We start from the raw sequence: 60737 nt of genomic DNA on the forward strand, positions 1-60737 counted from the left end.
GGTGAGGTGCTAGAGGTGGGTTTCCTTGGGAGGCCCAGGGAGCTAAGGTAGGTCCAGAGGAGCTGGGGGCAGGAGGGTCAGAGTCCCCTCCTGACTGGCTGTGGAGCCAAGCAGCAATCTGCCCTTGCACAGGAGACCTGATTCCACACTTTCAATATTGGCTGTGGGGTTCTGCATTCAGACCCTTAATGGTCCTACTAACCAAAAGCAAGGAAGTTTTGGTGTCTAACCCAAATCTCCTGTATCCCAGGCCAACCTGGGCCCTGCCCTGTCCTTGTCAGAGTGCTTACATAGACATGAATCATTGATCGTGGGTACGCTGGATCCTCAATCAGAGGGCGCCGATATCACAGTTTCCCCACTTTCCTTCTAAGCCTCATCATTTCTCTTCACCTTCCCACATCCCCTCCTCTGATTCTATCCATCTCTGGAAAGTCAATTCCCCAAGCTCATCCTGATAGCAGGTCCTTCCAGGAGTCTAACTGACTTCATGTTCTCAGGCCCTGTTTGGGGGCTGGGTGCAGGGGGACCCCACTGGAACAGCGTGATGAGACGGGGTCTGACGGCCGGCTGAGGTCACCGGCCGCTGAAGTACGTCAGCAGAGGGTGTGTATGTCCCAGCCGGCCACACAACCTCCCTTTCATCCTTTGTTCTGCCTGCCCGGCCCATTCCCACCGTGGATTCTCAGATCCCCAGCGTGGCATGTCCGATGAGCCAGAGTCTTTGCCCAGACACGATCCTTTCCCAGCCCTGGCCTCCGCTCACCTCCTCCTTCCTGTCTCCCTCCCAGCCACGGGGAAGCCACTTTTGGGGTGTGGGAGTGTAGGGGGTGGGGTGAGGTGGGGGCAGTGGCTTGCAGTCTCCCTCCCGCCCCTCTCCTTGCCAAGCCCCCACTGGCCACCAAGGGAATTGCGGTCGGACACAAGGAAGAACTTTTAGGGGTATCATCCGGTGGGGAACTTGGGCAGGTGGCAGGCCCCACTTCTCCTGGGAGCAGAGGAGTGCCGGTCAGGAGCATGTGCCTGGGCAGAGAGTGGACAGGGGGACTTCTCCTGTCTCCCTTCTGTCCTTAATGCTGTCCCCAACCCTTCGTTCCCCACAGATGTCTGGCTGCTAATATTGGACCCTCCCAGCTGCCCGGTGACCCCATGTCCTGCCTCCTAGCCCCTTCCCAGGCATCATGATACCTCCCCAACCCGGGCCCATCTTCCTCCTCGTCTTCAAGAATTCTGTGGCTTGGATTTTCTACTCCAGACATCTCCTCACATATTCCTTCCCCTCCTTCTCCAGGGAGTCGGTCTTCACCTGGCCATGCGTCCTCCTTTCTGCCTTGCCCTGTCTCCCTAGTCCTGGTGTCCCCTGTTTTTTCAGCCAGAGTCTGCCAGCGTCTCTCCTGGTGTGTGCGTTGGGTCTTACATAAGTAAGCCAGGAGTTCCCTGAGGACGGGGCCTGGATCTCCCCCAACCCCTATTAGAAACACCCCAGAGATAGGAACCTTGATATTTTCCCAATTCCCAGAAAAGTCCATGAGAGCAAGGCTAGAAGATGTGAGGGAGGGCAATTATCAGGGAGGTGATGGGAAAAAACTGACAGGAGCTAAAGCCTAGGTAAGGCTGGTGTGTCCCTGAGCTCTGGCCCAGGGAGCAGGGCAGAGAAGAGGAAGGAAGAGTTACGAAAGTTCAGTGGGGAGCGGCGGGGCGGAAAGAAAGTCCTGATGGCTTCTCTGGTGAGTCTGACAGGAGGTTCCCTAGAAGAGTTTCTCAAAGCAAAGGCTGAGAGAGGTGAGGTTTCCTTCCTACCCAGGCATGGGGGAGGCCAGCTTTGGGGGTCAGTTGTTGAGATGGAGGGAATCTGCTCTACTGGTCTCTCTTTCTTGAGCCCTACTTGCCTGGCAGTAGTATTGGGGTGCCATGGGCTCACTGGAGCCATTCCAAGTCATAAAGTGCTAACAAAAGTCCCCAGGCATCCTCCAATCTTGGCCTGGAAGAGAACCCACTGGGTTCTAATCCCGGATCTGCCATTAATTAATTTGCTGAGTGATCTCTGGCAAGTTCCTCAACTTCTCTGGGCCTCCCTTTCCTGTTCCCACCCCTCCATCCCATGAACAGGTGCCTGAGGGAGGAAGTGGAGCTTCTCCAGCCTGGCTCTGAGGCAGGAGGAGGTGTGAGATGACCTCCCCAGAGTCCCTTTTGATGCCGGTGGTCAGAGCCTTTCCCTGGTCAGCGGAGGAGCTTGACAAGGAGGACAGAGTGCTGTTTCAGTCCTGGTGGGGACATTAATCTCTCCACACGTCCTTCCCTGCCCCTCCTCAGGTGCCTCCTGTTCCCTGGGCCCCCTCCCCTGACACTCCCATCTTCCTGCCCACCTGGGGCCCTGCATGGGAGCAGGAGAAAACCCTCGGGAGGGAGAGAGACTAGCCCAGCACTTCTGATGAGCAATAATTTGTTTTATGACAGAAAAGGAAATTGTCTTCAGTTTCACAAGAGCGAAACGAATTCGTTTGAAGTAGTTTGCCCTGCGGCAGGCAAGAGAAGGTTTCTCCTGAGCTTGCCTTCGCACTCCTTCTCTCCCCCTCTCTCCCTCTTCCCTTCTAATTACTGCAGCTTCCAAGCCGTTGGCATGAGTCAATGCCAGACTGTCAGATGTGAACTGCCCCAGGATCCTACCTCTTGGGTGTGGATGGGGGATGTAGCCACGGGAACAAGGTGGGGTGGCTCTCAGTTCAGCTTCTGCCATGCCCCAAGCCTTACCTGGTACCACCACGGAGGGAGCAGGGGAGCCTGGGCAGAGGGCGGCTCGCCAGGGCCCTGGAGGGCCAACAGCTCCGGGCTTGGGAGACCACTAGCACCTTGATGCCCAGGGAGGGGACTGTCGTGGCCTGGTGGGCTTTACCCCATGGACCACCGATGTTTCCTGATCAGCCCTCCTTCCTCATCCTCTCTGATTGCAGCCTAGAAGTTGAATTCCCAGGTGGCATCTGGGCAAGAGAATGGACAATGGCCACCTACTGGCGTCAAGACTCAAAGATTCATTTGGGGGCTTCCCTGGTGGCGCAGTGGTTGAGAGTCCGCCTGCCGATGCAGGGGATGCGGGTTCGTGCCCCGGTCCGGGAAGATCCCACATGCCACGGAGCGGCTGGGCCCGTAAGCCATGGCCACTGAGCCTGCGCGTCTGGAGCCTGTGCTCCGCAACGGGAGAGGCCACAACAGTGAGAGGCCCGCGTACAGCAAAAATAAATAAATAAAAAGATTCATTTGGGGCAGCCAGGATGGGGAGGAGAACACCTGTGGATCACCGGTGCCCCTACTAAGAAGTCCAGTAGACTGAAAAATCATGGACCCTCCTAGACTCATTCTAAGGGCCCCCTCCTTCTTTCCTTCCACCTCTCCATCCTTCCGTTAGTCCATTCAGCAAACTCATAAAGCCTTCATAGAGTGCCAGGCACCTACCTTTGCAGGCACTGGGAGTGTGGAGCGATGAACAAAACCCCCTGCCTCCAGCAAGGAGTATGTTAGCTACAGGGGGAAGGGGCTGTGCTCAGCACGTTCTAGGACAAAGCAGGCGCTTACAAACATCTGCCGAATGCCCAATATGAATCAGAGGTAACACTGCAAAAAGTCAGCCGGTGAAGGAAAAAAGAACCCCTTGTTTAACCCCTTCCCTGCCATGCCCCATCTCCCCACTCCCTTCCTCTCCAGGGAGTCCTCCTGCCGAGGTCCTGAGCGAGGGTGGGAAGGGGCAGCTGCTGCCTGGAGAGCAGGCAGACGCCAGGGTCCCGGCTGCCAACCTGGCACCGCTGCTTGGCGCTGGGCGCCCTCTAAAACAACAAACTTCATGTCTCTAATTCAGCACTTCCTGTTTGTCTTGATATTGTCTTCTGTCCTTGAAGCCCACAGGCCCAGTCAGGGATGGGGCAAAGGGCCAGAGCTTTGGGGAACTCAGAGAGAGGGAGAGGCCAGGGTGCCCTCCCCTGTAGGTTTCTAGGCTGTGTTCAGGGACACTGGGCAGAGGTCAGAGGTGTCATATTCCAGGGTGCTCAGTGAGGAGCCTGAGCCCCCTGCGCCCACACCATAGAGTTTCTAGATTCTGGGTTCTGGTCGTCACAGGTTCTCAGATCAATGATATTCCTTCCCCTCTATGACTCTTGGTTTTCTGAATGCTGCAGAACAGGGGGAATTCAGGGTGGGAATCACCACGCTTCACTGCCCTCTGTTTCTCATTCTCAACATGGCTGGGAAGTTCTTCTTGATGTCTAACTTGAGTACCTTTCACTAGCCTTTGGGGAAGGACTCCGACTTTGGGTGCTTTAGCACCCACGTCTTATGTGTCTCAGGTTCCCGAATCAATATTGTAGGGACTTTACAGATGAAGCTTATTCTAGACTTTAAAGTCCCCCTGGGACCAGCTGTCTCCCATAAAAGCAGCCCATGCCCCCGCTGTGCGAGCATGTCCACTATGATAGGCGTCAAGATGGCTGCCCTGTGGGTGGTAGGATCAGGGCAAATTCCAGACAGGCCCCCACCCTGGCCAGAGGGGCAGCCCTCTGCCACCCCCAGAGCTCCAGGTAATAACCTAGGGGCCATGCCAGGCTCGCCAGCACCTGAGCCACCGGCAGCAGATAATGACTGGGGAGCTGGGCAGGCAGAGCCAACCCCTCAATCAGGAAGCAAATTAAAAAGGGGAGGACTCTCTCAGACAGACCACAACAATGAGACTGGCCCCCTTTCCAGGGCACTGCCTGCCTTCCCCCTTCCCTGTCAGATTTCGCCTGCCAGCTCCTGAATCCCAGCCCTCCCCTCTAATTCCCCTCTCGTGGGATCCAGCTGGAGGTTGTCTGGGTGACCCTGGCTGCAGGTTGGTGGCAGTGCCCGGCTGGCCACGACACAGGATGCTGGACCTCTCAGTGAGCCTCGTCCACCAGCCTGATCTTGGATTCCTGACAGGGCCCTGGGCACAGTGAGGGGTGAAAGACAAAGGGTCAAGGCATGCTTTTGTGCTTTTTGTGCCACATCTTGATGCCCATGAGGCAAACTCTGCATGGCTGCGACAATAGGATTTTTAGAGAACCCACCAACCCCCGGCCTGGCAGCCCATTCTCTGCAAAGGGTGCAATTCAATTCAGTGCAACACATATTTATTGCACACTCAGCACTAGTCATTGTACGAGATGCTGGGGGGATACAAAGATGAACAGAGAAAACTCCAGTCTCTCGAAGGGCTCGTGAGCTGACACACACACACACAACTAATCGTATCACCCATCAGGCAGTGTTAAGGCCTCTATATGATAGAACTCTAGGAACACAGAAAAGGGTAACTTGGAGAACTGGGAAGTCTTCATAGATGAGGGGGACATATAAGTTGGGCTTCGAAGGATCAATAGGAGTTCACAGGCAGAGAAATGGGGAAGAACATTTCAGACAAAGAAGACTATAGGGTGTAACACTGTATGAACAATAGGATGGAGTAGAAGCCCCCTGTGGCTGGAGCCTAGGGAGTGAGAGGGTTGAGGCTGGAAAGGTAGGCTGAGACCAGATGGGGAAATGGGGCTTAAATTCCAGGACCAATGGTACAGACTTTCTCTTGCAAGGAATGGGGAGCTATTGAACGATTTTGAGCTGAGGCATGACATGATCAGGATCCTGCCACCCTGGTAAGAAGAATTTTAACTGCCCACAGAGGGACAAAGAGGATTCTGCTTTTTCTGCCTCTTCTTTTCTCCATGGCTGCTGTCTAGCCAGCCCTTTCTCCCAGCTCCCACTCATTATCCTTGCTCCTTTTGTCCCAAACCTCCAACTCTTTGTTCCAAGCAGGCTGACAGGGCAGAGCGCTTCACTCTCTCCCAGCTCTCACCCCAACCCTTCATGTCTCAGACACCTTGCTAGGTCCTTCAACCTCCATCACACAAGTGGGGGAGGGGCTAGGTGATGGGACAGCTGGTGGGGAAGCTGGGCTCGGTTCCTTCATGAATTTTTGGGTGTCAAGCCTTCTGTTTTGTCTTCCCTCCCTACCCAGGTTTCTGCCTTCACCATTACCCTCCCCGACTAAGGAGCTTCTGGAAGCTTTGATTCCAGGGAAGCACTTTTCCATTCACTCATCTGTGCCCTATCTGCCCTTTCTCAAAGAAAGGTGCTGAGCTAAGGACTGTGTGGCATGAAAAGGATATGGTTCCTGCCCTTCAGGAGCCTACCGACCGTAGGGAAGATAAGACAACTCTGTGGAAACGGGGCACGTGACAATCAGTGCCAGGGAAGTTCACAGGAGCAAGCCAGTGACGTGCTGGTGAGAGAAGACTTCATAGAGAAAGCATGAGGCTGGAGCTTGGAGGATGAGAAGCTTTCTTGAGGGCAGGTGGGGTGACAGGGGTGGAAATAGTTGGAGCAAACTAGGAAGGCTAGACATGTTTAGTGAAGATTAAGTCCAGTGGGCTGGGCTGGAGGCTCTGTACAAAGACCATTGCAAGTGCAGACTGGGAAGGTGATGGAGGCCCAGTAGGAGGGTCTTAAATGTCATGGCTAGCACTGGGGAGCCACTGGACGTGTTTTGTTTGTTTTTTTTTTGCGGTACGCGGGCCTTTCACTGTTGTGGCCTCTCCCGTTGCGGAGCACAGGCTCCGGACGCGCAGGCTCAGCGGCCATGGCTCACGGGCCCAGCCGCTCCGCGGCATGTGGGATCTTCCCGGACCGGGGCACGAACCCGTGTCCCCTGCATCGGCAGGCGGACTCTCAACCACTGCGCCACCAGGGAAGAGCCCCAATTGGACGTGTTTGAGATGAAGTGTGCCAAGGTGGAGGGACATTTCAAGATGATTAATCTGGTATTGGTCTGCGGGACACCTTGGGTAGGTGGGCAGAGAAGTGGGAGAAAACCCATAGGAGACCTAAAAAATAATCCAAATGAGAAGCAATTCCTGGCAGCTACTCACCCAGGTGGGCCCGCTGTCCCCCTCAGAGCGAACTACCTACCACTTAATAAATCCTTGCTGTGCTCTGTCAGAAAAAAAAAAAAAAGTAATTCCTGTCACCAAGTTGGCACCTGTCTAGAATTTTCACAGATCAGTGCTCATTTCCAACTCATTCTATTCGCTCATTCATTCAACAAATATTTAAGCCACACTTACCAAGTACCAAAAACCATTTTAGGCTATTTCTTCATTCTTTTCTTCTCTCTCTCTCTCTCTCTCTCAGGTAAACTCTCACCTGCGCACATCTGGGGGCCTTAGCCCAGCCTCCTCCTTCCCCCCACCCCCAAGCTAATCTAGTAACTTCTGCCTTTGGAGCAGGTATATGGAAAAAAATTAGAGAACTACACACAGTAAGGATTTGGGGGATGGCACGAGTTAGGAAAATCTGAGGGCAGGAGGGTAAGCAGCTTGGGCAGCAGAAAGCTCTTGATGGGAGGGAAAAAGCAAAGTTGACAGCTGAGTGTTGGGGCAACCCGGGATCTCTGGGGGAGGGAGGATGGGGGAGGAGGAGAGAGGTGGAGAGAAGAGTGGGAGACAGGCCTCTGGGTGAGAATGGGGGCCAGGAGGGAGGGAGGGACAAATTAGAGAGCTGGAGAAGGAAGTAGAGTCTTAGCAGCTAGAGGTGGGTGAGGGAGGAGGTGGGGCTGGGAGGCGAGGGCAGAGGAAATGGGCCCAGGCACTGGAGACAAATGTCTGGGCTTCTGAGCCTCTGAGGAGCCGCCTGGAAGGTGCAGGCAGCGGCAACATCAAACTTGGGATTGGAAGGTTGGCTCTGGGAGTGAGCTGGAGCTGGGTGGGGGTGGCTGCAGGGGGAGCTGAGAGCAAGAGAGGGGCTTGAATCTACCCCGAACCCTGCTGGCTCTTTCCTCTGAACGCCTGGGCTCCAGAGTCCCACCCCTGACATGCAGGTTGAGGCCCCATTGGGCACCGCCCCCCCACCCCAATTGCCTACCTCATGACTGGTGGTGGGAGAGCACTTTGTTCCAAGGTGCAAATAGAGAGGAGGTAAGGGGGTCTCCTGCCAGACAGGGTCCAGGTGAACCAGGATCCGGGAAAGCCCCTCCCCGCCAACCAGGCAGGGTCTCCACGCACTCTTTACTGATCAGAGAGCTGGGGAGGGGTGTGGGCCAGCAGGTCCAGGCCAAGGGCTTCATCCTTTTCCTCTGCCCAACCCCCCACCCCACAAGATTCTCCCATTTTGGACTGGACCTGCTACCTAAGCATATGGAACCGATTGAAAGAATTTGTATGCTCACCTTATAATTTATGCAAATCAACTCTGTAATTAACTATAATTTGGAGGCATCCTTTGGTATTTGAGACATTTATCCATGAGGAAATGCCCTAGTGATAATGTTCCGTATTAACATTATTTACTCCACCTGTGTGGTCTCCTCGCCTTGCTTCCCCCCTCACTCTGATTTTCTGGGCTGGAAGGTGGGGAGGGCCAGGGAAGCCCCTCCCTGGAGCCTGCCTCCGTCCTGACGCCTGGGCTCCCCCAGGGAGTTGTACTCGCGCCCTGTCCTCTTAATTTTCCCTGGGATTAAAGGAAAGGGTGCAGCTCTGCCTCCTAAGCCCCCGACCACTCTATTCTCTCCTGCCTGATGAGTGGCTTTCTGCTGAGCTTTTTCACGCTCCTAAGGGCCTCAATGTTCTCACCTCTGAAATGGGTAGAGGAAGGACCTGTTGGGGACTTTACAGGATAATTACTGCAAAGCTAAAGAGAGGACTGGGAATCTTCAGTCTAGAGATTTCTAGGGGTGTAGGGGGAGGAGCAGGACAAGAGTTCAGGGCGAAGATGCCCTGACTGAATGGGATGTGGTCACGAGAAAAGTCTCCAGGCCACTCTCCTATGTGGGTCACAATTCCTAGTTTCAGAGTACTTTGGGAAACCAGTCTTATCCTGTTTCATCTGCTTTCCCCTTCCTGGTCTTCTGTCCCTCTCTGCTCCAGGACATGCTCCTATTAGCCTAAAATTCAGTTCATGTAACTCGTTAGGGACGATGGGGGTCCACCTAAATTCACCTCCAGGCCCCTTCTCCCTTTCCAGGCCATGTTCCCAGCCTCTTCACTCTCTTGGAGTTCTGGGATTCCTGAATTATCCATGAAAGTTCTTGGCTGGGCTCTGCCTCTGGTTCTAGGTGAACTCTTGTCCATTCCAAGCTGCCCCATGCTACCCTAAGTCAGGGAGAGGGTCTTCCCTCCCTATTTGACAATGAGAGATCCCAGATCCAAAATGTGAATTCTATTGGACCCTCCTGGTGGTTCCAAGTTGAGAAGTAACTGAAAAGGAGACAAAGGAAAGGGAGGAGGGACAGGGCTCCAGCAGAGGAGGAGAGACCCGCTTCAGCTGCCAGAGTAGCCAGGAAGACTGCTGGGGAGCTCTGCAGGAGGGACCATGTGAAGGGGAGAGTGTGTGTGTGTGTGTGTGTGTGTGTGTGTGTGTGTGTGTGTGTGTGTCAGGTCTTAAAAGTGGTACTTCTTTCTCTCCCACCATGTCCATGGAGGAAACAAAAGGAGGGGGTTGGAATTTGGAGAGTTCCAGCCATCCCAGCTCTCTCCCCTGGCGATGCTCTCATTTCCTCCATCCTGAAAGAACCACTTTTGTCCCTCTCCCACCACCTGGCCAACCTCTGGGGAGGGAAGGATGTCCTGCTCCTCCCCACCCCGATCCCCACCCCCACCCTCAGCTGCCTCTTCCAGCTGAAATCCTCCTTTCCTGGCAGACCTCAGAGACTCAGATCTCAGCCCCACCACTCCCCCAGGAGAGCCGGGGGCCACTGTTTCCTGGATTATCCTAGAAGCTTCCGAGGCCGTGAGGACTTGGCAGCATCCCTGCCCGAGTCTCTCACCTCCCACTCTGGCTCTGACTGTTGCCTCCTTTATAAAGCTTGGCTCTTCCATCACCCCCACTTGCCCCTCACTGCCGCTGCCAACTCTGGGCTCCATGGACTGGTAAGAGGGGCTGTTCCCTGTCCAGTTCAGGGGACAAGAGGATCAGGTCTTCACTCTAAAGTGGGGATCATTGAGAAGGGGTTAAAAGGCTTGATTCTCTCTGTACTGGGGAGGGGGACGTAAGAGGGAGATAGTGGATGCATGGAGAACGAAAGAGGGTTCCTTGAGGTCTCTGGACTGGGCTGAGATCTGAGGGAGAAGTAGAGTGGTGATTCACCACTTTCACCGGTTATAGATGACTGGGGACTTCATTCTGAGGAAAAAGATGGGCTAATATAACAGACATACAGGGCACACACTCACCACATGGAAGTTCATGCATGAGAGCATATCTGCAGAAGTCATAAGGGAGAAACCGCTGTGCATGGCCTGTGGGTAACACCCTTTATGATGGAGGAGAGAGGACAGACACCCCACATTCAAGCCCCAAAGGTACACACTGGTGGGTAGGTACACACTGGTGTGGTGGTTACACACAGGCATGGTGGGTACACACACATCTGTAGATACACACACACACACATACACACACACACACACACACACACACACACACACACACACACACAAATGCACTAGCCTCAGCTGGGCTCATCTTTCAGACCAAGAGTGGTTGCGATGCTATAGGGACGTTTGGGTTTATAATAGAATTGGTACTCAGGGTAGTGCTTGGCCCTGGGTAGACCCTCAGTAAGTGTTAGTTCAGTGAATAAAGGATGAACGAAAGAAAACCATTTGGCTCCAGCTCTGGACCTTGTCCAGTTTCCCAGGAGACTTGAAGAGTGTGGGGGAGAGGAGGGGATATGAGGAAGGTGTTAGTGTCCGTGATCACCAGCTCGCAGCTGGCTGAGTGCAGCCTGGAAGCGGGGGATGGGAGAAGAGAAGCGTGAGCCACTAGGAGACCAGGAATCAGGAGACTGGGGTTCTGCTCCCTGCTCTGCTTCTAACTTGTGTGACTTTGAGCTACTTGCCTCCTTGTTCTGGGGTTTAATTTCCCCTACTAGCAAAATGAGGGTTTGCACTGGACAATTTTTATGGGCAGAACAGTTGATAGTGTTCTGCACTATAAGAATGCAGATATCTATATTCTTATAGTCCAATCTCCATGGAGGGACAGTTGAGGTTTGGAAGAGACCACAGCAATCCAATCCAACATGGGACCAGTTTGTCCTATCTTAGTAACAGGATCTTGATGGCTTTGATCTGGGGAATAGTTTAAAAATGTCGTCCTCTCCACCTTCAGGATATAGGGGAGCCGGACTGCCAGGGCCATCACTGCTGCCATAGTGAGGCCGGATGGGACAGCAGGCAGAACGTGTGCTTTAGAGCCTGACAGATCTGGACTCAGTCTCCTTCTGTCTCTTAACAGCTCTGTAATCTTGGGCAGGTCATTTAACTTCTTTAATCCTCGGCTTCCTCATCTGTACAATGGGGGCACAATAACAACTACTTTGCTCCATGCTCACAAAAATTAGAGATATTTGTGTGAAGCACCTGGAACGTAGTAGGTGCCCAATAAATAAATGCTGGTTACTATAAGCATGGAGACCAATAAGGCTGCTCCAGGTACAAAGTGGATTGCTGACTAAAATGAGGCATGAGAAGCAGAGGGGCAGCAAGAATGGGAGACAGACACTTGTGGCAAAATCTGTCCGTTTACCCCTTTAGTGGAATGAGGGAAAGGAGTAGAAATGGCCCAAGTCCCGGGCAGATCTCAGTGGGCTGCATGGTTCAACTTTGAGGTGAGATGAGAACATGGCAGTGGGCAGTGGTGATCTTGGCAGTCACGTCAACAGATCATGAGCACCATTAAGTAAGGAAACATCTAGAAAGTGGGAAATGGAAAGGGCTGGAATCAAAGGAACAAAAGCAGAGGGGTATCTGGAAGAAAAGAAAGTGCCCTGAGTCAGAGGCAGAAACCCAGGCAGTGCAGGACGTCAGAGCAGCTGAGTTTTCTGAGACAACTGCGTTGCGGTTGAATTTCATGCTGATGAGTGCCAGGCAGATGGAGGGTCTTTGCTTCTGGGAAACCCGGGTGGCTGCGGGTCAGGACCAGGTGGGGTGAAAGGGGGGTGGCATGTCTACTGTCCAGGGGCTGGATCCCTTTCCATCTTCTTTCCAGGAAAAGATGGAAGGAGCTAGGAAGACAAAACAATCTGGTGCCTATAAATAAATGGGAGAGGGGGCTCAGGTTTCCCATTGAGAGTCAGATCCTTGCTCAGGTGTTAGCACCTTAAGAGCTGCAGCTTTGGGGAACAGCCAGAGGCCAGCGGGCTGCAGGGAGGAGGAGGAGGAAGAGAATGCTTAGGGGTCGAATCAGACTTAACCCAGGAATTCGAGTAGCAGGCTCTGCAATGTGAGCCCGTAACTCTGTTCCGGACACGGCTGGGAACTGAGGTGCAAAACCAACTAAGTCAAGATTTGCAGGCTGAGTGCACGGAGATAAAACCGTATGGACAGAGAGGGCTGTGGATTTAGCCGTGGCCACAAAGTCCCAGAGCGCTTCTTGAGAATCTACATCTCAGGGGCCCAAGAGTCGGGAATGAAATCTGACTGATCTGAAAGTACAATCCCTGACATCTGGGAGGCACCTCGCGTCTTCCCAAGTGCCTGTCCTCTACCCCGCAGGGCGGCTGCTCTAACCGCATTTCACCCACGAGGAAACTGAGGCTCAGAGCAACCTCATCTGCCAGGTCAGCTTAGCAAATGCAGGGCTGGAGCTAGAATGTTGGTCTGTCAACTTCTAGCCCAAAGATCTTTGTGACTATACATTTATCCAACAAACATTTGCTGGGAACCGACTTATTTAATAATTATAACGCTACCAACGATATCTTCCCTTTACTCTGAGCTTACCAGGGGCCCCACAGGCTAAGTGTTTTAAGAACATCAATTCCTTTAAGCCCCAGGAAACCCTCCCAACTTGTACTCAGGTTGTCCAGATGAGGAAACTGAGTCTTACAAAAGAGGGATTTGCACAGATGAATCAGACCCTGATTCTGGATACGAGAATGTGTATGTTTGGTGGGGGGAACCATACACAAAAAGATCGATTTTCAAGTGGCTTGTGGATGAGTTTAGCCGTTTAATAGTCGCACTTCGTATTCAGGACAGGTAAACCAACGGTGGTGGAATCGGGGCTGTACCCGCGGAAACGAATCAGCCTAAGTTCTGCTCGGGCTGTACGAAATAGACTGTAAAGACAAAAACGAAATTAAAAAAGCAGATGGCAGAGTCCGTAGGGAAAGCCAACCGAGGCAGCGAAAAAAATTAGGAAGTTTATCAGAGTGCCCCCTGCAACAAGAGTCACTTCAGGAGGTCAAAGCGGCCGGTTCGGGGAGGCATCCACCGGGAAGGGAGTTTCGTACCCGGTCGCACAGGCCATTCCTGGCGGGGAAGGAGAGGGGAACACCCCTACCCACCGCGCTGGATATCTCAACCAACTCTGATCTTGAGAGAAGTTTTTAGGTGGGCGTCGCAAACGCCCTGAAATTCCGCACTGTGTTGCAGACGGTTGCACTGTGTATGTGCATTTGCTTTTCTCAAAGGAATCCAAGACCCTTCCCCAAAATTATGAACCTTGGGTTTAGACATTCAGATGAGAATAGGGAAGGAATGGTGGCAAGAGGTCGCGCAAATGTTTGCAGAAGTGTCCTTTCCCAGGGCTATCCCGGCTCCTGCCCCATCTTTCAGAGCCGGGGGCGAGGGTGGCTGGGCGCAGGCTGAGCACCTCTGGGACCGAAGGGAGCTCGGGTGTATTGGAGAGGCGGACCTGGGAGGCGCTGGGGTTGCTGCCCAAGGGTAGATGGAGAGTGAGGGCTGAGGCGCAGATAGAGACGGGCCAGATGGATGGGGAGAGGAGGAGGTTACTCTAAAAAAGGTGAGTGGCCAGAGAAAGAGAGCCGGGCAGCAAGAGAGAGAGAAAGGACCGGGGAAGGTGCTGGTGGTGCAAAGAAGCGGCGGGAGGAATGGTGAAGGAGGGCAGCGGCCAAGACCAGCTTCTCACGGCCCAGGTCTGGGTGTAGACCGGACACATCCTTGGCGCTCAATCCTGTTTCCTTCTATCCTCTCAGTTCTGGGGCAGCGCTGCCCGACTGGGGCGGGTGGGTGGAGGGCCGTGGAGGCAAACGGCGCCCTAGGTTGACTCGGTATCACCCCCAGGACCCGCCCCCTCCTCCATTCCCGCAGGGTCAGAGTCCTGGGTGCCCGCCAAACCGAGACAGCTCGAGGGCAGTTTTCCACTCGATGGGGCGGGCCCCAGAACCTGGGAAACACTCCGCCCAGGCCCCTCGCCCCAGCAGTGCAGGGGCCAGGGAGGAGGGAGGGAGGGGGCAGGGTGCCACCTAGATAGCGATTCCCTCCGCCCGCCCCCTCCCCGCTGGCCCGGCCCGGCTCGGCCTCTGGTCCGGCAGAGCCCGCAAGGGTTAAAGGCGGCCACAGGTGAGGTGGGCGGGGCCGCGAATTCGGGAAAAAGGAGCGCAGGGCCGAGGATGAAGGCAGAGAGAGCGGTGAGTCACGGGCGGAGCTGTCCTCGCTCGCTCGCTCGCTCGCCGGCTCCCGCCCGCCCTCCGCCCTCCCGCCGCCTCTCTCCGCCCCTCCTCCGTCGCCAGCCGCCGGGTCTTGTCGTGGCCCCCTCTTGCCCTCGGCTCCTGCCCCTCGCCTCTGGAGAGCCCAACGGCGCGCGAGGCCCAGGAGCGCCCGTCGGGAGGGCGCCAGCCTGCCGTGCCAGGCGCCCGAGCGCAGCCTCGAGGTAGGAACCCGGGTCAGGGCGGCGAGGGGTGCGCGCATCGGGGATCGTCTCGGAAAGACGCGCCCGGAACGCGCCACAGCCTCCTCTGGCCTCGGGGGAGGTGGTCTTAAAGAATCCGAGGGGTTTAGAGCCCCGGCGGAGTGAAAACGGGGCGGACGGGCGAGGCTAGAGACTGGGGAAACTGGAGCGACTGGGACAACTGGAGGATTGGAACCTTGAGGACCGGGAGTACGGAAGTCCTGACCACCTGAGCACCGGTGATGGGAGAGGCAGCCGGCGGAAGGGGGAAGGAGGGTGTCTCTACCAGCCTTCCCGCCTTGGGGAGAGGCAAGCAGGGGTACGCGCTCGGCTGTCTCCCTTCCCGAGGTCTCGGTAGCAGCCTAGTGCATCCCAGGATTGGGCTCCCTGGCCCTGTGGCGGGAGAGGCCACTCTGGAGCCTGGATCGTTAGCCTCCCCCCCCCCACCCCCGCCCCCAACCCCTGGGGCCGTTCCCAGGCGCCAAAAGCTATTAGGGTCCCAGGCCTCACTGCTCCCGCCCAGCCCCTGCTGGGCTGCCCCGCCTGGGCCTGAGGCTCCATTCCTGCCTCTTCACCCTGTTCCTTTCTTGTGGTGAGGCAGCAGGAGCCTGAGTAGGCGCCCCAATCCCCTTCTCCCTCCCTCTCCCAGACCACCAGGGCGACCTCCCTGGTCCCAGAAGCAGAAGGTGGTAGGGTCATCTGAATCCTGATTTAGGAAGGAAAAGTCCCTGCCCTAAACCACTGCGTCTCCTCCCTCATCATCAGAGAAGGCTCAGGCACCCAAACCCACATACTCCAGGCATCACAGCAGGGCTCGCAGACCTTAGGGAGAGGTGGTGAGACGAGGGGGAACTTCAAGCGACAGGTATGTGGTCCAGAGAGGGGTGGGGGGTTCTTTAGGTTCCCAGTGGTTTAGGGAAAGAGAAACAGACCAGGAATATACCGTATATACCTCTGGTTCACAGAGGTATATACAGTACATATTTACTGACTGAATGAATACATTTTTTTTCAAGTGACTTCTCCAAATATGGCCTCAGTTTTCTCTTCTCTAAAATAAGAGGACTGGCCTGGAGCAGTAGTTCTCAACACTTGGCTTCATGTTAGAATCATCTGGAGAGCTCCTAAAAATGATCCAGGCCTAGAATGCACGCCCTATATAATCTCTTCGGGTAAATTCTTCCTCTTAATTTCTGTGTGATTCCGGCTTTTCCTGTTGCTCCCCCCACTCTGTCCCCGAATCCCTTAAGGGGTGGCAATTTTATCTTCCCGAGCGTGCTGGTAAGCTCTTCTCTGGCCGACCCCTCCGAGCTTCACATCTGGTCTACCCTAGATTGGAGGAGGGCAGGGGTAGCAGCCAGGAAGCTGGCTGGGCACTGGTGTAGGTCAGGACAGGGAGGGGGGCTTAGTTTCTCTGGCGGGGAGAAGTCTTCTGGAAACTGACACTGCAGTTGCACCCCAGGGAGGTGAAGTCCCTGCCAGAGGGAAAGGGGCATGGGAGTGGGTTTGGTGGGGCTGAGGCAACCCAGCCAGGCAGGGAGCTGGGGTGAGTGGTGTAGAGCAGTGACATGCTTTTCTTCACTGAGCAGGCCTCAGGGATGGAAGGAGAGCTCTTTTTCCAAAACCTCAGAACCTGCTTTGGGCTTCGGGAAGTCAGGTCACTTTAGGCTTTGGGTTAGACCACCTCCCTCTCCCCAACTGCGTCCTGAGTTAAACTGGGGAAGCTGAGATGGGCCTAGATTCTCCATTTGGGCTGGCAGCAGATCTGTGGGTGGGCGGGCATGGGGGCAGGGGTTATGGGGCAATGCCACTGCCCCTCCCACTGGGCTGGGCAGCTACAGTGGTTCCAGCACTGTACTCTAGTTGTATCTGACTGACCTACTTGCCTGGGACCAGCCCAACTTCCAGGATGAGCTGGGTCCTATAGGAGGGATCACCTAGCGGAAGGTAGACTTCTGTCATCCTCTGCACCTCACACCCTCAACCCTTCCTAGCACCCCCAAGTTCTCTTAACCGATCTTTAGTCCCCACCCAGACAGGCCTTCCTCTTTTTCACCTGGGGATGGGAAAGAAGCATTTGACAGGGAAGGGAACTGGGCTAGGACGGGAAATGAGACGGTTACTTTCCTCACTTTACCTCATCTTTTCCTCCTTTAGGTCCCACCTGAGGTGCCCTTGACCATCCCTGTCCCCCACCCCACCCCGGATCCCGGCAATGCTAACCGCCGTCTGTGGCTCTCTGGGCAGCCAGCACTCGGACGCGCCTCCCGCCTCCCCGCCGCGCCTCGACCTGCAGCCTCTCCAAACATACCAGGGCCACACGAGCCCGGAGGCCGGGGACTACCCCTCCCCGCTGCAGCCTGGAGAGCTGCAGAGCCTCCCGCTGGGCCCAGAGGTGGACTTCTCACAGGGCTATGAGCTGCCGGGGGCCTCCTCTCGGGTAACCTGCGAGGACCTGGAAAGCGACAGTCCCTTGGCCCCGGGACCCTTTTCCAAGCTCCTGCAGCCGGACATGTCACACCATTATGAATCGTGGTTCCGGCCGACACACCCAGGCACCGAGGATGGCTCGTGGTGGGACCTTCATCCGGGTACCAGCTGGATGGACCTCCCCCACACTCAGGGCGCGCTGACCTCACCTGGCCACCCCGGGGCGCTTCAGGCTGGCTTGGGGGGCTACGTCGGAGACCACCAGCTTTGTGCCCAGCCGCCCCACCCACACCCGCACCATCTCCTCCCAGCCGCCGGAGGGCAGCACCTCCTCGGGCCTCCCGACGGGGCGAAGGCCTTGGAAGCAGCCGCCCCGGAATCCCAGGGGCTGGATACCAGTCTGGATGGGGCGGCCCGGCCCAAAGGCTCCCGGCGGTCAGTACCCCGCAGCTCAGGCCAGACCGTGTGCCGCTGCCCCAACTGCCTGGAGGCGGAGCGACTGGGGGCTCCGTGCGGGCCCGATGGGGGCAAGAAGAAGCATTTGCACAATTGCCACATCCCGGGCTGTGGGAAAGCCTACGCCAAGACATCGCACCTGAAGGCACACCTGCGCTGGCACAGCGGCGACCGCCCCTTCGTGTGCAACTGGCTCTTCTGCGGCAAGCGCTTCACGCGCTCCGACGAGCTGCAGCGCCACCTCCAGACCCACACCGGCACCAAGAAGTTCCCCTGTGCAGTCTGCAGCCGAGTCTTCATGCGCAGCGACCACCTGGCCAAACACATGAAAACCCACGAGGGCGCCAAAGAGGAGGCTGCCGGGGCGGCGGCGGGAGAGGGCAAGGCCGGCGGAGCGGAGCCCTCCGGGGGCAAAGGCAAGCGCGAGGCCGAGGGCAGTGCGGCTCCCTCCAACTGAGCTCCTCGTCGCGCCTCCCCGTCCCGCCTCCCCGTTGGTCTCCCCTGGGGCCATCAGAAGAGAGCCCTCTGGCCTGATGCCCTTGTGGGGGTGGCTTGAGTAAGAGAAGGTGGTTATTTATTGAGAGGGAGGGAAAGTGGTGCGGGGGTCAGGGAGCCGGGTCGCTAGGGATTTCATAGTCTCTGGGTTTGGACAGGACGGACGCGTTTGACTGGGCAGGGAGGAGCTGCGCATGCCCATCGGTTCTCCCCTTCCTCGCTCTTTCACTCACGCCCCTGGGCTGGGGGGTTGGGGCGGACTACCCCTACGGTGGCTGGAGGGCCGAGGGGATAGGTTGGAGGATACGGCGCGTCCCCGGAGCAGAGAGGAGTGGGGCCGCCCCGGGCGCTCCGGGTAGCTGTCTGGACACGTCGTTAGCGCCTGGGAACCCGGACATAAAAGGGCCACTGGAGCCGCGCTGCAGCCCGGGTCCCTTTCATCCCCCTTAGAGTGCTTTACCCTGGGGTTTCCGGAGGGAGAGCTGAGATGGGGTAGCAGAGGCTGGGGGTCCCCCTAAGGGAGGAGTTTCTATCTGGCTGGGAGGATTGTCATCGCAGAAATAATGTCTCTGATGTGCCTCCTTATTAAGCCTTCCAGACCCGGGCTGATGGAGCCACGAGGGAAGAAGGGAAGAGGGCCAGAATGGGCGACAGCTTCCATCCAGAACTGTGGGGTGGAGGAGGGAGCTAGATGTGGAGGTTGAGCAAGGAAGTCTCCTCTAAAATGAGAGAAAGGGATTTGGTCAGGGAGTGGAACTAAGCCCTTCCCTCTCTAACTCTGATTCAGTCCTTAACTCTTGGTCTTTATAAAAGTAAAGTTCAGTAGTCCACTCTCATCTGTCACCCCAGGCAGGCCTTCAAGACTGCCAAGAGCCCTTGCTTCAGAATTGACGTAGTTCCTCACCCTTGGTGCCTGGCATTTGCCCTCCCCTTAGGGTTGGAAGGAAGAGGGTTACCTCGGTTGGGTGAGGGTAGGTGGGGGTGTCCCAGCAGAGGGACCTCCAGCGGTTCCTGCTCAGAGCGGAGGACTCTGTCCCTGCCTGGCCATCTGCTTGCAGAGAAGCTAAGCCCCACTCTTTCTTTAGCTCGACGCTCCCCTTTCGTGCTGCCTAAAAGCCTTGCCCCTCCTGTAGAGTGTGTTAGGAGGCTCCTCCCCATCTCATCTCTTGTGGGGCTCCCCTTCCATAGGAGGAAGTTGTCCTGTCACTGGAAGGGGCCTGCCTTCTGAGGTGATGTCCAGGAAGCTGTCCCTGTTCCCTTCTTTAGATGCTAGAAATACATCCTGTTGGTAATCCTGGAGTGGGGAACGTGGGGAGGGGGGAAGCCAGAAGAGGCTGAGCCAGGCAAAAGGAAAAAAGCTGATGGGGGCAGGGACTGACAGGCCACAGGAGCCTGGAACTAGTGGGCTTTCCCAGGCTCCAAGTAGAGGCCTTAAGATTCCCCCCGACCTCCCGTTTCCCTGCCTTTCTTTCTCCACCCAGAGCCCTGTGCAAGGATTAGTTGTGTATTGATTTTTTAAGTTATAAGCAAAGGGTATTTTATTTAATATTAGGACATGTGTGTTCATGTTTTGTGTACCTGTGTATGTGTGTGTTTCTGTGTGTGTGTGTGTTTCTCTACTGAGCCTGGGGTCTCCAGCCAGGGAGACCCCATCTTGTTCACCCCAGCCGAGGTCCTGGAGCCTAGGCCCACAGCATCTCTTCCTTCCTTGGGGATATCAGTCCAAGGATTGGGTGCTATTGGGAAGTGGGGCTGGGATCTGGGTGGGAATATGTTTGTGTAGAAGAGAGCCCTTCTTAAGAGGGATGGGGTGACTCTCCCTGAAGGACGCATGGGCCTGGGGTAGGTGAAGAAGTAATGTCCTTTCTTTATGCTCCCTCTTCCCCTACCTCCTGCTAATCCGACCAGAGGTCCCTTTCCTTGCTGAGAGGGCTGGGGGCAGAAGAGAGTTGGCAGTGCCTGCAAGTTGCCTAGCCAGGTGGATGAGGGGGAGAGAGGGAGGGCACTGTGGGTGTGAGATGCCGTTTTCCTCCAGCTGAGGAACCAGCCACCTCTCCCTTTGCTACTAGGACAGCCTTTCCCAGTGACCATCCTCAGGGGAACTCCCAAATGTGCGTTGGGGAGAGGACAGCACGGATATTCCCCCCATGGAGGCCCCGAGCTCTAAGGTGTGCTGGTGAGGGCTTTGGATAGGTTTTCTTCTGCTCCCCTCTTTTATAGATCTAGGTTGCTTGGCTGTCTGCCCCCTTCTAGGCAGCCCCCTAGAGGAGAAATGTAGGATTTTTTTTTTTCTTTAAGTGCTGTGAACCCATTTTGGGGGGGAGGAGGAGGAAGAAACAGCCTGTGTTTTTTATGCCGCAATAAAGTCATCAAACACATCACTGCTTCATTTGTCTTCCAGCTCTGGTTTCCTTTTTGACTCATGGTGTCTCAGCAGCAAGGACCAGGCTGGCTGCAGGGTGGGGTGGACACTTCTCTTTGATCCTGCAGCCCTGGGCAGCCTCACCTCCCTTTGTTTGGGGGCAGAGCTGAGCTGATTGAAGGGTCTGATCCTGCCCGGAGGTTGTTGATGCAGAAGGAGGGTGGCGCTCCCTCGGGGTTGGTAGCTGGGCTGACTGTCCCTCCCTGGTCTTCTCCTGTGGAGATGAAAAGGTTCTAGATATTTCCTTCCTCTTCCACATGGAAGCCCCCTCTTTCGCCTCCCCTGCCAAGAAGGCCAGTTCCCTGCCTTCCCACAGATGGCCAGCCCCTTGGCCCCCTCACCCCACCCCCGTGGGTGTGTGCCTGTCCATCAGGCCTTCTGGCTCTGAGAGAGGCGGGGGTGACTGACAGCGATTTCTTCACCCAGGATGATCCCTATCAGGGACAAGGTGATGAAAGGCAGCCAAGATATCTGATGGGCTCCCACCCAGCTGAAAAGCATGAGGGAAAGGTTCCTAGCGCAACTCCCAGCTAGAGACCTGCCACAGTTATGCAACCACGGTGTGCACAGAATTTCCTCACTGGACCCATCGGGAACCCCCGGATATGCACACTTTCCCAGGCTGCTCAAACGCCTGGTGCGCAGTTGGTGCCTAACACACGTCAGATGAGTAAACGCCTCATGGCTCCAGAGCCCCGAACCTAGGAAAGTTGACAGGGTCAGTTTTTGGCGCCAAGGGGGCAGAGTAGGGTATTACGTTCCTTCACCTTTCCATCCTACATCTTGGCCAAAATTATCATCTACCCCAGTGGGATTCCTGTTTCCCCCCACTCTAACCCTAACCCAATTTCTCAGAGCCAAATATGGTACCCAGGCTGGCCCATTCCACCACTTGTTTGGGAGAGTGTGGGGTCACAAAGTTTCTTAAATGGGGGCATCAGAATGGTTTAGGGGTTACAGAGGAAAGCAGACCACTTGAGGGGGCCAAATGTTTGTTTCTGTCTGCCTGGGTGGAGGAGGGACAGGCGTGTTACGGGGACCTCAGGCCCACCCCACTCCCTGGGGCTCCGCTTTTGTCTTCCTGGTTCTGGGGGACTTAGACCCCAGGAGCCTGGCGAGTCCTCTCCTGCTCTCCCCCATTGCTGCCCCCAGGGACAGGAGGGCAGCTGTGGGGCCGGCTGGGCCTGTCTGGGCAGGGCTGGGACTGCCCCTCCTCCCCTCGCAGATCCTTCTGCCTCTCACTGCTGTGGCCTCTCCCGTTGCGGAGCACAGGCTCCGGACGCGCAGGCTCAGCGGCCATGGCTCACGGGTCCAGCCACTCCGCGGCATGTGGGATCTTCCCGGATCGGGGCACGAACCCGCGTCCTCTGCATCGGCAGGCGGACTCTCAACCACTGCGCCACCAGGGAAGCCCTGACCTGCGTTCTTATCGGGGGCCTTTGGTGGGGCCCTGACGCTCACTTGCTCGCTCTGACGGCAATGCTGCCTGGCTGCAGCCACAACCGCCCCCCCTGCCCCGAGGCCAGCTCCGACCCCTCAGTTCTGGCACCCCTGGCAGGACAGTCCTGGAGGGGCTGAGAGGGAGTTTGGGAAGTCAAAACACCTGGGCTGGCCCTCTGGGCAACGTCTCTGAGTCACCCTCTCCTCTCCTGGGAAGTGGGAATAGAATCCCTCTAGGGTGGGTGAGTGAAGTCAGGAATGGGAAAGTGACGGAGGAACCTGCAGCCAGGGGACTGCAGCCTGGGACTGTGCTGTCCTGCCCGGTCCTGCCCCCCAGCGGGCAGCTGGGGAAGTTCAGGATGTGAACCGGCTTTCAGGTCAGCCACCTCGGGGATTCACGTTTATCACCACACAGTCTTGATGTTTGCTTCTGGAATGACGTCCAATGGCAACCTCCCGACCCCCACCCCATACATCACACCAGAAGCAGCCTTCACCTCCCATTAATCCTTGCGAGTCTGGCTGCTCAGCACCTGAGCAGTGTAGGTTTGAAATGAATCTCAGGCGCCAAATAGTCCAGTTGCTCCCACCCGGTAGAGGGCATATCAGAGTCACCCATGGAGTTTTTCCAGATGTTCCACTTCACTCCCCAACATCCCACCGAATTATGTCCCTTGGGGGTGCAGTAGAGCAGCGCTTCTCAAACTTTACACCTGGCGGTCTTGTTAACATGCAGATTCCTATTCAGTAGGTTTGAGGTGGGGCCTGAGATTCTGCATTTTTAACAAGCTCCCAGATAACGCAGATGCTGGCAATCCGAGGACACTTGGAGAAGCAAAGTATTATCTTGTGTTGTGCAATGGGAGTTGCGTCGTTGAAAACTAATCCCTCCTCATCCCAACCACGGCTGAGAACCACTGATCTAGTCCAATGCCTTCACTTGCTACTGGAGGAACTGAGGCCCTGGCGGGTAAAGTGACCTGCCCGAAGAGACCCGCGGAGCTATATCATAGCAGGAGCAGGATGCGACGCCAGTCTGCACAGTTCCGGGTAGTGCTCTTCTCTGCCTCCAGCCCAGCTTCTAGGTCAACCTTCTGTGCAAGTGGCAGTCCCCTTTCTGAAAGTGAAGTCCATCTCCCTGGAGACAGCACCCTCTTGGGAATCATTCTTGTTTATCTAGAGGCAATCAGAAAATACCTCAGATTTCAGATGTCCCAACAGCCTTATCTGGGAGGTCTTCCCCGGCCATCACCCAGCACACCTGCCCGCAGCCTGCCTCCTGGGGAAACCTCGACCTCAGCCTTCATTCCCATCCCAGGAGTGACCACAGGCTGGGATGCTGTGGCCAGGGCTCCAATCAGCAGCCCTGATTGGTTGGCAGGGTGGATGTGGGAGAAGTATATAATCTGCCGTGTCTCCCCTCCCCCCTTTCCTGGACAGCTCCGTAGAGCAAGAGGGTGTGAGACGCATTCGCTTAAATGCTGGTTATGGAGATGGTTTACAGAGGAAAATGACCTGGGAAGCAGAACATTTGGGCTCGGAGTCTACCTCCACATGGATATGTGCCCCCTTGGCCAGGATTTCTCCTTTGCTGTTTCAGTTCCAAATCTTTGGGCTAGAAATTTCCAAATTTCCTTTCAAAGCTAACCTCCAGTGAGTTTGCGCACTGCGGGGCAGAATCGGCCTTTTGGAGGTCGGATGGATTTTGTGCCTATGTGCCTTAAAAAATGCATTAAATTATTCCTACACCTCCTGACCTGTGACCATTCTTTTTTTTTTTTTAGCATCTGTATTGGAGTATAATTGCTTTACAATGTGTTAGGTGCTGCTGTACAACAAAGTGAATCAGCTATATGTATACATATATCCCCATATCTCCTTTGTGTCTCCCTCCCACCCTCCCTATCCCACCCCTCTAGGTGGTCACAAAGCACCGAGCTGATCTCCCTGTGCTATGCGGCTGCTTCCCACTAGCTATCTATTGTACGTTTGGTAGGGTATATATGTCCATGCCACTCTCTCACTTCGTTCCAGCTTACCCTTCTCCCTCCTCGTGTCCTCAAGTCCATTCTCTACGTCTGCGTCTTTATTCCTGTGTGACCACTCTTATAGATCTATTTCCGAGGGGTTGGGGAGTGGGAGGTGGGAGATGGGGAGGAGTAGGAGGGACAGGACAGAGAGAGGATGCGGGGGAGGGGGCACCAGCCTGGCGTTGTACCTTTGTAATTCAAACCAAGTCACAAGTAGCTGAGGTTCTTCCGTCATCTCCGGATGCCCTAGCATTCCCCGTTCTCTAACAAATCAGCCAAGTTTTTCTTTCCTCCCCTTTCACGTGGGCTCCTTTCCACCCCCCAGCTCCCTCTCCCGACAGTGGCCCCATTGGAGGAGCTAGCGGATTCGTCGCAGCCTTTATCCGGCCTGAAAGCTGCGCCCGGGGTAGGGCAGGCAGCCAGCAGGACTCCGAAGGCCGCCTCGCTCCAAGAAGTGGTGCTGGCGCGCGCCCTGGTGGAAAATCAAGGAACTGCAGGTGCTCGATTCCGACTCCGCCCCCAGGCCCAAAGCCTTCCAGGTCATCTAGGAGCCTCCGCCCCTTGAGACCGACCTTACCCGAAGCGGAGCCAGTGGCGCTCGGGACGAGGCTGCGGATCCTGGAGGGAGAGAGGGTGAGGGGCATACAGTATTGGGGAAGCGAGAAACTGGCAGAAGAAGAGTGGCGTGCGATTCTTGGAGAGGGGTTGGGCAGCGAGGGAGACGCTCCCGCGACTGCCCTGAAGGGTCAGGACTTCTGGGAGAGCACGGCCCTCGGAGCATGCGGTCTGCGCCCGTCTGCTGGCTCCCAAGTCTGGAGCCTGGAGAGAGAGTGGGCGTCTCCGTCGCGCACGCCGGGCATCGAGTGTGCGTGCGGTGCTGAGCGTCCAACACCCGACGGCAGTGTCTTCCCTGAGTGTCTCACGTGTTGGGAGAAGGGCTCCCTAGGACTGCGCCCCGCTCAGGATAATGGAGAGGTGGCACGAGAGGGACACACTCATCTCCACCTCTCCGCAGATGGCATCGTGGAGCCCTGACACCCCATGTTCCTGCGACTGCTTTGTCTCGGTGCCCCCGGCCTCGGCCATCCCAGCTGTGATCTTTGCCAAGAACTCTGACCGGCCCCGGGAAGAGGTGCAGGAGGTGGTGTTTGTACCGGCAGGCACTCATGTCCCTGGGAGCCGGCTCCAGGTGGGTTAGACCTTATAGGGTGCTGGGAGTTGTGGCAGAACTAGGCGTTCTTCTAAGACCTTCCTCCTCTGCTCCCCAACCTGGGAAGCTGCCAGATGTGGTGAAATGAGCATGAGCGTTGAGTCTACCGACTGGAACCTAACCTATTATTTAGCCTCTGTCGACCTCAGTTCCCTCATCTGTAAAATGGGAATAATAAGACCTTCCGTGAAGGACTGTGTAAGGTGACGGGCATAAGTGCCACCACTTTATAGGTACCTCCTTTCTGAGTGGACTCTCCCTTTCTCCTCCCTTATCTCCAGTGCACCTACATTGAGGTGGAACAGGTGTCAAAGACCCATGCTGTGATCCTGAGCCGCCCTTCTTGGCTGTGGGGGGCTGAGATGGGTGCCAATGATCATGGTGTCTGCATTGGCAACGAGGCGGTGTGGACCAAGGAGCCAGTTGGGACAGGGGAAGCCCTGCTGGGCATGGATTTACTCAGGTGTGGACCCTGCCTCCCTCATCCCGTCAATATACCAGAAATCTGGGGCTGAGTACTGACCCAGGCCATCCTCCTTGCCCTGCCCCGAAGCCTGGTTCACAAGCGCCTCCCCCTTTCTGCCCACTTTGTCATCATCTCCAGGGAGGCTGTCCCTGCCCCGCCCCTCTCTTGGCCCCATCTCCACAGTCTGGTAAGGAGCTCCCAAGTGTGGCCATCTCTGGGCTTCTGCTGACCCAGAAATAGGACAGTGGTTTAAAATTTTTTTCAATAGAAGTAAAATTTTTTTCAAATGAAATCTCAGGGAGAATTTTGATTTGTAAAACCACTAAACATGGAGCAGCTCTGATTGAAGAGGTTGGAGGGCTCAGGGCACTTCTTTCTCCAAGAATATGTTTCAGTCCTTTTTATGAACCCCTTAGAGCACAGCTTGAAAACCACTGGCCTATATGTGCTTAATACAACCAATGTTGGCCGATTTTCTCTGTGACTTGGGCCTGTCACCAAACCTCTCTGGGCCTCTTCTGTCCACTGAAGCTCTGCCACCAGCCACTGATACCCCATCGCCCTCTGTCCCCTGGACTCTCTTTGTGTCAGGCTGGCTTTAGAACGTGGCAGCTCAGCCCAGGAGGCCTTGCACGTGATCACAGGCTTGCTGGAGCGCTACGGGCAGGGGGGCAGCTGCCGGGAGGACCCCATGCCATTCTGCTACCACAACACCTTCCTGCTGGCCGACCGGACTGAGGCATGGGTGCTGGAGACGGCGGGGAGGCTGTGGGCTGCGCAGAGGATCCAGGGTGAGGGGCCTGGCGCTGGGGCCTGCCTCCCAGAGGTGTTCCCCTTTTGGGGTGGGAACAGTGCTGGGGGCAGGGAAGGCCCGATCCAGGAGCAAATGTCTCGGGTGGTGGGGGCATCCAGGGAGATGGGAAATGAGTTCACTCAGGAACTTATCCTCCCCCCTCACTTGGTTGAGTCCTCTTGTGCTCCACCCTGCCGCTTCCTCTGGGGAGCCTTCCTGGACTTCCTGGTGGCCAGGTTTCTCCCTTAAACGCAAGCAGGTTCCTCTTCTTGATGCTCACCACAGCTGCAAGCTCACAGTTATTTCTGTGATCGGTTTGTCTGTCTCCCCTTCCACGAGGGTTGTCTGTTCCCTTCACCACTGTGTTCTCAGCACCTAGCTGAAACCCTGGCACAGGACAGGGGCTTAACGATAAACGAGCGACTCCCCATCTCCTCCGCAGAGGGGGCCCGCAACATCTCCAACCAGCTGAGCATCGGCACGGACATCTCAGCAGAACACCCTGAGCTCCGGCCCCACGCCCGGGCCCAGGGCTGGTGGGATGGGCAGGGTGCCTTTGACTTTGCCCAGACCTTCTCCCTGACCCAGCAGCCTGTGCGCATGGAGGCTGCCAAGGCCCGCTTCTGGGCCGGGCAGGAGCTGCTGCAGCAAAGGCAAGGTCAGTGAGTGGATGGGGTGGGGGCCGGCCTCCCTCCCCTCCCACAGCTTCAGGGGGCTTAGTCTGAGGCCGGAGGGCCCCTTTCTGCCCTGGCAGGGGGCATCACGGCAGAGGCGATGATGGGCATCCTCAGGAGCAAGGAGAGTGGCATCTGTATGGACTCCGGAGGCTTCCGCACCACGGCCAGCATGGTGTCCGTGCTGCCCCAGGACCCCACACAGCCCTGTGTCCACTTCCTCACTGCCACGCCAGACCCGTCCCGGTGAGAGTGTGGGGAAGGCTGGGGAGACGGAAGGGTGCGATAGCCCTCAATCCTTCCATCCCTGTCCCATCAGGTCGGTGTTCAAACCTTTCATCTTCGGTGTGGGAGCGGCCCAGGTCCCCCAAGTGCTGTCCCCCACTTTTGGAGCACAGGACCCTGTTCGGAGCCTGCCTCGATTCCAGACTCAGGTGGATCGCCGGCACGCCCTCTACCGCGGACACCAGGTGGCCCTGGGGCTGATGGAGAGTGAGCAGGTAACCCCCAGGGAATCTCCCACTCCCAGCTGGGACTCTGGAAACGTGAGGGGACCTGGGAGTGGAGGAAAGACTGCAGAGCTGGGGAGAGGAGTCTCTCCCTTCAAAGCCAGCTGTCCAGGAGAATGTTGGGTGCTCTGTCCTTTCTCCTGCTTCTGTGAGACGGCAGCCACGCCCCCCTTCCGGAGGGAAGCCGGTCCCAGGGACTCAGCGCTACCTTTCCCGGGCAGGATCGTGGGCAGCAGCTCCGGCAGAAGCAGCGGGACCTGGAGCAGGAAGGCCTGGAGGCTGTGCGGGGGCTGCTGGCCAGGGAGTGGGCCCCACCGCCCCAGGAGCTGGGCGGCCTCTTCCAGGCCTTTGTGGAGAAGGAGAGCCGGGCATATGCCTGAGCCCGGCTCCTCCCGGCTTGGCCTGGGGTGCAGCGGGCTGCAGTGGGCACAGGACCCCTGGGGTAGAGGGACAGAGCAACCCCTTCACCGCCTCCGCCTTGTTCTGAGTGGCCGGGTCAGCCTTTGCCTTAATAAATGTGTTCTATTTCCTCGTTCAGTGTCCAGGGCCAGTGGGCGTGGGAGAGCCAAGAGAGGGCAAAGGGCAGCCCTGAGATGGCTGCAGGGCCTCTGGGTGCCTTGCTGGGCGGTGCATTCTTCTGACTTGGTGAAGGTCTTGGGGGGCCCTGTGGGGAGAGGAGGTGGCCGCTACGTGGGGAGGATTAGAACCGGCTTTTTGGTCCTTGACCTGAACCTCCGAAGGGCACTCCCTGGGGGGGCGGTGAGATGTGTGCCCCGCGAGATGGCCTGAGGCGGGGTGCCCGTCCCCTGGGTAGTTCCTGCAAGATCCTATTCTTTGGAATCAGGCTCTGTGTTCCTGCCACTGTTTCTGGGTGCTGTTACTGACAGCTTCCCCTGAGATTCCCCCAAGTGACACGGAAGACACATGCAGGGCCTGGGGATACTTTACTGGGGACAGGCTCCTGTCACAGGCGAGGGCTCTGAGGGGGAGGGAGACCCACTCCACTCTTCGCTCGTCCGTGTTCCTGGGGCTTTGCTGGTAGCGATGGGCTGCGCTTCACTTCTTGATTTTTTCGGTCACAGTTTTGGTCGTGCTGGGGGCCCCAGCCGGCGAGGCCTTGGCGGCTGCGGCCGCTCTGGCCCCCTTCCCTGCCTGAACAGTGCTTTGCTGGCTCCTGGAAGCCGGAAGGCATGGTTTCTTGGTGGCAGAGGAGGCTTGTGGCAAGGAGACGGGCTCCGGGGATGTCTCCTTCCCTTGCCTGGGAGTGACGGAAGGGCTGCTGTTCCCGGCCATGGGCGCCCCTGGCAGCAGTGGGAGGTCGGTGAGGGTGGGCCGCATCTCCACCCTCAGTAGGTGCTCCAGCAGGGCTGTCTGCTGCCTGTGCTCCCGGTGCCTGCTCGTCTCCTGCTCCAGCTCCTTGAGGAAGCCTGTGAGGGGCCAGGACGGTGGGTGGTGGATGGAGCCCCGGGCTTAGCAGGAACAGACTCTCCCCTACCATCCCTAATGAGGAGGAGCCTAAGATGGGGTGGGGAAGATGAGTCACCTGCATGCCCAGACTGGTCTGGCCCTGGGACCACGTCCCCAGACACCACCGCTGTCTTAGCTTCTCCCAGATCCCACAGGGCAGGCAGGGGTGTGCTCTGGGGAGGCTGCAAGCCTTGGAAAGCAGGGTCACCTCGCTCTGAGCAGAACGGGCCTCTCAGCTCTGGGAACTCCTCGTCCTCATTGCTTGAGGCTTGATCCTCCTCGTCCGAGGTCCAGCGCTCTGCCACAGGCTGCCCGTCTAGGTCCAGGAGCAGTGGCAGGGCTTCTGTCACCAGCCTCCTGCAGGGCAGAAAGAACAGAGGCTACCACCCAGGAGGGCATGCCTGCGCGTGGAGCCTGGGAGGATGCACAGACACAAGCCACAGCAGCCACGCCAGGAGGGGAGGTGTTCTCGAGCTGGAAGATAGGCCTGTGGTCAGGCCAGCCAGCTGAGGGCAGGCCCCAAGTGGAGTTATGGGGGGTGGGAAGGCCAAAGGGGCCCAACTCGAGCTGGAGTGAGGGTGGAGAAGGTGCCAGGGATGCCCCCCTCCAGGTTTGCAGGCCGTCACCCCTCTCTTCCCACCTTCACTTCCTCCTCACCTGTAGCTCTCCTGGTTGGTGCAGCTGTTTCCAGTCAGGTTGAGGATGAGAAGGCTCTCGGGGAATTCATCTGCACACAGCAAAGAGAGGAATAATGAGGTTCTCACACCCACCTTCCTGTCTAAAGCCACTGCCTCTTTGCACAGCCCCCCAGAGCCCCGGAGGATGTGCCGATAATGCAGGCACGGGGAGGGAGAGCAGAGAGGAGGGAGGGCACCACCGGGACTTATTCCATGAGCCAGGGCAAGGACGTTCCTACCCAGCTTCAGTATTTCTATCAGGTTCTCAGAAAGGTCCAGAAACTGGAGGTGTGGGAGGTCGCGGAGGTTTTCCACCTGCCTGATTCGGTTTCCTGCCAGAGACAGGAAGCTGTAGGGGAGGCAGGGGGAGAGACAGCTGAATCACAGAACAGCTGAAGCGGGGGACGGGGGCACCAGGCGTCCGGGGCCCCGTGGCTAGGCAGCCGGATGATAAGTGGGGACGCATGGCCTTCTGGGGTGAGGGAAGCAGAGCTAGGCTTGCAGGGTCCTTGGCTGACCAGCAGCTGGGCTTGGGGAGATCTGAGCCAGTTCTTCGGGGTATTACCAGGTTCCTCCCCTTCATCCTCCCTCTTCTTCCCTCCCCCCACCCTGCCTGAGACCTGGCACCACGTACCGTAAGGAGGGGACGCAGGCCAGGTTCTCAATTCGCTCGATCTTATTCTGCAGGAAGAAACCGAGTTGGGGAAACCAAGCTGAGGTCAGCTGAATGGGGGGCCTTTTAAAGGGACAAAGCCCCAAGACCAAGTCTACTCTTGAGGCTGGAGATGTGGCGCTTTGGGAATGATCATCCCACTTCTTGAACTGGTTGTCACTACCTTGGGATGATTTGTTTTCTCCAGGTGGATGGTTGAGGGCATAAACTTGGGGCTGGGCTAAATTTGATTTAAGTACCCTGATCACCCCACAACCAAAGAGTGACCTGGACATCAGAGAAGGAAACCAAGGGGAAACGGGGAAAGGGAAAAGGCTTTGGTGGTGGATTACACACATGGAGGGGACAGTGTACCTATACTACTTTGGTCTGTCAAGTTTCTGTGGGGGAAGGTTAAGGGATCTGGGTATATTCAACCTGAGGGAGGCTGGAGATCAACCACCCACCCACCCCCACTAAAAAGCCTTCAAGGTTCTGAAGGATGCTGAGGAATCTCGTGGTTCCTTCTTCCTTTTTTTCAAAACAGGAAATGGACTTGAGCTATATAATGTGAGAGATTCAGGGCAGACATCAAGAAGGACTTCTAGAACAAGAGAATTGTCTGACAAAAAAACAGTGACTCAAGAGCATGGTCAGCATGTCTTTTGGGTGGATTGGTCTTTCAATTCAAGATAATTCCTGATTCATCTGGAAACAGTTTCTATGAAGGTCTGCCTGCCTGAACACCAGTAAATGGGCAAGATGACCTGGTTGGCTCCTTTCAGATTAGACAGACATGGCCCACAGGGGATGCAGTCCTGTCCACAGGGAGGAGTAAGGGCAGGAGGCAGGAAGTTACCCCTTGCAGATAGAGGCTGTGAAGATTCTGGAAGCCCTCTAGGTTCCTGATAGTGGTAATTCCCTCCCGGTCCAGGCGGACAGTCTGCAGTTCAGCAAGCGTGTGGAACCTGGGCAAACGGTCAGCAGGGTTGGCTAACAAGGCCACTTCTGTGGTCTCTTAGGAGGAAGACGGAGGGGAGGGTGTTTCAAGGAGGGGGTGGATGGCTCAGTGATTGCTCAGATGTCAGGGACACCTGCTTGACTCATGAGGCGGGGTCTAGATCGGGGAACCTGGGTTGACTTGGAGACCTGGGTATCTGCCAGTAGCACTGGGAGGGATAAGAGTGAGAGGTGAGTAAGGGTCCTTGGACTGGGAAACTGGGTGATGGCAGCTTACGGTTCCTGCAGAGGCAGGGGAAGACTTCCTCCAGCCAGCTTGGGCTGGGACAGAGAGGGGACAATCTCTGCAGGAAGATCCTTCCTCACCTCCCTTCTGAGTGGTCCACGGAGGGAAGATCACTTGTTCCACCCACCCATTCATTAATCCCCAAACATTTAGTAAGTGCCTATCAGAGACAAATGAAAGAGTCCCTGCCCATCACTACTAGGGAAGCTGGCCAAACATCTATGACAAGTGGATGACAGAGGCATGTGCAAGGGACTAAGGGAGACCATGGATTATACACTGCATTCAGACTGGGGTGTTCAGGGAATGCTTCCTGGAGGAGGTGACATATGAGTAGGCGTTAGCCAGGAAGGTGAGGGGGGATGAGGAGAAGGCATTTCAAGCAGAAGGTATAGTATGTGCGAATCCAGACTTCCTTGAACTTTAATGTGCCCATGAATCCCTTAGGGGGTCTTGTTAAAGTTCAGATTCTGATTCAGTAGGTGGGCCTGAGACTCTTCATTTCTAACAAGCTCCTAGGTGATGCAGATGCTTCCCACTCGTCCCAGCACCACTCTGAGTAGTAAGGTGCTAAGATGTGAGAACACGGGGTCTTAGAGAAATCACACACTTATGGAGAGTGGCAAGAAATAAGGCTGAAAAGGCAGCAGAGGTCAACTCAGGCTAAGGTGTTTGGATTTTATTCTGGAGGTACCAGGGAGTCAGGTTCTATCAGATTTGTCATTTAAAAGGATCACTTTGGCAACAGTATAAGGTGCCTGGACTGGGGGTAGAGAGACTAATTAGGAGTTTGTTGAGAGGTGATGACTTATTTAAGACCCTGACTTAAAGCAATTGAGTGGGCATGGTGAAAAAGAAATAGAATGATTTTTAAGGAGGGAGAATAAGTTGGACATTGCCACTGACTGAATGTGTGGAGTTAAGTAAAGAGGGGGACAAAGAAAGGTAAGTTGACAGATCAGTAGAGCTCAGGGGACTGGTCATCCTGTGTGTTTCAATATTCCAGCACCCCTTTCCTCTCCCATGCACTCACATCTTCTCTGACAGGTCCTCATCCTCAGGGAAGGCCAAGTTCCGCTTCGTGATAAGGGCTTCAGTAATGCACACACCGCCTTCCTCTGGACTCTGGGCAGGCTTATCTGTGAAAAGAAGAGTCCAATTGTTACATTTCCTGATTCTTGGAGGCCTGACTCTACTGTTAGTCAATTGTTCTACCCAACATCCCACCTCCCTACTCACCTCCAGGCATGATCTAAAAGCTGCTGGCTTGGGGAGGGATTTGAACGAAGAGGAGCAGAGCAGCTTGGACAGCCCCTGGGAATGGAGGAATGGAGCCCCAGGATGGTATGAGGATAGAGAAGCTCAGAGAATTGGGGGACAAAGGAAAGGCGTTGATTCAGAGCAAATTGTTGGGGTGGCATAGAAGACGAAAGTAAATCGAAGTGGAGGGTCTGGAGTTTGAGGGGTGTATAGGGGCTTTACTGGCCGCCTACAGGGGGCTTGTAGGTAGATGGTGGCGCGTGCGGATGGCAAGAGCGGTTGGAGGAGTCTAGCGTCGTTGCTAGGAGACTGGACGCCAGATGGGTCATCCGGGAGGGCGGGCTCGCCGGTGCCGGGCTCGGCGCATTCGTGTTGCTGCTCCAGCCGGCAGCTCCGCCCTCCGCTTCCGGCCCTGGGACTACCCACAATCCTTAGCTCCTTCCGTCTCGCTAGGCTCCGGGCCATTCTTCCGGTGGCGATGGCTGCGGCCGTGGCTGGGATGCTGCGAGGGGGTCTCCTGCCCCAGGCGGGTAAGGAGCGGCCCACGTCTTCTCGGCGCGTTCCGGCCGATGCTCTCTACTCGTCTCCCTCCTCTACTACTAATCCCGTCCCGAAATCTCTGATCCCAGACACCTCCTGATGACCCCTGACCCCAGCTAGATCGCCGGCCTCCTTCCCCCATCTAATTTCCTGTGAGTCCAGACTCTAGTAATAACGACAACACAGCAAAAACGTCAGCGACAACCATAGTATTTATTCTCGACGCCCCAGTCCCCCTGCCTTGTTTGGGGTTTCTCTAGCCCACCACCCAGCTCTTTCTGCCTCCAGAGATTCCTTAAGGTCTCAGCCTAAATGTCATCTCAGGCCTTCCCTCGCCACCCTCCGCAAAGGTTTCCCCTGTTAAATCTGTATCTCTCACCCTGTTTACTGACCCCTTCGCCTTATCACAATCTAATTTAGCATTTCTTTATTTGTTGTTTTCTCTATTAGACTATAAACTCCATAATGTCAGAACCCATGTTCATTCAGCATAGCCAGCATGTGGCATGGTGCCTGACAGTAATAGGCAGGCTATAGATATTTGTTTAATGAATGATTTTGAGTACGTAATATAGGTCAGGCACAGTGATAAATACTTTACATGTATTATTTCATTTAAACCTTAAAGCGTCCTTTGAAGAAAGCGTTATCTTCCCCTCTTTACAGATTAAGAAACTCAAGTTTAGACCAATTGAGTGACTGGTCAAGGTCACAGCTAGTAAGTGGCAGGAGAGAGATTAAAATCTGGTTCCATGTGTGTCAATTATATCTCAATAAAACTGCAAAAATTTTTGAAAAATCTTGTTCCATCTGATCTAACTTAACAGTTAGGTTTTGTGGCCACTGGCAAGAAAACCTCTCACTTAAGCAAATCTCCATGCTCTCTGACCGTTAGAGCCACCTTCTGGCTGCATCTTTCTCTGAGATCCCATTCCGGCCTTGGGAAGGGCTGAAAGTGGGAAGCTCTAGCTTGGGTCCTTTTGTTGAGCGTGAAGCGGTTACCTTGGCTTAGGGCTTTCGAGTGGCTCCCTTGTCTTCTGAGGGGTGCTCTCCAGCAATGCCTGTAAACAAGAAGCATAGAGAGGAGGGAGACTTGTTTGGGGGAGCTGCGAGGACAGTATAACTTTTCCCTCTTGCTTCAAATCATGGGGGAAGGAGCAATGCGTAGGGCAGTGGTTCTCAAACTGTAGCCAGCATCAGCGTCACCTGCAGGGCTTGTTAACACTGTTTTCTGGGCTCCGCTCCAGAACTACTGACTCAGTAGATCTAGGACGGGGCCCGAGAACTTGATTTTCTAACAAGTTCCTGGGTGATGCTGACGTTGGGTTGGGGAGGGGTGGTGGTGGTGCACACTTTGAGAACCACTGGCTTGTAGCAGGGGTTGGCAAAGTATGGCAGGGCTAGTCACCATCTTTCCTACATAGTTGTATTGGAACACAGCTACATCTGTTTGTTTACATATTGTCTATGGTTACTTCCATCATACAGTGGCAGAGCTGAGTAGTAGCGATAGGCCATATGGCTCTCAAACTTAAAATTTTTATTTGGTCATTTAAGAAAACATTTGCCCAGCTCTCTCCTCCTTTTTAAAATGTATTCAAAATACTTTCTCCTTTGTTCTCATTTTTTCCTTATCTCTGCATAAAGAGCTGGAGAAATGGGCACCTCCAAGGATCAAGCACCTGAGCTAAGGTCACCAATTAAAGAGAAGAGAAGGTTCGGGGATTCAGGCTTTCTAGCAGAGTTCCTTGTCCCACTCAGTGCTGAGGCTAGCTCTGTGAACTCTGGTTGTCTGTGCCTAGGGGGTGGGTTTTGTCCATCTGGTGCAGACTAAGAGGCTGCTTCTCACCATATGGCCGTTTCTTCTCCCAGGCCAGCTGCCCATCCGCCAGCTTGTCCGCTATGGCTCCAAGGCTGTTACCCGTCACCGTCGTGTGATGCACTTTGAACGGCAGAAGCTGATGGCTGTGACTGAGTATATCCCCCCCAAACCTGCTGTCAACCCCAGATGCCTGCCGCCCCCTCCCAGGCCCCCCCAGGAGGTAAGAAACAGGCTGGGCATGTCGCCTGGTGGTGGGATGGTGGATTAAAGTGATCTTGTTTCTGTGGCCATAATGAAGTAGCACTCCAGGACATGGTCATCCACATCATTACTTCCCCACTTTGACCCTGTAGTCCAGATACTTTCAAATGAAATCTGCACTTGATTCTGCATCGGCCTTTTGGGCTCTGTGGTTTGGACAGGGTTCCTGGATTTCCTTCATTCTTGTCTCCAAAAATGTGTGTGTGAAAGCTATCCACACAGGCGGAGGTAGGAGAGAACATCGCTCCCGTCTTGAAGCTTCCATGTTTTCTTAGAGGAACAACACGAGGTTTTTTGTCCTTGAAAAAGACCAGTGGAGAACTGGTAACTTCATGGTGGTTCTCAGCTCCACAAGTTCTCAACTTTGAGAAACACTGTCTTGAGAAAACGAAGTCTTGTCCTGTAAAAATACCTCAATTTTGAATTAACATTGCAAAAGAGTGATCTTGTATTTATAATTGGTAAAATAGTTCAGCATGAGTACAGTGTCAGGGATAATTAAATGATTTTGACAGTATTATTATCAAAATAATGTTTGCTGGATCAGACTGCTGTCCAGTTCAAGGGGACTGAGCATTCTCAGGTTTTAAAAACACTACTCTAGGGAATTTCCTGGCAGTCCAGTGGTTAAGACTCCGTGTTTTCACTGCCCAAGGCCCGGGTTCAATCCCTGGTTAGGAAACTAAGATCCCACAAGCCACACGATGCAGCCAAAAGAATAATAACAAAAACTTAAAAATATATATTTATTTACTTATTTAGGCTGCACCTTGTCTTTGTTGTGGCACATGGGATCTTCCTTGCAGCCTGTGGGCTTCTTTAGTTGTGGCATGTGGACCTTTTAGTTGCAGCATGCATGCCGGATCTGGTTCCCTGACCAGGGATCAAACCCAGGCCCCCGGCATTGGGAGCACAGAGTCTTACCCACTGGACCACCAGGGAAGTCCCAATAATAAAATTTTTTTAAATTAAAAAAACAAAAACACTGCTGTAAAGCCTGTGGTTATCAAATGGAAATGAAAGGATGGAGTGGGAGATAGAACATGTCTCAGAGTCAGGGGCCCAGCTCTCCTGCCTGTACCCTGATCTTCATTAGGGCATCACTGGAAGCTCCAGCACCTGTCCCTGAGGGAGTAAGGGTTGTAAGGAGACGGGGCATTTTACATCCCCTTGGTCCTCCTTTTCTGACTGCAGGAGACAGGCCTTGTCCGGCTCCTCCGTCGGGAGATAGCAGCAGTTTTCCGAGACAACCGAATGATAGCTGTCTGCCAGAACGTGGCTCTGAGTGCGGAGGACAAGCTTCTCATGCGGCACCGGCTGCGGAGGCACAAGATCCTGATGAAGGTCTTCCCCAACCAGGTAGAGAACGGCTCCCTGGCGTGGGTTGCCGTATTCCCCTCCCTCACCCCCATCTCAAACCCCAGCATCTCTCCCAAGATGTGGCACTCCTGACTCCTCCCTGCCACGGCAGCCCTCTAGTCCGGGGCCTAATCTGTGATTAGGGTTTGAGGAGACCCTCGGCTTGAGCCCTCAGCCTGGTGTGGCCTGTGACCAAGGTGGGTGACTCCTTCTCCTACTTGACCCCAGTAAGCCCTTCTTTCTTGCTGTTCCAGATCCTAAAGTCCTTCCTGGAAGATTCCAAGTACCCAAATTTGCTGCCCCTTTTTGTGGGGCACAACCTGCTGCTGGTCAGTGAAGAGCCCAAGGTCAAGGAGATGGTGCGAATCTTGAAGAGTGTGCCTTTCCTGCCGCTGTTGGGTGAGCAAGCTCCCCTGCCAGTTGGGGGTGAGGGTGAAGGGGAGTGGGTGCTAGAGCAGCCTGCTGCCATCTGCAAGGCTTGTGTGGGTAAAACTGCGGACATGCTTGGAGGAGACACCCTCTCGCGATGGCGCCTGCGTCGGTAGCACCATTTGATGAGGGCTGCTTGTGTGTGTCACTCCGCGGAGGGGACGTTCAGACACCTTGAGTCTAGCAAGGGGGTAGTGGGTATTGAAACCCACAAAGACAAAGATACTTAAAACAAATAGCCCAAGTGAAGGGTGCTGAGGGGTAGTGAGCAATGTTTCCTAGACTCCTCTGGCGCCGAGAGTCCCTGGAGGTGCTTCTTTCAGAGAGTACTGATTTCACAGGTCTGTGTTGGGGGGCAGGAATCTGTGTTTATTATACAGACTCTCCCCACCCCGCCCCCCCGCCCCAAACACACACTCCATGGTTCTTCAAGGAAGTTTAGGAAACTGACTTAGTGGGGGTTGGACCAGGTAGATGTATTATGTAAGGGATTCTAGGGAAGAGTTAGGAAGGAAGGGAGAGGATTGATCTGAAACAGTGGGAGTGGGGCGGGGCACAAGTGGGAACCAGATATTGGGGAAGGCTGGGAGGTAGAAAAGGGCAATGGAGAGCAAATTCCTAGGGTTGGACCATTATTTTTGGAGAAGAAAAGCAGTTGTGGGAGCCTCGCTGATCCTGTGTTCTTCCAGGTGGCTGCGTTGATGACATCATCCTCAGCAGGCAGGGCTTCATCAACTACTCCAAGCTCCCCAGCCTGGCCCTGGTGCAGGGGGAGCTGGTAGGAGGACTTACCCTCCTCACGGCCCAGACCCACTCCCTGCTTCAGCACCAGCCCCTCCGGCTGACTGCCCTGCTGGATCAGTACGTCAGACAGCAACACGAGGAGGACCCTGTCGTGCCAGCCAGTGGGCAGCCGGATCCTCCCGACGCTGTTCCGGACTCGTAGCCAGCCTCTTGTACCCAGCCCGCCCATAAATACACTCTGCCCCGTTGGCTATCAGAGAGATGGGGAACTTGGGGTGAGGAGTGGCGTTTGTTACCTGGCTTTCACTGACAAAGATCTCTTCCAGTACATGGCAACCCAGAGATGCAGAGGGATCCCATTTCAGAACGGAGGTGGCTCGTAATCACTGTCTTTGTCCCTAGTTTTCCCAACTTGGGACCTGATTGCAGCGGTCTCTTTCCATTCTCCAGGTCCAAGGCGGAGAAGCCTTTGGTTTCTGTGTTCACTGCCCTTGCTGCACGTGCCTCCCAGCCTATCCCCTCGTGGCTCCAATGTGCCAGAATAGCGCAACTGAGTAATTGATTGTGCTGAGAGTGGCATCTGTTGAGAGCCTACTATGCCAGGCTCCCTTTCCATGTGCTAGATCCTGTATTCCTCACATGTCATCCCCATTTCACAGAGAGGAAGACTAAGGGGAGGAGAAGTTAAATAGCCCGCCCACGGTCATGCAGTTGGCAAGAGTCAGCACAGGGACTGAGCCAGGCTCTTCCTACTCTGAAGATGCTGCCCTGGTTTTCTACACTAAAGCTTTTTCATTAGGGTCCCAAGTGTGCTTGGGTGTTAATTCTGCACCCTCAGGGTGTGCCATGTCGTGGAAAAGTTGGGAGCACTGCTTTATGATAAAGTGAAATGCATTTTACTTACTGTGTTTTGCTGTTGACAAGCTTATCCTCCCTGTAGACTTATTCCCAAGGTCATCTCTGACTCACTTCTCTTCCTAGAAAATCCTTCCTCTTCCCATGTCCAAGCCTGTTACCTCCCTGTACTTGCTCCCACAAATGGCATTGCTTAAGTGCTTGTCCTTTTGAAGGCAGCTGCCCACTTTGTCCAGTATCTGTCCAGTAATCAGGTGGTTCAAAACAAAAGAGCTGGGACTTCCCTGGTGGCGCAGTGGTTAAGAATCCGCCTGCCAATGCAGGGGACACGGGTTTGAGCCCTGGTCCGGGAAGATCCCACATGCTGTGGAGCGACTAAGCCCGTGCACCACAACTACTGAGCGTGCACTCTAGAGCCTGTGCCACAACTACTGAGCCCACGTGCTGCAACTACTGAAGCCCGCGCACCTAGAGCCCGTGCTCCGCAACAAAAGGAGCCACCGCAATGAGAAGGCCGTGCACCGCAATGAAGAGTAGCCCCCGCTCGCGGAAACTAGAGAAAGCCCGCGTACAGCAACGAAGATCCAACGCAGCCAAAAATAAAATAAATTTATTTTAAAAAAAAAAAAGGAGCTGAGGGAAAGCCAGGATTCTGTTTTAATAAGGGGGTCTGGGGGCTCTTGAGTAGGAGGCCTCATCCAAGTCTCAGGGAACTGGAGGTTTTTAATGGAGAGGGGGTGTATGACAAGAAGCCTGCCCTTGTCCTTGGTTGGAGCGCATTCCGGGTGGACGCGGGCGATGCGGGGAGTTAGTTGGTCATTGCTCTAGGAGCAGTGCCACAGCTTCCTTAGTCCTGGGCAGACACTGCTCGGGCAGTGATGGTCTGCAGCAGCTTTTCCTTCCCTGGTTCCGGACCAGCTCTCCACAGTGCCCAGCTCTGTGCCTTTCGCCCAGGGATGCTCAATCAATAGGAACTGAATTAAAAGGCCCCTGAGGCTCCTGCATGCCAGAGCTGGTCTGGCCAGTGGTGCCCAGTGCTCTCCCTGACTCCCAGAACCCTGCCAGGTGCTAACAACGCCCTCCTGGGGTGGCAGGGACTGCTGAGGTTCTGAATGGAACAGAGAGCAGGCATCTCCTGAGAGATGTGTAAGCCAGGGCCCATGGGACGGCTGGTTGGGGAAGTGGCCTATGTCATATTGGGAATCAAAGAAGAACCTCGAATTGCATCCTTCGCCTGCTGGCGTTGCCTGAAACCACAGCATTAAACCCACTTCTTTCCAGAAAGTGGCTGCACTGCACTTAAAGCTGTCAGTCCAGTTCATATTCATTTGAATGAATTCTAGACCTTTCTCAAGAGGTAATTTTTAATTAGAATTGAGCAACTGCACACAGTACTCCGGCAGAAGGGCAAAGGTATTCAGAAAGGGAGGCCAAGGGTACTAGAGTTGGCTCCAGCTAGCTTTTTAACAGCCAGGTAGTTACCGCCCCAGACCTGCCCACCATCCAAAGACTCGGTAGGCTGGGGGGTGGGGGGTGTCTTACTACATAGGTGCTTCCGGCCCCCATGGGTCCTGACCTGGTGGGGCATCACCCCCAGTGACAGCCTCACTGTGGCCCTCTTGAACTATGCCCTGCTGACTGCCTTTGGCACTGTCAGCTGTGGTTCCATGGGTCACCCCTCCCTTTCTGTCAACCTGAAAGCTTTGCTGGCTCCAAATTCCACAATCTATTTTCAGATGTAAAACTGAGAGGCAGGGGTTAATAAGGAAATGGCCTTGGGTACTAATTGGGGTCAAGGCCATGCTAGTGTGAGCAAATTCTTTACCAGCACTAGCTTGGGGCCAGCAGCTCCCTAGTCCTCTGTGATCTATCTGGAACTGTGCCCACTGGGGACTCTGCTCTCACTCCCAAGCTTTCTGGGTGCTGGGGAGTCGGCTCAGCCCTGAGTCCTCCGGGGAGCAGGGGGGCAGAGCTGAGCGGCTGCCCAGAGTTTGGCTGGAGGAGGGGCCGGGGGAGGGGGAGGTGAGGAGATCCGGCTAGAGGGGAGGCTCCGACGTCTCCTTCCTTCCTGGTTCCTGCTGCAGCTGCCGCCACTGCTCAGCTCCGTAAGCAGGGAGCTGGCGGCTCGGAGACGGTGACAGAGGCGGAGCGGTGCGCGGGCCAAGGAGCACTGGTGTCCATGGACCCTGGGGTAAGGGGGCCGCGCTGGCATCAGCTGACATTCCCCAAGAAGGGGACATTCACCTGAAGCTGGTGGGTCTGCTCTTCCAGAGATGAGGGCGGGAATGGAGGTGGAAAGGGGGCACCCACCTGGCTCACCTCGACCTGCACCCTCTACTAACAGAGCCTCCCCTCCACCCGCAAGCAGTGAGGGGCCAGGATCCCACGGAGCCAGGAAAAGGGCACAGAGACACCCAAAACACTGGAGAGTTTGTTAACTTTCAATGGCTGAACGTAGGAGTTTTCCCCCCAGGTCAGCCTCTGGTAGCATGGGCCCCTCTGCCCTGACCTCCTGGCCACCCACACCCCACCACGTCCCTGTCCCCTCCTGGCCTCAGCTCCACCGGAAGATCTGGGCTGCTTCCCCAGCTTCAGGCCAACCTTGCCCCTCCAGTCCCCTCCCCCATCTCACACACACCGAGCCTCATGCATTATGGATCTCCCCGTGGAGCCAGGATGGCCAGGGCTGGTGCCAAGGGCGCCTGTGGGCACTGCTGCGGGGCCTGTGCGGTCCTTGGCATGTGTCTCCAGTGGCTCGTCCCCCGCTCTCTCCAGGTGGATGGTACTTCTTAGGAGCCCCAGGGATGGGGATGAAAGAAATGAGGCTTGGGGGACGGGGGGACAGAGGGTCCGAAGTGGGCATCCTAGGGGGGCGATTGATGGGAGGCACAGGGAAAAATGTGGGCTGTCTCAGGCCTCAGTTTCCTCAGGCAGAAAAATGGGAGCCCAGGAACTAGAGGATATGGAGGCCAATTGGTGGGGAGCTGGGGTCAAGAGGTTGGGGGGCTCTGTAAAGGGATGATGGCAGAGGAGTCTCCGTGCCGTGGTGCTGGGCTCAGGGATCCTGGCGGAAGAGGAGCTGGGTTGAGATCTCACATGTCTAGTCTCTGGATTCCTCTGTCCTATTTTGGGGCCTCTTCCTTCACTCCCCTGCCTCACCTCTGATTACCCCCAGGGAATCCTCCAGAGAAAGCATGGGGTGTTTCCTGGAGCCGGGGAACGTGTGAGTGCCTAAGGTGGGGCAGGGCTGACTTTTCGAGGTTTTCTTTTGGCACCGGCCTGCCTGCTGCGCGCTCCACCTCTCTGGGCAGCGGGCGCTGAGACCTGCCCAGAGTGGGGTGGGGACAGGCTTGGGAGAGGTGTGGCAGGTGAGCGGAAGATGTGCTCGGGGGCTCTCATCCCAGAGGGTGCAAGAGGGGCTGGAGGTGGGGAAGGTGATAGCCGAGTCTGTGCTAACAGGGTCTCTCTCTGCTTCAAGGGCCCCCTCAGGACAAGGTGACATCTTTCCCCTTCCACTCTTCTCTACGTCCTCAGCAGGGAGTGGCCACTCCCTTCCCCATGGACTTCCAAGAGCGGGACCCTCCCTCCCTGGCTGAGAGCACAGAGTCCGCCAAGCCCAGCACTGCCCAGCAGGTCTGAGGGTGGGGAGTAGGCAGTGGGCGCGCCAAGCTTGGCCCACAGGGGAAAAAGGCAGAGGTGGTCGCTTCACCGGCCGCTCCCCAACTCTGTCCTGGACTGCAGGCCTCCGAGCTGTGGGAGGTAGTGGAGGAGCCTCGGGGCCGGCTGGGGGCAGAGGGTATCATGCCCGAGAGGCAGGAAGGCCACCTGCTCAAGAAGAGGAAGTGGCCTCTGAAGGGCTGGCACAAGGTAAGGAGGCAGGGCAAGGGGAGGGGCCGGATGGGGACGCCGGACGGGGGATGTGTGGGGTTGCCGGGGGGTACAGTCTGTTTGTGTGTCAGAAGAAACTTCTGTATGGTTGCTCTCTCCCCACATCCTTTCCTCTCTGCCCCCCGGGCCCTGTCCCTTCTGGGCAACGTCACAGAGATACTTTGTGCTTGAGGATGGGATCCTTCACTACGCAACGACTCGGCAAGATGTGAGTTAGGGCCTCGGCTGGGGGATGAGGGAGGACTTTGGCCCCAGAGTGCCCTGCGCGGGCAGGGGGCTTCTGGAATCCCCCAGAGCAGGGTCTGAATCCCAGGGACACCAATTATTGGGTGTGGGGTCTTGGGCAGGTTACTTCCCTGGGCCTCAGCTCCTCACTTCTACGGTGGAGAGAGTGCAGCCACCCATTTATAGAGTCTTTGTCTTGGTGAGGGCTCTCAGGACAGTGCCGGGCATAAAATAAGTACCCAAGACATGGGAGCTTTATCATCGTCGTCCTTGTCCTCTGCTCTTGCAGGAACAAGGAACTAAAGGCCTGGACACCCAGGCTCTCTCCAAGAAGGTGCTCCTTTCTCAGCCTTGCAGATTCCTGAGGGTGGGAAAAGTTTTCCTCACTCTGTGACTGCCTAGAGCTCAGATTGTGACTTGACATAGCGGGGTGTCCTGTGCGCAGGAGGACGACTGACAAGTCCTGCTGATACTGTGACTTGGGCATGAGGGTGAACCTGCTGCCTGGCCCTTGAGCCTAGCGTGACCTCAGTGATGGTGGCCCTGGTGGCCTAAAACCAGTCCCCCTTTCCCCCTCCGATCTCTCCACCCCAGATCACCAAGGGGAAGCTCCATGGCTCCATTGATGTCCGACTGTCGGTCATGTCCATCAACAAAAAGGCCCAGCGCATTGACCTTGACACTGAAGACAACATCTACCACCTCAAGGTGACATCCCTGGGAGCCAGGTGGTGGCTTGGTCCCCAGCCTGTCAGAGGCACTGGGGCACGCAGGAGAGAGGGACAGGGGCCGAGGGTCTGTCTGAGTTTGACCAGAAGGCAGTTCCTACCATGTACAATAGCCAATGGCAAACTGGCCCTGTTGGCTGTTGTGTGAACAGGAACAGAGCTGAAGGCTTGGAGACCTGCAGACGCTGTTTCTGCCTCCCCGCAAGGGACCTTTGCACAAGCTGTGTGCTATAGGGAGAGACCCTGCCTGCCTGCGGACCCGAGCCCCAACTTCTTGCCTCTAGAAAGCAATCCTTCCTTTCATGCATCCCTCCCCTTCTCCATCACCTCTGCAGATCAAATCACAGGACCTGTTCCAGAGCTGGGTGGCTCAGCTGCGTGCCCACCGCCTGGCCCAGCACCTGGATGTGCCCCGAAGCCTGCTGCCCAGCACCACTCACCGGAAGGTAAGATGGGCCCTGGGGCAGCGACAGATGATGTGGGGATTCAGGGTGAGACTCAGGGAGGCAGGCACCTTGCTGACCCTTGACTCACCCCACAGGTTCCTGGTGCCCAGCTTCCGGCAGCGGGTAGTGCCTCGGCTCTGCCAGGGGTTGGACCTCGGGAGAAGGTGTCTTCCTGGCTGAGGGACAGTGATGGGTTAGACCGCTGTTCTCATGGTGAGGGGCCCCTGGCACTGCGCCTCCGTGGGAAGGGCCCATGCTATTGCATCTAGGTGGCATCAGCAGTCACAAGGAGGAGAAAATGTTACCTCCATCCCTGCCTCTGGGAGACCCAGTCTGATGGGGGAGACAGCCTCCGTCTCTAGGCTGATCAGGTCTCCTAGGGCCCTGCCCTGGGGAGCCTCAGGCTTACAGAGAATGATGGGGCTCATGCTCTAGGCATATAGACAGACCCGGACACAGGGCCAGGACTCATGAAAAAGAAGATCCAGAATGCCAACGCAGGGAGGGGTCCTGAGGAGTAGTGCCAGGGAAGGGGTGTGCACTAGAACCGGATTCCTGGAGTTGCAGGCTGCGATGCTGGCCTGGGAGAGGGAAATGCAAACCAAGGGGGGAGAGCGAGAGTGGGAGCCCCCTGGCCTGTGTGGAGGTGGCCGAGGTAAGGTGTGGTCTGGAAACAGAGTGCAGATTGGGGTGTGGGCGCTTCCGTGAGACCAGACCAAAGGGTGGGAGCTGGGAACTGCTTTGGGCTCGTGAGTGGGGGAGGGCAGCCAGTGTCGGCATTTCCGTGGCTGCCGGTGAAGTCTTTGGAGGAGGAAGGGAAGCTAATGGACAGACTCTGGGGGGCCTGGCCAGTGTTGGGAGAGGGACTTCCTCATTCATCCTTCCCGCAGAGCTCTCTGAGTGTCAGGGGAAGCTCCAGGAACTCCACAGACTCCTCCAGAGCCTGGAGTCCCTGCCCCGGATCCCCTCAGCCCCTGTTATCCCCACACACCAGGTAAGGTCCAGGGGAGGAGGCAGGGGCCCGCCCAGGGCTATCTCCGCTCTTGCTGTCTTCATCTCCATCACTTCCCCGGACAGGTCCCCAGTCCCCCTTATATGCTGCGGTTTCCTGGAGAGCCACCATCTCCCCGTTGCCCCTCCCCACCGTGTCCAGACCGCCTCAGGGTTGTCTTTCTGCCCCTTTGGAGCGACCCCTTCCTCCTGTGCCCAGGCGGCTGCCAGGCTGTCGGTCTTCTGCCTCCGGGATGCTGGTGTCTCTGCGTCCTCCTTCATGACCGTCTACCTCTCTCCCGGCTTTGGTGGTCTTCCCCACCCTGAGACTGAAACTCCCTCACCTCGACTTGCCAGGCCTCGGTGACGACCGAGAGACCCAAGAAGGGGAAGCGGACCAGCCGCATATGGTGCACACAGAGCTTTGCCAAGGATGACACCATCGGGCGGGTGAGGTGGGGTGTGGACCCCGAGATGCTGGGTGGGAGGCTCTGAAGGAGGCTGCACCCTTCAACCCCTCCCCTTCGCCTACAGGTGGGTCGTCTCCACGGCTCTGTTCCCAACCTATCTCGCTACCTGGAGTCCCGGGACCCCTCGGGCCCCCGCGGGCTGCCACCCCCAGACTATGCCCACGTGCAGCGCAGTTTCTGGGCCCTAGCTCAGAAGGGTGAGTGCGTGCCCTGGGGGTGGCTGGGGGCAGGCGGGGAGAGGGAGAGGGAGAGGAAGGGAGTCTGATGGCCAGCTTGCCCCCACAGTGCACAGCTCGCTCAGCAGTGTCCTGGCCGCCCTCACCACTGAACGGGACCGACTGAGGGACCTGCACCAGGGTTCGGATCCGTCCAGGCTGGGGGTGAGGCTGGGGGCAGGGTGGTCAGTGGGAGGAGTGGGCCCGAGCCCCGAGGACTGCAGGCCTGGGGGTGGTCCCGGACCTGGGCCGGGAAGGGAGGTTGGAGGAGGCAGGCTGTGCCCGGCAGGCTGGGGAGGGCTTCACCCGCCCCGTCCCGGCACCTGTGCCCTCACCCTCTCCCTGCAGGTCTCTGAGGCCGCAGCCGGCCCGAGGCGCCTCCACTCGCTGTCCGTGTCCTCCGACACCACTGCAGACTCCTTCAGCTCCCTCAACCCCGAGGAGGTGGGAGCCGGGGTGGGCTGTGGGGACCATTCCTCTGGGCCTTCTTTCTCAGCAGAAGTGAAGGCGTGGTTGGCGTTCAGACCTGAAACTCCAGCCCCTTTCACGGAACACGGGCAGCAGCCACATCTGGGTCATTTCTTAACAGCGTGCAGAGTGCTTTTGTTTTTAAGTCAGAGTCCCGTGAGGCAGTGATTCTTACCCTCAAGTTCACAGATGAGGAAACTGAGACTCAGAGGATCTAGTTGATGGGCCCAGGCTCCCGTACTACATGGGTTTGAATCTGGCTCCACTGTATGCTGGCTTCATGACCCAGAGCCTCAGTGTCCTAATCTGCAAAGTGGGGGTAATAATTGCACCTCCCTGGTAGGGTGAGTGTTGGGATTGATGGAGTTGATACACGCAAAGGGCTTGGAGCCAGGCTCAGAGTCAGTGCCCAGGCAGTTATCATGCAACCCGTGTCTCCTCACTTCCAGGCCGGGATCTTTCCACCAGGCCTTCGTACCCCACTACACTCGCTCCCCTCCGCATCTTCTCCTGCTCAGCAGGTCTCAGACTCAGATAGTAAAAGTCCCCAGTCACACTTCCCTCACAAGGGAGCTGTCAGGCCAGGGGAGCCCTGCCTGACTCTCCCGGCTGGGCCTTGGGCCTGACACCTGTCCCGCTCCCACAGCAAGAAGCTCTGTACATGAAGGGGCGAGAGCTGACCCCTCAGCTGTCCCAGAGCAGCGTCCTTTCCCTCGCTGATTCCCACACAGAGTTCTTTGATGCCTGTGAGGTTCTCCTCTCTGCCAGCTCTTCTGAGAATGAGGTGAGGGAGCGGGGAAGCTGGTAGTGAGAGAGGAGGGACCCTGGGAATAGAGGGGTGCGGTCCCGGGAGACTGGAATCTGTGGATTCCCAAGTCCTTTCTAACCATCTCGGCCACTTCTCTGGGAACACGTCCAGATCTGCTGGGTTTGTGCGGCCCTGCTTAGAAATCTCTGCTGGAGACCCTTCTTCCAGTTTGATGTGCTCCATCCCCATGGGTTCTACTGAAACTGCTGTCTCAGCTGCACCCCGTCATCTTTCTGTGACCTCGTTTCAGCCTTAGCACTCCCTTGACGCTCACCCTCCTGACCCTGAATCCCAGTAATCCCCAGCTTCCCTTCCCTCAGTGTCCCGCCAAGCTCCTGAGCTGTCTCCCTGCTAGTTGTAAGGCCAGGCCCTCTCCCTCCCAAGGTGGCAGGGCACGCCGTGATTCCAGGCCTCCCAGGGCAGTGTCTTAGGGCTCAGACCCTCCCAAATATATTCTCTTCCCCTTCCCACCAAAGGGCTAGCTGGGCAGATTCTTGCCAGGCCCTGGGCACTGTCCAGCTGCCTGGGGGAGGCCTAGTCTGCCCAGCCTGTCATCTGTCCCTGGCCCAGGGCTCAGAGGAGGAGGAGTCGTGCACCAGTGAAGTCACCACCAGCCTGTCCGAGGAGGTGCTCGACCTCAGGGGAGCTGAGCGCTGTCAGAAAGGTGCCAGCCAGACGGGCAGGAGGGAGGGCAGGAGGTGGGCACAGCAACGGGGTTCGTCCAGGCCCAGGCCCCTTGGGAAGTAGTGCCTTGTAGTACTGGTGGGCTAATGGCTTCGGGTGCTGACTCCAGGGGTGACCCTGGGGGTGAGTAAGGCTAAGCTGTGACTGTGCTCCAGGGGTGGCCCTGGGGGCGGGGCAGGCTCAGCCTGGGGCTAGTCTCCAATCTGGGCTTCTGCGAAGGCTCGCGTGGGCCTGATAGGCAGAAGGGCCCGCTTTTTAGCAGTGTGGCTTTGTACGTGTTGTCTTCCTTCTTGGAGCCTGTTTCCTCATCTATAAAATGGGCTGAATAATTTTATTTGCTTTATTTTATTTTTTATTTTTTTTGCGGTACGCGGGCCTCTCACTGTTGTGGCCTCTCCCTTTGCGGAGCACAGGCTCCGGACGCGCAGGCTCAGCGGCCATGGCCCACGGGCCCAGCCGCTCCGCGGCATGTGGGATCTTCCCGGACCGGGGCACGAACCCGCATCCCCTGCATCGGCAGGCAGACTCTCAACCACTGCGCCACCAGGGAAGCCCTGGGCTGAATAATTTTGACATTGGTTTCTGTGCTCATGAAACGGAGCAGAAGCCAAGGGTGAGAGTCAGGAAGGGCTTCTGGGGTGCAGGGTTTCTGTTTCCAACAGTGGGAACTGTCCTCTGGTTCTTAACTCTGCTGCTCACCTAAATCCCCAGGAGCTCATCAAGAATGAACCACTCCCCACCACCCCCCAAAAAAAAGAATTAGCCCCCAGCCGCCTGCCCCATAGTGAGTCGAGCCTGGGGCCTGGGAGCGAGCAGACCTGGGAGCACCTCAGGAGCTCGGGAGGCCGTGGGCCTGCATGCGAGGTGCCCAAGGCAGAGTGACAGGTAGGTTGGCCCCCGGATTGTGTTCCAGGAGGAGCCGTGGGACCACCCCGCCGCCGATGCCTACCTGCGGCCAGTGGGCCCGGGGCCGATGTGAGCCTGTGGAACATCCTGTGGAACAACATCGGCAAGGACCTGTCCAAGGTGTCGATGCCCGTGCAGCTCAACGAGCCACTCAGCACCCTGCAGCGGCTCTGCGAGGAGCTGGAGTACAGCAGCCTTCTGGACCAGGCCAGCCAAACCACCGACCCCTGCGAGCGCATGGTGGGTCCGCCCAGCCCCCGCCCAGGCTGCCGCCACCTCCCAGGATCCGGTCTGCCGGGCCCACCCCGGGCCCCCGTCCTGGCTCATGGTAGGGTGGTGGTGGGGCGGCATCTCCTCTGATCCCCCGGCGCCCCGCCCCCTGCAGGTGTACATCGCAGCCTTCGCAGTGTCAGCCTACTCTTCCACATACCACCGGGCGGGCTGCAAGCCCTTCAACCCTGTCCTGGGGGAGACCTACGAGTGCGAGCGGCCCGACCGAGGTTTCCGCTTCATCAGTGAGCAGGTGAGGCCCTGGAAGAAGTGGGCTGGTTGGGGCAGCCATGTGGCCAAGGCCGGGGAACACCCGGGCTTCAAGGGGCCAGGGCGTGGGCGAGAACACCCGACAGTCGGGCCGTCAAGGGAGGAGCTCCCCACTCCTTGGGGAGAGGGACTTCAAACAAGGAGTTACTGTACCATGTTCTAGAGCTGGGATTCTGGAAGCTCATAGGAGCTTATTCAGCTCTATCGGTTGCTTGGTTTTTAAATCCTGAAGGCCACGGGTAGTCACGGGAGAGTTTTAAGCAGTAGAGTGACATGCTTAGAATTGCAATTTGTAGGGAACACTCAGGCAGTGGTGGGCGCCAGGGGATGGGGAGAGGCAAGGAGGGCAGGCTGTGGGATCCCTGAGTTCAAGGTTCCAGATGGGGAGCTGTTCTCATGAGGGCAAGGCCGAGTTTTTCCAAGGGTGTGTTGTGGAGATTGCAGGGTGATAATCGGCTTTGGGGGAGAAGATGATTAGGGAAGAGGGTCCTCGTGGGAGGGCTGGCTTTCAGGCAGGCCATGGGTGGAGGCCCCACCTGTCACTGCTAGAGGACTTGGGCAGGATCTCTGGAGGGCACCATGCACAGGGTCGGCAAGGAGGGCCCTAGAGGGGAGGGAGGGAGAAGGGAGAACATAGGGGCCTCGTGGGAAAGGAGAGGGAGATGGAATTTGGGTGGTGGCCAAGGACACCTAGACAAGAGACCTGGAACTAACTGGTCTTCTGGTTCCCAGGGGAACTGGGGATGGGGGTGAGGGATGTTGGGGGCCTGGGGTCAGGAGCAGACCCCAGGGTCCTCAGGAGCAGCCTCTAGAAGACTTCCTTGCTCATCAAGGTCTCCCACCACCCCCCCATCTCGGCGTGCCATGCGGAGTCTGAGAACTTCATATTCTGGCAAGGTAAAGGGTGGGGCTGGGGGTGAAGCGCAGATGGGGGAGGGGCTGGAACACTCTCTGGTCTTATCTCTGCAGTCGTTCTCCTTCCCCCACCCAACTCCAGACATGAAGTGGAAGAACAAGTTCTGGGGCAAATCCCTGGAGATTGTGCCTGTGGGGATGGTCAATGTGAGCCTGCCCAGGTGAGTGTAGGCACAGGCCCAGCCTACAGGCCATCCTCCCCGGGCTGGGATGGGGACGTGGGAGGGACAGGAGAGAGAGGCCTGGTCTGAAGCGGCTCAGGGTGGGGCAGTGTCTGTACATTTATACCTGGGTTAACAGCAGTTGTCAGTAAAGAAAGGTGAACAGTCTTAGAGATGGAAGGGCTCGTCAGGGTCACCTGATCAAGTGGCTTTTGCACTTTTTGACCATGACTCACAGTAAGGAATGCATTTGAGACGTCAAGTCAGTGCACAGTAACCCATTCACACACACACACACACACACACACACACACACACACACACGCACACAAGCCTAAAGTGATTCTAAAGTGATTTCAGGACTGCTCACAAACCACATTTGAAGCACCCTCATCTAGCCATGTTACAGGTGGGGAACTGCAACCAGAGGCCAGTGCAGGGGTGGGGAAGACCCTGGACTTCAGGGTCAGAAGTCCTGGGCGGGAGTCTTGGTTCTGCTGCTTAATTAGACAAGCGGCAGAAAGACTTGACGCCCCAGAGCCTTGAGTCTGCTCGTCTATAAAATAAGAGTAATAAGTAATATTCGACAGAAGTGGGGAGTAAACAGGCTGATATATGTGAACAGACATATATCCCAAGGACATAGACCCGTCTATGTTTTTACCCCTGTGACTTAGGCCCTTTGGAGCTTTCTCAACAGCTGGAGATGTGTTAGTTGAATACTTGCTGTGAAGGCTGCTTTCCTTTATAAATATGTCGTCCTTCAGGGAAGGACCATGAGCTGGAACCAGGACCCCAGGGTTCCTTTCCCAGACCCGCATGACCTGCTCTGATGAGACAGGCATTCCCCGGCTCAGGGTGGCACTTGTTCCCCAGGGCCGGCCAGCTGCCCCCCGCCATGCTCTGTCTCTCTCAGGTTTGGGGACCACTTTGAGTGGAACAAGGTGACGTCCTGCATTCACAACATCCTGAGTGGCCAGCGCTGGATTGAGCACTACGGGGAGGTGCTCATCCGGAACACGCAGGACAGCTCCTGCCACTGCAAGATCACCTTCTGCAAGGTGGGTGGCCTCCCTGCCCCACCTGTCCGTCCCAGCAGCTCGCCCCGGGGAAGAGGAGGGGACACCTCCCTAAGCCCTCTGTCCCACCCCCACCCCAGGCCAAGTACTGGAGCTCCAACGTCCATGAGGTGCAGGGTGCCGTGTTTAGCCGAAGCGGCCGCGTCCTCCACCGACTCTTCGGGAAGTGGCCCGAGGGCCTGTACCGGGGACCCCCGCCGGGCGGTCAGTGCATCTGGAAACCCAGTAAGTGGGGCGCTTGGGGCGGGCTGGGCAGAGGTGAGGGCAGCTGTGCACAGCCCACCTGCCCCAGCCCCCTGCCTTCCCCCTAGACTCAATGCCCCCAAACTATGAGCGCAACTTCGGCTTCACTCAGTTTGCTTTGGAGCTGAATGAGCTGACGGCAGAGCTGAAGCGGTCCCTGCCTTCCACAGACACGCGGCTCCGGCCAGACCAGAGGTCAGTGCCAGGCGGGTGCCGCTCCAGAAGCTCCGGGCTCCTCCCTCCCCACATGGGTTTCCACGCAGACCTGGGACTATGTCCTTCCTTCCTTGAGTTGCCTCGGGGAGATGGGACCCGTTTGGGGGCAGAACTGGGCAGGCACAGCGGCCTTGGATTTGGGGGCCTCTGAGAGTGGGCAGTTCCGCTGACTGCCGTCTGGTTGCTCAGGTACCTGGAGGAGGGGAACATACAGGCCGCCGAGGCCCAGAAGAGAAGGATCGAGCAGCTTCAGCGAGACAGGCGCAAAGTCATGGAGGAGAACAACATTGTCCACCAGGCTCGCTTCTTCAGGTGCCTCTGCCCCCCTCTCCAGGTCTCTCTGCAGCCCAGGCCCCCTCCTCCTCCCCACTAGCCCCTTCCTGCTTTGAGCGGCGCCGGCAGCGTAAGGCAGCGTCTCGGGACCCCGGCCTCAGTGCTGGGTGTTCACCCCTCTTCTTCCACGGCCCCCTTCCCCCCAGGCGGCAGACAGACAGCAGCGGGAAGGAGTGGTGGGTGACTAACAACACATACTGGCGGCTGCGGGCCGAGCCGGGCTACGGGAACCTGGACGGGGCCGTGCTCTGGTAGCCCAGGCCCCAGGGGCAGGAGGCCCCGGTCCCCCCTCCTGCCCCCACCCCGCCACGGACACATGGGCGAGGCCAGGCTCTCCCACTCACTGCCCTGGAGACCAAAGGGGAAGCCCTGGCTCTGGCCCTCTCCCCTCTGCCGGCCAGAGGGGCTGCATCTCAGCCCATCACCCACCCCTTGTTTGGGGTGGGAAGCAGTATTCGTGCTTCCCCAGTCTTGTTGCCCCAGACAACCAGCATGTAAGACCCTCCTTGCTCTGTCAACCCCTTCCTTACCCCCTGGGGTACTTGGGGGAGACTCCAGGCCCTCCAGGATCTGTTCCCCATTTCAGTGCCTTCCTAGGACACAGGGGACCCCTCGACGTTCCCCAGGATTCCCATGCCCAGGACTCGGGCCCCAGCTGTGAGGTTGGAGTGAGTGAAGGAGAGGGGATGGCCTTTTCTCCCACCCCCGTCCCTCCCATGCCCCAACTCCAGCATCTTCTCCCCCTGCCCTGGCCCAGAGGGGCTCCCTTTGCTTGGCCCTGGCAATTCCTCCTATCCTCCTGGATCCCCTTCTCCCAAACTGCAAAACGCCTGCAGCTCCTTCGTCCCTGGTCCTCAAGTGGTTTCCTTCAGTCTCAGCTCAGTGGATCCCCCAGAGCAGACAGGGCAGGAAGGGCGCCTGGCCTCTGACCCACCCGGAGTGAGCGAGCACTCATGAGAGTGTTGGTTTGTGTAGAAGAGTGTGTGCGTGTGCCTGTGTACTGCTTGCGGGCGAGCAGGATTCCTCGTGTAGGCCGGATGTCCCCTGCGGGGGGTCCGCCACCATTGCTGCTCATTTTACCAGTCTGCCTCTGATTAAGGTGAATTGCTATGACATTCCAAACTCCAGTAAAGACTGTCCCAAACTTTGGCCTGTGACCATTCATTGAAAAACACGTGCGCTCAAGCCCAGTGAAGGCCCATAGCTCCCCACTCACCTGGGCTAAAGACCCAATGTCATCTCGCTCCCTGAATCCTCACCTCCCGTCAATTCTGCCTCAGTGTCTCTCTGACCCCTTCTCGTGATTGCACCTAGCTTAGGCTGGGCTCTTATCAACTTTCACCTGGACTATTGCAGTATCCTTGGAGCCTCCAGTCACTTCCATTCTAATGCTGGCTTTCAGGGTGATATTTTATTTTATTTTATTTTTTGGTACGCGGGCCTCTCACTGTTGTGGCCTCTCCTGTTGCGGAGCACAGGCTCCGGACATGCAGGCTCAGCGGCCATGGCTCACGGGCCCAGCCGCTCCGCAGCATGTGGGATCTTCCCGGACCGGGGCACGAACCCGCGTCCCCCGCATCGGCAGGCGGACTCTCAACCACTGCGCCCCCAGGGAAGCCCCCATGGTGATATTTTAAAAGAGAAATATGGTACCTCGTACCTGCTTCAGATACATCCATTGCTTCTGAGCGCCTCAGGGGAAAACCCAAACTCCTTAAGCAGGCAGAAAACTGTGTGGTCCCTGTCCCCCTCTGGCACAGAAGCTGCCCCCACCCCCAGCATCCTCGGTCAGGTCTGTGCTCACCCTCTCACCCCCTCAGTGACTTTTCAAGGGAAGGTGGGAGGGGGGAGGGACTAGAAGGGATGGGAGAACAGGGCGAGCTGCATTTCTCCCCCTCCCGCACCGCCTCGGCTGAGTTCAGGTCCCAGCTCTGTTATTCCAAAGCTCTTCTGATCTTGGTCAAGTGCCTTGCCTTTCTGTTCAGGGACTCCGTGGTCCTTCATTTGGCTTCTTTTGTGTCTTAGAGGAGAATGTATGTCCAGGCTCCTGATTTCATTAGTTGTCTCCTAGCCCCTCAGCCCACTGCACTGCACACACAGGCCCTGCTCTAAGAAAAGGAAGTCAGGGCCCGGTGTCAGGTGTTGGCTAGAACAAGCAGTGAATTCTGCTGGCAGTGTGGAGTTTTCTCAGGCAGGCATCTGAGGGGACTGGGCTCATCCTAGGGACACAGGCTGCTGGAAGCTGTGCTAGAGTTTGGTCGTCTAGTGCAGGGGTTTGGGCGGAGTCATTATGTGCTGACTTGCAGCTCTCAGGGGACACCTCACTTCCTCTCCTGGAGGACAGGGTCCGGATCTGATCCCCTGAAGCTGGAGGCACCCACCTCCCTGCTCCCCAACGGCATGCGGCCCAGGTGGCTGTGAGTGGGCTTTTCCCGTTGGCTCTGCTACAGGGAGAAGCAGGGATGTCCCAAGAGCTGGTCATGCTTTCTCAGGGGGCAGCAAGAACAGAGGGGACCCGTGAGCTACAGCAGCCCTCCCAATCCTAGTCCTTTTCTTCTTCCCTCTCCTCCAGCCCACCCCCACCCCTGCCCCTGGGGTGGGTGGGTGGGGTCCACATTTCCACAGTTTATTTACAGAAGGTGCTAAAAGGAACACACTTGTCCTGACACCATGCACCAGAAATGACCTCAACCCATTCCAGAAAAAAGCCAAAGCCTGCACACATTCAGGGTCTTTTTTAAAACAAGGTACACTGTCTTCCTCCCCCACCCTTTCTACCCAGAGCCACACACAGCCTGACTGACCAGCCTGTGTTCAACTTCCACATATTTTAAGAACTAGAGTTTCAAATAGACCAAATTCCAAAGTTATTTTTGTAGTGGAGACAGGAGACTAGCAACTCCTCTGCCCACAGGAGCCAAGCCGTCTGTGGCTATCGCCGTCGAGACCAGTATCCTCTCCCCTCAGCGGTGAAGGTGGTCAGATTGGTTTTGCTCTTGCTGGGGCATTCCCTGCTGGAGGACTGTTGTCTCTCAGAAGCCCTCCCCATCCAGCCAGGCTTTGGTGGATCGTTGCCGACAGGGCGCTAAGGCCAGGCTGAGGGGAGCCTGGATTTCTGACTGCAGGCTGTGTTCTGTGGACAGAGTGTGAAGGGGCAAAAGCCGCTGTGGGTACAGAGGGTGGTGGCCACCTCCTGGGCACCAGGAAGACAGTTGGGGGTGTAGCTCAAGTCTGGTCTCAGAAAGAAATGCTGGCCTCCTTCTCAAGCCCCTCTCAGTCTAGTCTGAGGGCTCACAGCAGGATGGCTCACCGTGGGGCCTCAGGGCAGCCCAGCCCAGGCACAGACCCCTGGCTTTGTTGGGAGGATGTGGTGGGCCTGGGCCGAGGGCAGGATATGGGCTCAACGGTCCACATCTTGACTCGGCTTGGGAAAGAGGCAAGGTGGGACACACCGGTTTGTAAAGCTGGGCACCTGCTTTCCCAGATGAACAAAGGTCAGAGCTTGAACAGCAGGGGAAAACCTGGACCCGAGGGTGGTGGCAGAGGGTGAGGGGGGCAGGTGAGAGCTGACAGTCCTGACCTTACCTGCCGTGGACCCTCCAACCCCAAATCGCTCCACCTAGAGACAGATTAGAATCGTCTTTTAAAACTTAGTTACTCTCAGCCATAAAAAGGAATGAAATTGGGTCATTTGTAGAGACGTGGATGGATCTAGAGACTGTCATACAGAGTGAAGTAAGTCAGAAAGAGAAAAACAAATATCGTATATTAACGCATAAATGTGGAACCTAGAAAAATGGTACAGATGAACCGATTTGCAGGGCAGAAATATAGACACAGATGTAGAAAGCAAACATATGGACACCAAGGGGGGAATGCGGCGGGGGACAGGGTGATGAATTGAGAGATTGGGATTGACATATATACACTAATATGTATAAAATGGATAACTAATAAGAACCTGTTGTAAAAAAATAAAATAAAATTCAAAAATTCATAAAGAAAAATCAAAAAAACCCTAAAACTTAGTTACTGAGGGAATTCCCTGGCGGTCCAGTGGTTAGGACTCGGTGCTTTCACTGATGGGGCCCAGGTTTGATCCCTGGTGGGGTAAATAAGATCCCGCAAGCCACGTGGCATGGCCCCAAAAAAACAAAATTAGCTACTGAATTGCTGATGGAGATGCCTGGGTAGCAAGGGGCAGAAAAGGCCAGAAAAAAAGACCAGAACACTTATAACCTGCACCCTCCCAAATTCCCTGGATCTTCTGAATAAAGGGTGGTTTGGGGTGCGTGCTTGTGTGTTTGTAGTGAATCGCAGAGAGGAGGGAGTGCTGAACCAGGCCAGGAGACAGTGTCAAAGGTAAACATAGTCGGACATTAGCTGAAGTGGTGAAAACAGATTTTATTCGGTGACTACTGACAGGAGGGGAAAGAGCTGAGCTCCGTTCTGATCTGTGCAGAGGAGACTGGGCAGTTAAGGGGAAAATGAAGGAGTGGGGAAGGACAGCAGGGCCTCAAGCAGCTCAGAGAAGAGAAAATTACAAAGGGTCGGCAGTGTCAGTGCGATGAGGCCAGGGTGCCCGCGAGCAGCGATCATCCTAGGATCCTGTCCTCTGAGAGAGACTGGGAGACAGGACCTCTGTCCTTCCTGATGGCTGCATTTCAAGTAGTGGTTTTCAGGTCCTTGAGAAAAACACTCTTGTTGTAGAAGGAGGAGGGACGGAGGAAGGAGTCACAATTACAAGCCCTTTTTAGTAAATGCTCTAAAAAAAGGAAGCCAGGGCCCGGTGTCAGGTGTTGGCTAGAACAAGCAGTGAATTCTGCTGGCAGTGTGGAGTTTTCTCAGGCAGGCATCTGAGGGGACTGGGCTCATCCTAGGGACACAGGCTGCTGGAAGCTGTGCTAGAGTTTGGTCGTCTAGTGCAGGGGTTTGGGCGGAGTCATTATGTGCTGACTTGCAGCTCTCAGGGGACACCTCACTTCCTCTCCTGGAGGACAGGGTCCGGATCTGATCCCCTGAAGCTGGAGGCACCCACCTCCCTGCTCCCCAACGGCATGCGGCCCAGGTGGCTGTGAGTGGGCTTTTCCCGCTGGCTCTGCTACAGGGAGAAGGAAAGCAGCATCGGGGCAGTGGTGGGGATATCCTCAGGGTCTGACCAGCGCCCGCTCAGGATGCAAAGGTGTTGATGCCTGACTTCGAGTCCGCTGGTTTCGGTCCGCTGGTTTCGGCCTGTCCCACAAAGGCCCTACTATTCCCCTTCTTCACAGGCACCTTAAAGATCCCTGGTCACATTGCCTGGGATCCTCTTTAGGGAAAGCTCAGGGGGCCCCTTGTGGCTGGCCATTAGCTTAACGATGCCCTCTTCCTGGAAAGGGCCCACTGCACAAGTGACTTCCCCCTTCAGAGACCCTCTGGTTCCCGCATGGGCAGAAAAGGAGGTGGGGCTTAGTGCTCTCCCCCTGGGACCTGTCTCTGTGCCCCTTGGGTGGTCAGGGAGGGCAGCAGAGACTTCAGAGGGACCCTCACAGGCTGCTCTGGGCTAAGTCTTGCTCACCTATTCCTGGTACAGACTTTCTTTTTTAGAATTTTCCCGAATATGGACTCCGAATAGATTGCAGGCAGGATCAGATTATGTATTTATTTATTTATTTTTGGCTGCGTTGGGTCTTTGTTGCTGTGCGCGGGCTTTCTCTAGTTGCGGCGAGTGGGAGCTACTCTTCGTTGCGGGGCGCGGGCTTCTCACTGCGGTGGCTTCTCTTGTTGCGGAGCACGGGCTCTAGGCACGTGGGCTCAGCAGTTGTGGCTCGTGGGCTCTAGAGCGCAGGCTCAGTAGTTGTGGCACACGGGGCTTACTTGCTCCGCGGCAATCTTCCCGGGCCAGGGCTTGAACCCACGTCCCCTGCATTGGCAGGCGGATTCTTAACCACTGTGCCACCAGGGAAGTCCCCGGTACAGACTCTTAACCCGGCCACCTGGCCTGAAGAGTTCAGGGACTGATCCACCCTGATTCTTGCCTCATCCTCTCCTCAACTGCCCCCACGCAGAGAGGGGTCACTGAGAGCTCTTGAGATCCCCAACACACCAGAGTCAGCTCAGCATGGGGCTCTGGGGCAGGGTGAGCTTGGCCCTAGGAGTTGGGGTTAATGAGACTACCCATGTCTCATTAACATATGTCATCACACAGTACAAAACCCTCAGGTTGCTGGAAGATGCTTCCAGGCCCTAAAGTATTTGGAGGGGTACTTTCCTATGGGTAAGTCCGAAGTGTTTTTACTGTGCCCCAGGATGCCAGGGCACTGGGGATGCTGGGCCTTGCTGGTTCCTAACATGAGAGGCCTCTCAGAATGATGGGTGGGCTGGACTATGGGGAGGCCGTAGGTGGAAGAAGAAATTGGAAGGGTCTGGACAGGAGCCAGAAGGAGAGAGAATGGGGAGGAGAGTTGGCTTTAGAGTCCCTGTATGCAGGATGGAGGTAGTGAGATTCATCAAGTAGCCTCAAGAGGGCACCTGGGTCTCCTGAAAGGACCCATTCAAGCACACCCTGAGCCCACCTGGTGAGTGGCTGGCTGCATCCACTGTTCGCTGAGTATCAGGCCCCCGAGAATCTTCAGTGGCTGGCTCCCAGCTCAGCAGCGAGAAATGAGCACAGACACCATTTATCAGCAGGGTATCCAACCACTGTTCACCTGTACTCTTCAGAGAACACTCGCTGGGCCAGGAAACCCCCTTTTCTGGGAGACCCAGGTGTCCCAACCACTCCCAGAAATGACCCAGGCGGTCTGGGGGAGGCACTCTGCTGGTGCCTCCTCACTGCCAGGTAACAGTGCCCCCAGGGGCTGTTTCAAGACCCCTCCACCACACAGAGCCCCTATGAGAGAACTTTCTGCTAAGTTTCCACTAAGCTTCTACTAACACCTCTCCTGCTTCTGTGGCCCCCAGACCCATCACACACTGGGTCAGGAAACTCTGAATTAGTCTTCTACTCTAACTTTGAACTTCCAAAGAGAAAGGCAGGTAGAATGTAGAGTAGGAAGAGGGCCATCCTTAAGTCCAGACAAGAGGTGCCCCTGACAGCGCCCCTCCCACAGGGCTGCAGGTCTGTGGGGTGGACGGAATTCCTGACCAACTGGCTTCTAGGCCACAGAGCAGGTATCTTTTCCAGGCACACCCTGTCAAGGGTTAAATGCCCACCAGTGTGAGCAGTCCCACCCATGACAGAAATGAGGATCTGCTGTTGGCCTAGTGCCAGGTCTCCCTACACTGGCGAGGAGCTTGGAGGAGTCTGGAAATTCTAAATTCGAACCTGACCTTTCAGGTCATAATGAAGTTATATTTTGTCAAGTTTGGATAATAGAACATGTTGGTTAGCTTGGTTTATAATCTTTAAGTATTTAACACATGATACACAGGCCTGCATTTGTACTCCTGTTCTGGGCCTGTGTTGTGTTTTTCAAGGGTGTATGCATGTGTGGGAGGGTGTGAGGGGCATCCGTGTGCTCTCCTGGGAAGGATGAGATTGGGGATGCGAAGGGAGCTAGGTCAGTGCCAGTTTAGCAGAGAAGTCTTGGCTGCTGTGGGAAGCCATCTCACCTAGGACCCCTGGAGAGAGCTAGAGAGTGGGAGATAGGGAGGGCTGGTCCCATTAGCTCCCTTCTATATCACCTAGCAAGATACTCCAGGCCTAGGGCAGCTTCTCTCCTCCAAGCTAGTCCATCAGAGGCTGGCACACTCCCCTTCCACCACCTGCGAGGCAAGGTGGGCAGGGGAGAGCACTGGACTAAGAACCAGGAGGTCTGAGCTCTGGGTCTGGCTCTGCCATTTATTCCCTTCCTCCGTTTTTCCCTCTGTAGGGTGGGTATAATGATAATGGCCCAGTTTCTCTCCTTTGTCAAAGGAGATTGTGAGACATAGCAGTGGGGCACCAGACAAGGGTGGCTTCAGATGACCTGGACCAGAGTCACCACCGGCTCTGCTGCCCCAACACATGGGGCCTCCCAGTGCAGCTCTAGTCCTCCCTGAGAGAGAAAGTTGCAGAGTTCAAGGGTGGGCATGCAGACACCAGTCAGTGCCCTAAGTTTCCCAATACTTTTTCCAAGAAAAGGAAGATACAAAGCACCTTCCCCAAAAGGTGGGTGGTTCAGGCACTGGTCAAGGGGAATGGCCACCACCCCTCACCTCTGTGGGCCCCTCACCATCAGTGCCTGAGACGGAACACGGCATCCCTGTGTCTGTTAGCTGACTGATCCTTCCTCCCCAGTTAAGGAGCCTCGGACTCTGAGAAACTCCTGTCCCACCTGAGTCAGACACTCCAAGCTAAAAGGGGCCAGAAAGTCCCGGAAGGGCAGCAAGTCCCAGGCTGATGAAGATGAAGGTTAAGGGACAGAAGTGGGCACCTGCCCCAGGCACTTTCGCCTTCACCTGTGGCACCGACACGGGGTGGCCGGGGTGGCAGGTGGCCAGGGCGCGTGTGGACACCCAGCTTCGCAGGAGACCC

At 56.3% G+C, this 60737-nt stretch overlaps 5 protein-coding genes and 1 long non-coding RNA gene across 27 annotated transcripts; 4 read left to right on the plus strand and 2 right to left on the minus strand.

The window, feature by feature from the left end:
* Positions 1 to 14242: 14242 nt before the first annotated feature.
* On the plus strand, positions 14243 to 20447 carry SP6 (Sp6 transcription factor). Of its 3 annotated transcripts, none has more exons than XM_033847254.2 (2): positions 14243 to 14670; positions 16846 to 20447. In XM_033847254.2, exon 2 carries the CDS (start codon positions 16904 to 16906, stop codon positions 18029 to 18031), a length of 1128 nt encoding a protein of 375 aa, XP_033703145.1. In that variant the 5' UTR covers positions 14243 to 14670; positions 16846 to 16903; the 3' UTR covers positions 18032 to 20447. The 3 variants fall into 3 exon arrangements, with proteins under 3 accessions (XP_033703145.1, XP_033703146.1, XP_073653697.1); XM_033847255.2 differs by lacking the exon at positions 14243 to 14670 and adding an exon at positions 14699 to 15007; XM_073797596.1 differs by lacking the exon at positions 14243 to 14670 and adding an exon at positions 15033 to 15553.
* On the minus strand, positions 19193 to 24643 carry LOC141277344 (uncharacterized). Of its 2 annotated transcripts, none has more exons than XR_012328582.1 (3): positions 24539 to 24643; positions 22429 to 23107; positions 19193 to 20705 (listed from the first exon to the last, which is right to left on the minus strand). It is a non-coding gene; the product is annotated as an uncharacterized lncRNA (long non-coding RNA). The 2 variants fall into 2 exon arrangements; XR_012328583.1 differs by lacking the exon at positions 24539 to 24643 and adding an exon at positions 24150 to 24372.
* SCRN2 (secernin 2) lies at positions 24504 to 28145 on the plus strand. Of its 2 annotated transcripts, XM_004311535.4 has the most exons (8): positions 24504 to 24594; positions 24977 to 25150; positions 25453 to 25634; positions 26229 to 26428; positions 26873 to 27088; positions 27185 to 27350; positions 27424 to 27604; positions 27835 to 28145. In XM_004311535.4, exons 2-8 carry the CDS (start codon positions 24977 to 24979, stop codon positions 27991 to 27993), a joined length of 1278 nt encoding a protein of 425 aa, XP_004311583.3. In that variant the 5' UTR covers positions 24504 to 24594; the 3' UTR covers positions 27994 to 28145. The 2 variants fall into 2 exon arrangements, with proteins under 2 accessions (XP_004311583.3, XP_019780522.2); XM_019924963.3 differs by having other exon boundaries at positions 24584 to 25150.
* A 401-nt stretch (positions 28146 to 28546) lies between these two features.
* Positions 28547 to 33375, minus strand: LRRC46 (leucine rich repeat containing 46). 6 transcript variants are annotated; one of them, XM_073797595.1, is made up of 9 exons: positions 33149 to 33373; positions 32895 to 32969; positions 32689 to 32794; positions 31269 to 31377; positions 30392 to 30438; positions 29997 to 30106; positions 29738 to 29807; positions 29157 to 29437; positions 28547 to 29040 (listed from the first exon to the last, which is right to left on the minus strand). In XM_073797595.1, exons 2-9 carry the CDS (start codon positions 32902 to 32904, stop codon positions 28670 to 28672), a joined length of 1104 nt encoding a protein of 367 aa, XP_073653696.1. In that variant the 5' UTR covers positions 32905 to 32969; positions 33149 to 33373; the 3' UTR covers positions 28547 to 28669. The 6 variants fall into 6 exon arrangements, with proteins under 6 accessions (XP_073653696.1, XP_073653695.1, XP_033702909.1 ...); XM_073797594.1 differs by having other exon boundaries at positions 32895 to 33373; XM_033847018.2 differs by having other exon boundaries at positions 29289 to 29437; positions 32895 to 33372.
* MRPL10 (mitochondrial ribosomal protein L10) lies at positions 33369 to 38969 on the plus strand. 2 transcript variants are annotated; one of them, XM_004311532.4, is made up of 5 exons: positions 33369 to 33445; positions 35328 to 35497; positions 36733 to 36897; positions 37152 to 37296; positions 38016 to 38969. In XM_004311532.4, the coding sequence occupies exons 1-5, from the start codon at positions 33394 to 33396 to the stop codon at positions 38270 to 38272; spliced, it is 789 nt and encodes a 262-aa protein (XP_004311580.4). In that variant the 5' UTR covers positions 33369 to 33393; the 3' UTR covers positions 38273 to 38969. The 2 variants fall into 2 exon arrangements, with proteins under 2 accessions (XP_004311580.4, XP_073653698.1); XM_073797597.1 differs by lacking the exon at positions 33369 to 33445 and adding an exon at positions 33452 to 33607.
* Positions 38970 to 40971: 2002 nt separating this feature from the next.
* Positions 40972 to 53389, plus strand: OSBPL7 (oxysterol binding protein like 7). Of its 12 annotated transcripts, XM_073797590.1 has the most exons (24): positions 41015 to 41116; positions 42101 to 42148; positions 42404 to 42558; positions 42667 to 42792; positions 42968 to 43021; positions 43633 to 43746; positions 44102 to 44212; positions 44308 to 44425; positions 45103 to 45206; positions 45560 to 45652; positions 45737 to 45869; positions 45958 to 46052; positions 46236 to 46331; positions 47002 to 47139; positions 47734 to 47827; positions 48761 to 48993; positions 49139 to 49276; positions 50127 to 50190; positions 50291 to 50369; positions 51286 to 51430; positions 51529 to 51673; positions 51760 to 51886; positions 52097 to 52219; positions 52387 to 53389. In XM_073797590.1, the coding sequence occupies exons 3-24, from the start codon at positions 42484 to 42486 to the stop codon at positions 52493 to 52495; spliced, it is 2514 nt and encodes an 837-aa protein (XP_073653691.1). In that variant the 5' UTR covers positions 41015 to 41116; positions 42101 to 42148; positions 42404 to 42483; the 3' UTR covers positions 52496 to 53389. The 12 variants fall into 12 exon arrangements, 10 of the variants coding, with proteins under 10 accessions (XP_073653690.1, XP_073653687.1, XP_073653689.1 ...); XM_073797589.1 differs by lacking the exon at positions 42101 to 42148 and having other exon boundaries at positions 40972 to 41116; XM_073797586.1 differs by having other exon boundaries at positions 40993 to 42293.
* The last annotated feature ends 7348 nt before the right edge of the window (positions 53390 to 60737 follow it).

The sequence above is a fragment of the Tursiops truncatus genome, chromosome 20 (assembly GCF_011762595.2).
Source record: "Tursiops truncatus isolate mTurTru1 chromosome 20, mTurTru1.mat.Y, whole genome shotgun sequence".
NCBI classification, from domain to species: domain Eukaryota; kingdom Metazoa; phylum Chordata; class Mammalia; order Artiodactyla; family Delphinidae; genus Tursiops; species Tursiops truncatus.

Excerpts from the sequence above, each read along its gene's own strand:
- SP6 (XM_033847254.2), top strand. The coding sequence starts at position 16,904 with ATGCTAACCGCCGTCTGTGGCTCTCTGGGCAGCCAGCACTCGGACGCG.
- SCRN2 (XM_019924963.3), top strand. The coding sequence starts at position 24,929 with ATGGAGAGGTGGCACGAGAGGGACACACTCATCTCCACCTCTCCGCAG. Across the intron at positions 25,151-25,452 it reads TCCCTGGGAGCCGGCTCCAG|TGCACCTACATTGAGGTGGA; the intron begins GTGGGTTAGACC and ends CCTTATCTCCAG. Across the intron at positions 27,089-27,184 it reads GCTGCTGCAGCAAAGGCAAG|GGGGCATCACGGCAGAGGCG; the intron begins GTCAGTGAGTGG and ends CTGCCCTGGCAG.
- LRRC46 (XM_033847016.2), bottom strand. The coding sequence starts at position 30,768 with ATGTGTGTAATCCACCACCAAAGCCTTTTCCCTTTCCCCGTTTCCCCT. Across the intron at positions 29,808-29,996 it reads GATAGAAATACTGAAGCTGG|ATGAATTCCCCGAGAGCCTT; the intron begins GTAGGAACGTCC and ends TGCTGTGTGCAG. Across the intron at positions 29,438-29,737 it reads ACCAACCAGGAGAGCTACAG|GAGGCTGGTGACAGAAGCCC; the intron begins GTGAGGAGGAAG and ends TCTGCCCTGCAG.
- MRPL10 (XM_004311532.4), top strand. The coding sequence starts at position 33,394 with ATGGCTGCGGCCGTGGCTGGGATGCTGCGAGGGGGTCTCCTGCCCCAG. Across the intron at positions 36,898-37,151 it reads TGAAGGTCTTCCCCAACCAG|ATCCTAAAGTCCTTCCTGGA; the intron begins GTAGAGAACGGC and ends TTGCTGTTCCAG. Across the intron at positions 37,297-38,015 it reads GCCTTTCCTGCCGCTGTTGG|GTGGCTGCGTTGATGACATC; the intron begins GTGAGCAAGCTC and ends GTGTTCTTCCAG.
- OSBPL7 (XM_073797589.1), top strand. The coding sequence starts at position 42,484 with ATGGACTTCCAAGAGCGGGACCCTCCCTCCCTGGCTGAGAGCACAGAG. Across the intron at positions 47,828-48,760 it reads AGCTGAGCGCTGTCAGAAAG|GAGGAGCCGTGGGACCACCC; the intron begins GTGCCAGCCAGA and ends ATTGTGTTCCAG. Across the intron at positions 51,887-52,096 it reads CGGCTCCGGCCAGACCAGAG|GTACCTGGAGGAGGGGAACA; the intron begins GTCAGTGCCAGG and ends CTGGTTGCTCAG.